The sequence below is a fragment of the Centroberyx gerrardi genome, chromosome 8, assembly GCF_048128805.1.
Source record: "Centroberyx gerrardi isolate f3 chromosome 8, fCenGer3.hap1.cur.20231027, whole genome shotgun sequence".
NCBI lineage: Eukaryota > Metazoa > Chordata > Actinopteri > Beryciformes > Berycidae > Centroberyx > Centroberyx gerrardi.
The window spans coordinates 19,207,958-19,277,573 of NC_136004.1; the positions used below are offsets into that span (position 1 = coordinate 19,207,958).

Below are 69,616 nucleotides of genomic sequence, written 5' to 3' on the forward strand. Positions count from 1 at the left end.
TCAGATTACTGAACGATTAGCAGTAGAGACCCACAAACGAAGCTAGAGATAAGTAAAGGGCAGAGACAGATATCCACTACAAAGACTACAATGGAACGATCTCATCTCACTAGAGGATTGTATCAACACACACACATTTTCCAGCCGATCTGTTCCTATCTGCAATCTGCAGACACAGCATCTGTATTTGATCACAGAGGTGTTTTGCTTAGAAATCACACCCAAACTTAAAGTCGCTCAGAACATAAAAGTTATAAAAAGGGTAAGATGTAAATCACAGCCAATGGAACGATTGTTCATCAGACTGGATGGCAGAGAAGAGAAGAGATGTATCACTGAAGCAGGAAAGCCCTAACTATATTAACTCTAGTTAATATAGTAATATAGTAATATAGTAACTCTACTGCATGGGGGAGGTTATCAGCTGAACACATCGCTCTGGAGGAGTGTGTATGTGAATGTGTGTGTTATATCACACCACCGTGCGTCCCTCCTCCGCTGGACAGCAGGAAGCCGAGGAGCGTGCAGGCAGACAGACACTTGGATCTGTTCCAGTAGGAAGTATGTGGGACGGGGTGAGACTGGGTTATATTATATACGCCACTTCTGTCCCTCCCACTCCTTCCTCTCTAATGTCTTCCCTCCCTGCCCTTCTGAACAATCATCAAAAACACAAAAAGTAAGCTATACACCTCTGCGAGCACACGTGTTTATTCTCACACAAACACACGGATGTCCGACTTGCAGAGCTGCCTGCGACACGGTGCCAGTGAGGGGGGGCGGGGTAAGTGATTTTGCTATTATTAGTGTATTATTCTGTGATCTACTTTCTAATGGCTAAACCATATGACTGCAAAGGGACAAAAACAAACACATAACAGACCTCTGAAGCCCCTCACATCCTGGCAACAAGTGCTTAGGCATTCCAGCTCTGGTTTCATTAAAGCTTTCATCAACTCTGAGGCTGTATCTGGAGAATTTAGGCGGAAGATCATAAAGAAGAGATCAAGAGCAGTGGGCATCTTCAGATCCACATTGCGCGTGTGTGTGTTTGTGTGTGTGTGTGTGTGTGTCCGACCCACCCTCCTCTTGAGGCGGTCCCTCTCTCTCAGCGTCAGTGTGTCAGCCTTGGCAATGACAGGGACTATGTTGACTTTGCTGTGGATGGCCTTCATAAACTCCACATCCAGAGGCTTTAGACTAGAAAACAAAGAGATAATAAGAAAAAGACAAAGGACAATTAGGACAGAGAGGACAGGGGACACAGAGGAGGAGGCAGTTGTGAAGAAAGAACAGAGAAATTGAGAGCCGAGAGAGAAATAAAGGGTGATTATGTTGGATAGTGTGTAGCAAAATGGCTAGATAGTATAGGTGTCTGTTTACATGTGTGTTTGTTTACCCGTGTCCAAATGGAGATATGAAGTAGAAGCAGCAGTGCACCCTGTTGTCCACTATGTGCCTTCGGTTCAGCCCGCTCTCATCATGGAGGTACCGCTCAAACTGATTGTCGATGTACTGGATGATGGTCTTGAAGCTGAGATCATAAACAGACGTAAACATCTTTTACCCACACAAAATAATCCTGTAAACACTATTTTACTAAACAGTTTTTATGTCTTTTTGTGCTCTACAGTTCCCAGAGGCAGCAGGTTATGAAGGCGGCATTCACACACACTGATCCCTCTAACATTTACATTAGGTAGTTAGTGAATGGTGCTGCCTATCTGACGTTCCTGTAGTTTTATGACGACATAGCCTGATGTCCACTAGGGGAACATTTGTGGATTAGCACATTCATTTTTTGAAATCTGAATTTCTGTAGGGATGCTCGCCCAGGATTATGGCACAAGGGACTGATAGATCACATCCTGCATATTGGTAAATGGGTGCACCTAATCCAGTGGTCTGCAACCATGTAACATTGAGACCTAAGTGTATGCAGGTTTTCATTACAACCAAACACTACAGCAGCTGATTTCAATGATTAGGACACCTTCAACTAGAGAGGAGGAACTAATCTCAGCTGGTGTAGCGTTTGGTTGGAATGAAAACCTCCATACACATGGCTCTTGCTGGCATGTGGTTGCAGACCACAGACCTAATCCATCAGACACCTGACCTGCTTTTGTCCATTAAGAACTTCCACCATGGCCACCAACCATGGCCAGATTCATTAGCTAGACGGCCCACATATCCCTCAGTGGCAAACCAACATGCTGCTAACACTGGCCTATGATATACAAGCTGGCCACAGACTTCCGCTCCATGGTTAAGTTCCATGGTTAATCTGGTGAATATATTGCATGTTGATTGTATTAAAAAAGCAGGTACCATCCCTTCATCTCGCCCCCTGATCATGATTGATTAGTTGGGGTGATAAAAGCAAGTCTTTGAGCAAGGTTAAACTTGTAAAAAACTACCTGGCTGCACCTGACTTAACTAAGCTCTGTTCATTTGAAAATGCTTTGTGTGCAGTCCACAATTCTTATGTGCTTATCAAATTTGACCCAATCCATTTACTACTACTTTAAATTATGAATTATGTAAACGTTGAGAAGGAGGTCACAGACATATACTGTAGAGAGAAAGAAAAGGGGAAACTGATGTGATTTTGTTTTCTGCTACTTGATCTGTTTTGCTCTTTTTTCCCCAGCCGGTAGCCTAAGAGAGTGCGTGGGTCCAGAAGTGAAAACACAGCCTTGTCAGGACAATCACCAGGAAATGGATCTTTGACAGTGAGGAGGCGAGAATGGAGGGGGAGGTTACATCGACAGTACTGGCATGAGAACCATGCCACACATGCAAACACACACACACACACACACACACACACACACATACAATAAAAGGAAATCTAGACACAGGGAATGCTGCGGGAGGAGAGGTAGGAAATGGGGAGTTTTGGATGAAACTTGAGAAAGGGAGTTGTTGAGGACAGGAGGGAAGGATGAGACAGAACTCTGGACAGGAAACATGTCCCAAGCTATTATCACCCCCCCCCCCCTTCCACACACACACCCACCCTCCCACGAGACACAAACACACCAGTCCTGGCTGTTTATGGCATCTCCGTATCCAGGGGTGTCGACCACAGTGAGGCGAAGCTTCACTCCTCTCTCCTCAATCTCCACGGTTGATGCCTCGATCTGCACAGTCCTCTCGATCTTCTCTGTGGAGCGAAAGACGGGTGGGAGACATCAAAGAGGGAAACAGGACAGGTACCAAGTAGATTCATAACTTTAACATCCAAAACATGATCCTATTATGACATGAGGATTATGGTTTTAATATACGGCCTGAGCCATGCGTTTAGTCACACCATCCAAGGTTGCAAAACAGCCCAGTGAGCAGCTGCGCCCGCAGGCTTCAGGAAGGCGCACACGCATGACTAAAAAGTAGTTCTCCATCCAAAAGGGTTAAGTGTTTTTTAATCTGTAAAAACGAACCAGGGAGGGTCTGGTGAGTTGTTTTCAAACCACTAAGTCATAATCTAAGTCAAGTCATAAGGAAGGGAGGGTTTTTTTTTTTTTGACTAATGCAAAAGACATTCCCAACATTCCTGTCGAAATAATGCTCTGCAGGAGACATTGGAACAGACATTTCTCTATTATTACAGTGTGTGTGTGTGTGTGTGTGTGTGTGTGTCTGTACCTGCGGCACCAGGGATGTAGCGTTCGGGGTAGAGGTCAGTGAGAAACAGGCTGTTTATCAGTGTAGATTTGCCCAAACCAGACTCTCCTGAGAAGCAAAGAAACGAACAATACAGCTTTTTTCTCTGAAGAAATCATATGAAAAACAAACAAAATAAGTAAAAACAAAAAAAAACAGTGATCACCCACCAACGACCATGAGGGTGAATTCAAAGCCTTTCTTCACCGACTTTCGGTGGACTTGGTTTGGCAGGTTGGCAAAGCCGACATAACCTGCTGCCTCTGGGAACTGCAGGGCACAAAAAGACATAAAAACTGTTTAGGGAGACATTGTGTCACAGGATGAACTGATCCAACAGTAACCGTGGGATCACAGAATGCAATAAAAAGTATTAAGAACAACATTTTTTTATCTTCTTATGGAGGTGTGTGTGTGTGAAAGTGCAAGTGTGTGTGTGTGTGTGTGTGTGAGAGAGAGAGAGTGAGATTGATGGTGATGCATAAGATTTGGACATTCCAAAGGGCAATAAAGCCGAGCCATGAAACACTAGCATTTATACAGGATATCCTCTCTGGATGCCTGCGCAAGGGTGTGTGCTATGAGCAATGGTACGCGCGTGAGATTACAAGTGGCATGAGCGCTAATCACCACCGCCTTATTAGAAAAGTCTTCTATAAAGACTCAGTCGATCCTTCACAGCTGGGTATGAGAGCTGCGATGTGGCGAAGATTCAGCCGTGTCCGCTCACCTTCCCTTTCTCTCCAGACTGAGACATGGCCGCTGCTTACGGATGTTTGACGAGCCTGCCAGAAGAGAAAATAAGACATATGAAGGCAGTCAGATAAGCCGCTTATCACGGTACAGAGCGCCTACCCTCCTACTGTTAATAAACTACTTGTTCCGCTTGTATGAAGCATCTTAATTTAAAATCTTTCTTAAAAATTAACGATTTCAAGATTCAAGATTTCCTTAAAAAAAATGAGTTGCACAAATTCACTTCAAGTCCTGTACTGGGGATATAATCTCAAATACTTAGGTTTTTATCCTTATGTCATGTTTTTTTTTAATCCTAACTAATCACTTAAAATTGTTTAGGTGTTGCACAATCGTACTTAGCAACAAAAAAAATGAGAAGAAACCATAAACAGCTACTTAACTTCAATAAAGTCTAGATATGACTTTGATATGAGTTTTTTTTCCATCCAGGAGAATGAAGTTGTGCTGAATTAAAAATAATCCTTATCAGAAAAACCACATGTTTCTGTTTCATATACTCATCAAGTTCTTCCTCTGTCCAATTTGGCCTTCTTTTACTTCTTTTACATTACTGCTGTTGTGGCTTATTTAGCTTAGTTTAGTTACTTTAGTTTTAGCTACAAAAAAAATCATGGAATCAGTCTGATATGCTTTTTGCAACTCTCAGCTTTTCTAAACTTAGGAACAATAAGATTGAAGTGAAATCTTTGTCAGAAGAACTTGGGATGTTTTGGACAAATAACTCAGGATAAGTTTCTTGTCCTCTGTCCAGCTTGGCCTTCTTTCCCTTTGATTTTCGGCCAATACTCCTAATCTAAGGGATCAGTCTCAAATATTTGTGATAACTCTCTTAGCGAATTTCCTAAACTTAGGAAAAATACAACTTTAAGTCAAATCCTTATCAGAAAAACTTGGATGGGATGTTTTGTGAAACCAACCACTGAGTGCCAATGTGTCTGGATTACAGATACATTACATTCTGCAAGTCTTCCATCCAGCCAGCAGCTGCAACCTGAGGTTATCTTTACATCGCAAATCATCATCAGGTGGCTCCCATCTGAGAATATTTACATTGAACAAATTGTGGCACAGTCTTGCCGTTCATTCTCACTCGCCCCCTTTCCATTAAGTTCATATTAAGACCCTGCATTTCGGCTAATGACCGCACTGTTCCGTTAACCGACACTATCACACTGGACGGAGCAGAGATTAGGAAGTCTGGGCAGCAAGTTCATTCCCAGACTTCCATTATACAGCTAAAGTCCCGTCTATCCCAAGCTATAGCCCTGAGCAGATGACAGAGCAACGAGCCCGCTTGATAAATGATCCACATAATGACTGAGCAGGAAGAACAGGCTCCATTTTATCACCAATACACCGGCCCTTGACAGGTGGAGTGTGATAAGCATTAGAAGGAGGCAGGCTGGCGTGCGCTGCCAAAGGGAGATGCACTCCGTTTACGTAATGTTAGTTTAAAAAGGAAAAAAAAAAAGAAAAAAGCATGGGAACCTCAAAAGACCTTTCTCCGATGGTATGTGACGCACACACACACACACATTAGCGGACACTCGGGGAACCGTTTAACAGCGCTCAGTGTGTTGGATGGTAGCGGGGGCCTCCGCATCTACATGAGAGTGGGCAGAGATCTCTCACTCTGACAGGGTGGTTTCACCGAGCCCGCCGGGAGAACAATGGCTGTTTATCCCACTGGTTCCTGAAGCCTTTCCTATACAGGGCAGCTCAGCCAGGGGAGGAGGGGGAACACGTGCCTCACCGCTGACCACACTCAGGACGAGCCACATGTGGGACAGCGCAGGGAGACACCGATAATTTAGGGTTGGGGTGGGCGGGGGGGTGGGCGGGTGGGTGCAAAGTTATGGGCAAGGGCTGCGGAGGTCAAGAGGTTATCTCAGTCAAACCAGTGGAAAGGCACTGAAACCTTGTCAGCAAAAAAAAAAAATCATTGATCTTAAGAGTGGGCGTCCTGCAGAAGCCACAAAATAGCTAATAATATGACACTAATATAACACAATTAGGCTTACAGAAATAAATCTGAGTGGTATTTCAGTGTCTATGAACATATGAGTTAATGTAGATGCCCGCACAAGAATATGCAGTACACACACACACACACACGCACACACACACAAGTGTTATTCCTGGACAGGCTCTGTGGGAACCAGCATTAGTCCAGCAGCAGATTAATTAAACCGTTCCATTATCGCCGTTGCAATAACACAAAGACAACACTACAGGACAGACAGGCAGGAGGCACGCTTCAATAATACTCACTTAATAATGGCCATTTAATCGGCCAGGCTGCTGAGCTACTTACACACACACACATACACATACACACAGCTATCAACTGGCCAGACGTGGGGGAGATTAAACAGTTTGGGCCAAAAGGGAAAAATGCCACCTTAGTAAAGCCAAAGTCTTGGCATGTAATGCGTATACAGTTGATTTATTAGCTGGAGTGAAGCCATGAAGGGGCAGCAGGGCTAGCAGAACTATTCACCTTCCTGACAGGCAGTGTCAAGGGTCCGCACACCCACTCTCTGTAGATTAAAGACTTTCTGCTCTTATTGGAAACACTGAAACAATCATTTCACACCACGGTGATTTAGTGAACTCAGCGGCATAAAACCACAATAATGGTAATTTACTGGCAACTGATCAGAGCAACAGGGACCCCACGGCTACTCAGTTAACTGAACATAATAAAGAGATGTTTGGCACATGCACACGCACGCGCGCACACACACACACACACACACACACACACACATACACACACACAAGGGTGGAGGGTGGGCAGTGGGTTTGAGGCTTGAATGTAATAAAGTAGTCCTTTGGGGCTAAAGGTAGCAGTGGTGGGCAACAGTAATAAAGATGTATTACAAGTTTGCAGGCCTTGGTTTCAGAAACAGTTTATAATGCGAGCCCAGAGAGAGAAAAAAAGTCACAATAGGCGGAATGAGACGGCCTTTCAACCATGAGGAAACCAGCAGGCCCGTTCATAACACACACACAGAGTTTAAAGCACAGGATGGACCTTTTATGATGATGGGGACAGGATGGGAAATGACCAAAAACACATGGGAGTCAAATGGCAAGAAAATGTTATCGTAACACGGTGCTATTCACACAGCTACTGTACGAGCAGAATAAAGTTTAGATGGAAAAATAAAGTTTTTTTCACAATCTGTTTGTGAACATTTGACGACAGAAGTTAGTCTAGTGAGGCTGCACGACTGTGGGGAAAATCCTTAGCAGATGTTTTGTTGGATAATGTGATCATTGTTATTAGTCTCGTTGATTCGGGGAACAAAATTATTTTAGTGCTGTTTTTGCATCTTTTATCAACACCTTCACAGCAGCTTGACTTACAAACTATGGTGGACATTCAAATGGAATTAAAATGACATTAGATGTTTTAATATTACCAAATTCTGTGATTATTAATAATACAAAACTAAAACTGTGACATGGTTATACACAATTGTGAACCCTTTACTCTAGTCTAACCTACAGTAAAGTAATTCCACACTCATATCATAAGTATCTAGTAGTATAATGTCAGGTGTCACAGCCTCATTATACCTACATACTGCAGCCTAATGTCAATGTTGAGCCATGTATTCATTCTTCTACACACTGAGACAAGCTGTGGGCAAAACAAAATGGGATTGCGTTCCTGGTATCATAATAAAACCGGCATTCGAAGGTACCAGAGTTGTTTTTGAGTTGTGCGTGCCTCCATCCAGTTTCTCACCGAGGGGTCGAGTACAGCAAGGCATCCTGCTGTGTCACATTATTATTTGAACCCCTGGCACAATAGTGCGGTGCCACTTGGATCCGTCGCTGTGACTCAAGTTCTGTTTTTCCGTTCACGCCACGCTACAAAACGAGGGGAAACGTCCCTGCTTGGTTTTGTAGTGACAGAGTGATGTCTTCCCTCTCTCTCCTGTGCGGGCCAGTCTTTGTGAGATAAGGCCGGAGGAAGGGGAAAGGTCAGAGAGGGGTGAAGGAGCTGGATCGGAGGTCCGGCACGTCTTTCAGTACTGACAGATGTTATCCCTACTGATCTGAGGCCAGTTTGGGTAAAGCGATGTTGGTCCTATGGCAGCTGCCAGCCTAAGATTACAGCGTACAGGGTCTGCCATCATGCCCATAATGTTCACCACTCAGCGTGAAAGGAAGTGAAATAATGTGCATGTTTTCACTGAGCCAAAAATACGAGCCAAGATGGATGATAATTCTTCAATAGTGGCCCTCCGCCACATCTTAACTGAGACAGACACACAATGAGAATATATTATTGTTTCCCTGTGTTATTGTGAAGTTGTCTAAACATTGAATTTATTTCATGCCGATGTGCTTTACAATCAAAGGTCAAGAATTAATCGGATGTTAGAAAGCGATTTACTAGTCCAAGAAAGTTAAACAAAAGAAACTTAGAGGAACTGTGTGAAAGTCTCTGCTCTGAATGGTCAGTCTGATATGGTTATTATATGATACTGATTTAGGGCTATGCAGTGTAGATATAATTCCTTGCAACTGACGTCAGGTCTAAAGTAGGGCATTAGGCCAATGATTAAGTTAAAAATGCATTTGAATGTCTTACAATAAGGGCTTTAGACCGGCACTGCTCTGAAAAACTTGCTCTGTGAAGGAGAAAAGTTTTACTTTTGTCTGAGAGTTGGATGGAATATTTTGAGAGAATATAAAAATATAGTTGAGTTTCACAGGCCAGGGGAGCTGGAGAAGTGTATGAAGGCAGGCCTTACGGTTTGAACAGTTGGATGTCCACCACACCCAGTCTGTCAGACACTGTGACTGTTTTTATCAAACATCAACTATGACAATGACATTATAATTTAGTTGTGGATAGCTTTGTTAGCTAACTCCTTAAATACAGATAGCCTGATTTATACTATCCATTTGAAAAACAGAATATGAGCGCAGCACTGCGTTGAAACTTTGTTACATGTCAAACTTTAGCATGCAACAGTTGTTACCGCGGCTGGTGTCATGTTGCCACAAAGTCAATAATACTTCCTAACGTGCCTTCTCCCTCCTTCTCCGACTCAAACTGCTAATCTGTAAGAACAACAAACCACCTATCATTGTCTTACCTGTGCGTAACTTTGAAATAAAGTGAATCGACTGAAGCGTTTTGCCTCTCGCTGCTGTCCCAGCCCAGGAAGGGAAACCCGGAAACCGTTCCCGTCATTCCGCCCTCGTCCCTGAAGCTTTTTGTTGTCAACGGGAAGGAGGCTGCGCCACTGACGCCATTACGGCTCGACGTCTGGATGATTCAACCGTAGGTAACCATGGGTTGTCAGATCCAACATGGCTGCCCATGTATTAGTGTTTCTTCAGGACGAGTCCTCGGTTGTTGTTATTGGTTGTTATTATTGGCTACATTTATTTCTCTGTCGGTCATCTTATAAATCCGTGGGAAATGTCTATAGGGTTAATTTGCAGAAAAAAAATCTTATAAATTGTCATTTTTAAATATGGCATTTCCATTGTCAAGTTGCTATACTGCAAAAATACATTTCTCTACACTTCAATATGTTTACAGATATGTTTCAAAATATACAATAAATGGCCAAAAATGTATTTGTAGGCCAACCCTACACGACACTCAATCGAAATTTATATTGGACACTGTAAATACATTCTTCCTATAGGCTATGCGATAGATATGCTATATGAAGATATAAGGTTTAATTCCAAAACGCAATATCCATTTTTGAAAAACTGTTGCTAGCTGAAATTCATCAGGCAATATTTGAAAAACATAACTGATTCTCTCCTAAAATAAAAACAGTAGGCTATTAAACATTGGTCCTGTCTGGGACTTCGTGGGTTCTGGTCTGAAATGTTTAATACATTATCAAAGGTTTCAAAGGTAACAATACAGTTGCCCACTTGTAGCAATATGTTTTTATTAAATTTATTTAAAAAAATCACATTTGCCCTCAGAGGGACCAACAACTGTTTTTTCAAGGTATGGCAACCATTTGTTGATTATGTCAATAATCTACCTAATATTCCTGGCCTGCTCCCTACATCTAGTATTAATATGAATTCAGTTAGATAACGGCACTTTCTGCCAATTCAGATCTGTCTCATCAAAGGATATTCTGTAACCCACTGGCTTAGACTAAAGAAGAGTTCTCCCCTTAGAGTTCTACCTTAATTAATGATTTTCATATTTTTTTCTTTGAGTTATTTTTAATGTATTTATTAATTTGTTTCCTTTAATTTTGGTTGATATAGGGATGTGGGAGATGAGGGATTTAAAAGAAAAGTTGTGATAACACTGTCAGAAACTATGAATTGAATTGTATCAGTACTGTTTTCACCATTAGGAAATTTGACAAAAATATTAAACGTCTTAAGATACTGTCATGCCGCAGTCAATATGGGAGAGTGTGTCATTTAAAAACAAAATGGATGGATAGTTATCTCATTTTGGAACGAAAGTCTATACATCTACATCCAGGCCTGTATTATATCTGCAAGCAAATCCAAAATATTTTCACTCTACATATTTCTCTAAAAGAAACATATTAAGCCTGAATGTGGCTGTGTTGTAGTAATTTTAGGCTATTTTAACCTCGCAATAATCTAAGTATAGCCAACTGCACCAACAAATTAACATTACACTAGGATATTTCTTGTGTAAATATTCGGTTTGGAAATAGCATAACAATAATTGACTGTATAAATGGTAATTCATTTTCTGACATCCAGCACCCAGCAGTCCACTTTGAAAAATCAATAACAAGTGCCCCGTTTTCAATTGCGCGCTTCACCCAACCACTGCATTTCAGCTGCCACATACCCCCCACCCTCCCCCGACCCTATTCATTGTAAATAACTGTTCACACACACAATGCGCTCTGGACCGCTTTATTCAGTCTCACAACTTCCCCGCGTTTTCATTGGTGCCTTGAGGATGCGGTGGCAGCTGATTGGAGGAAAGTTTTTCCTCTAGTTCCCACACCCCCACCCCGCAGATATTCGTGGTCCAGTGGTACCGTGATTCCAGTTGTTTTTACATCCCGTCACCAACAAAGAGACCCAGAGCTGCTGTCTCTTGTACTCCGACTAATGTAGCGAGTGATGAGTGAGTAACGATTTGACGCTCCGAGAACGAAGCACGGGAATCAAGAGCAGAAATACAGCTTGCTCTTAAGCAGAGAAGTCGGGAGAGAGTTTGAAAAGCTTCGGACAAGCCTAATTGAAAACAAAGAGGGAAAATGGTGTCGGCTGGACTGGAGATCCTCGGGCTGGCGTTGTGCGTAATTGGCTCGCTCCTGGTGATGGTGGCCTGCGGGCTGCCCATGTGGAAGGTGACGGCTTTCATCGAAGCCAATATCGTGGTGGCTCAGACAATCTGGGACGGTCTGTGGATGTCGTGCGTGGTGCAAAGCACGGGCCAGATGCAGTGCAAGGTGCACGACTCCGTCCTCGCCCTCAGCCACGACCTGCAAGCGGCGCGAGCACTCACCATCATCTCGTCGGTGATGGGCGTGCTGGGGCTGATGGTTGTGATTGCAGGGGCGCAGTGCACCAACTGCATCCGCACTGAATACGTCAAAGCCCGGGTGGTAAACGCCGGAGGGGTCGTCTACATCGTCAGCGGCCTGTTTGTGCTTGTGCCTCTCTGCTGGATGGCCAACAACATTATCTCGGACTTCTACAACCCGCAGGTGCCCGCATCCAAGAAGAGGGAGATCGGGGCCGCGCTCTACATCGGCTGGGCGGCTACGGCGCTGCTGCTGATCGGGGGAGCGCTGCTCTGCTGCTCCTGTCCCTCTAACGGGAACTCTGGATACTCGGTAAAATACGCACCGACCAAGAGAGCAGCCACGCAGAACGGGGACTATGACAAGAGGAATTATGTGTAGCCATACGGCCCACTTCCACTGGATAGCAGGCGGTGCGTAAAAGTGACCTGCAGCCTTTGAAAAAACTTTTTTTTGACGAACGTATCTTTGCACCTGCAGTTTTATCTGAACTTTGAAAATCAATGGAAGCACCTCTGCTGTTTTTTACACTGGCCCTTCATACACTCGGACCACATATTCACACATCCTTTTTGTATCTACAGACAATAAACTGTTGGAGATTAAAAGACTATCAACTACAAGAGGTAGCTCGCGACAAAAAGGAGTATCTTTGTTAGGTACCTGCTTTTGTAAGTCTTATTTTTTCTATAAGCGATCGAAATTAGTGTTTTGAATTGTTTACCGTTGTAACTACAAAGTTTTTCTTTTCTAGAGGAAGTCTCGCCATCGAATATACCCACTGTTCTTTTACACTGATGTGCAATTTCAGCACATACTTGTACAGTAACTGAGAATTGCACTCCCAAACATTCAAAGACCCGTTTCGGTCAGTGGATTTACGCCGACATGTTGAGGACTCCTACAGTGTCTAATAGCAATAAAAAAAAGGAAAAAAATGCATGCATGTTTAAGCCAAAATAAAACTCGGACAGTCTTTTATGTTGTGATAGCGGTGACTATGAAGTTCGAAGTCCAATTTTTTGATTGAAGCGTTTGATACCTGGGGAGCCTGCAGGGATTTAGGTCACAACATGAAATGTTACAGTCCATCATTTGGCTGTAATGAGCACCTGCAAAGTTTTTGCGTCATTGTCACTGTGCCGGATGTATCTCTCTTTCTTTTCATGAATACTAGGAATAAACATTGTTTTCTGTTGGTTTGTGGATGTTTGATGTAATGATTCATTATTCATGTATTTGAAGATGCAATATTCTTTCGTTTTATTAAGATTAAACTGAATATATTGTCTCAAACTTAGTTGAAGTGTGTTCTTAAAACAAACAAAAACTGATAACCCTCTGCCAACAGAGCCAAAGACGAGCTTTGATGGTCTGCAGTGGCGTTATGGTGGCAGGAGTGCTTTACACGGCTGTGCGTAATGCATGCCATTCCCACCATGAATCCATAAACCCCCACGGCGGGAGAAAGTATTTTGGTTAGCCATAGAAATCCAGATGACAATGCCCATTCAGCTAGAGTGGGGCTCTGCTGTTCAGCTCACAATACTCCACAACCCCACCCCACCCCCTTCAGACCGGCTCCCCCTCATTCGCAGTCAATGAAAGGCGTTCAAATTAGAGCTATGGAGAATTTGCTGGAATCGTCTTCCCGCAAGTCACTCTATTCAGCCGCCGTCACGAGCCCATCTCCCTCCATCGGACGGTGCTGCGATGGACTGTATGACAAAAGATTTCAGCCTATCACTTTGAACCAATTAGTTTATCCACAGCTGCTTCATGGGGACCACATTTATTTATTTACTCAAAATGATCTGCATTACATATTTTAATATTAGGGTTATTTTAGTTAACAAAAATATCCACAATAACACATGCTATTTCAGTCGATGAGTAATGGCCCTCTTATTTAAAAGCTGTGGCTGGATTACCAAAGCTTATCCATACTTTTGCTGGCCACTTAAGAATCTTAGCGGGTCATATGCCCTCTTAAAAGTTGAAAATATGGCCATGCAGAAAGCCTGCATACAGTCAGGGGAGTGTGTGATCACTCCGCTCCAGGTCTGTTGTTAAAGGGGAACTTCTGTAAAACTTTAAAGAGGCAGTAAAGTAAAATGTTAAGTCAATTATAAACTTTCAATCAACCAGAGGGTGATTGAAAGCATTTTGGCCATCAGAGAATCTCTTCCACATTCACATGCAACAACCACATCCCCCTATTTACCGGCTGGTACGCACACCACTAGTAGAACAGTACATTACAGTACCGAAAACCATGTAGATACTCAGAGTTTGGGGTTTCTATGGGTGTTTCTACACAAAGAGACGCCCTGGAAGCTCTGGTCCGGCCGCGCTCAGTGAGATGTTTTTGTGGGATTGTTAGTTCCACTCCTCTAGTCACCGCACAGAGGGTGACGAAGCGCAGGGTGTGGGGGTGTGTGCAAGGGGTTAAGTGTGTGTGTGTGTGTGTGTGTGTGTGTGTGTGTGTGTAGAGGGTTGGGGGTGCACCTTTAAAAAAGCCCCTCATTCCAATGAGAAGAGAGGCAAACAGGGCCAGCGACGTCACTCAATGGGCGCTCTCCATGGTAACCAGCCAGAACCTGCAGTTGCCTGGCTACGGGACCCTATAATGTGGTGGTATGGATGAGCCTAATAAAAGGCCTGGGCTGCAGACATTCCAGTAAGCATGGACACACACACACACACACACACACACAAACACACACAGCAGTCTGGAAGATGAAGATGGGATTTATGTAAAGCCTTTGCTTTAGCAATGGTCACTGGAGAAAGAGCTGTGACAGCAGAAACACATTTGTTTCATTATGTTTGTTTTAATGGCAACTGTTAAGTGTTGCCATAATTGGAAACACAAACACTAGCCGTGGTCAAAGGAAGTAGAGAATACAAATGTTAACAGAAATGAGAAATAAACATTAATGATGTTGTGTTTCACATTACTCATATCGCAAAAAGATTCTCACAGAGATACTTTGGCTCAGCATATACTTACCCACATTACACACTGACCTGTTTTGACCTGTAAACTTGACCTCGCTCAGCCAGGCTGAGAAAGAGCCGCACGGTTAAGGTCATGTTAGTATTTGGTCAGGTTGCGGACTGATTTCAGATATGTGCCGACGTGCAGCTCCAACGTAACGAGGGCCGTGCTGTCGGGGGGGGGGGGGGGGGGGGGGGGGCAGGGCCGGGTCGTTGTTTCTCATGACCTGAACTTTGAACCCTGAATCTGGCCTCAGGTCAGCCAAGTCGGAAGTCACTTCCCTCGACTGACCAGGCATGATCTCATCGAACCAGAATTGCCCGCATTTGATAGGGATCACAACCCTTGACCCTGAGCTCCCCAAACCAGCTGAAGCATTTGATCAAACAACCGGCTGCATGATAACAGCTTATGAAATGTCTGAGTATACATGGAGTGAGAGAGCTGACAGTCTCAAACCTGCTCAGTGGCAGTCTGATTTTTTTATTTCACAGAATGAGCCGGATTCCTCAAAGCAACTGTAGCTATAACAGTGCAGATGAAGGAAATATTTCTTAACCAGGATGTTTTTATTGATCCTGACTCAGACATACAATAGAGTGACACAGAGCAAGCAGGTGCATAAAGTCTATAGACCTCCCAGCTGGATAGAGCTTACTCATAGATTGTAACGCCAAGAGTCAGCAGGTGGCTAAACGTGGAGGACAAATGCTGCTTTGTATATGAAGCTAACGACCACATGGGCCGTTTGTCCTGAGAAACAATGTGAGCGCTAACATGGTTAGAGATGGACACCAGAAAACACCACGTCCTTTTCTCTAACGTGTCCGCAAAGTTATACCAGCTTGGTGACTCATGGGTTTTTGTCGCAGCCTCGCAGCGCGGCCAGGCTTCCTGTCCAGCGGACAGCGGAACAGGAAACAGGAAGGAACATGTGGGGTGTGGGAGGGGAGGGGTGGGAGGGGGCTGCAGCGTTAATGTCACTTGAAATGGGCTCAGTGGTTGGTGTTGAACCGCTCCCAAAGCACACATACACACATACACACAGGTACAGGGAAATGCACACATGCACACACACACACACACACACACACACACACACACACACACTCTCATGTGCACACTAACATAAATGTCACCGACCAGCATGCTCCTGTAAAGTTAAATGAGGTTGGGTTCACGGAGTTCGGTCACATTTATTTGTATCACTTTGATCAAATTGCACTTTTTTGATTTGATACATTTTGGATCCAATAATTCAAAATAATTAAACGACCCCTATTATGTTATATACAAATTTAAAGCATTGAATGTAAAGATCAATAATTTCCCAAAATGTGCCTGTTTTTCCATGTTGGCTCATAGATACAGATGGAGGCACACACCTGAACACAGTCATAAACACTTACATAACATTACATAACATATATTTATAAATGTGCTGCCAAATATTCAGTCACACCTTTCCAATACTACACAGTATTTAAGTGTTGCTGTGCTTGTTGATGATTTTAGACAAGCCAACAAAACCTTTCACCACTCGTACCATTATTCCACCCAACACCTTAACGGCAACAGATGAAGTGTTTTCCTATTAGAGTGATGAATAGAGTGTCCAGGGACGGCTTAATCTCAAAAATATGAGAAAAGGAGATGTTGAAATTGGGAGTTTCCACTCCTTTCATAGCTATCTGAGTGAGATCATGTTGCCATACATCATCAAAACAAGACAATTTGAAGCATTTGGATGCATAGACACAAGCACATAACAGCATGCATGAATACACACACACACACACGCACACACACACACACACACACACACACACACATACGTAAGTGAGTCAGGCCAGACAAAGCCCTGAATGACAGCCCTCTACTGAGATGAAGAGGAGGCCTGGCAGCATGAGGAATGTCTGGGAGAGATCAGGAGACATTTCTGATTTACCATGGTTGGCTCAACGTATGTGGTGTCAGTCTCTCTCTTCAACTGGGACCAAGCAAAAAAAAAAAAAACCTGAACTTCTTTAGGATGACACTACTAGCTCATCTTAAAGCAACTTGTTCTTGTTTTTAATTGCACTTAATCCATTAACAACAATTCCTCAATATTAAATCCATTTTTACACGTTTGTGCAAGCATTCATGTCTTTTTTTTTTAACGCATGAAAATATACATGTACTTTTGTAGATGCATGTATGCATTTATTCTTGTTTGCTTCTGATGTTTGTGTAATTTCATCACCTTATCACAGTTGTTATATGTTGTGTATAATCAGTTCTTATTTTATTTTCCTTACTGTAATTTAGCCCATTATCTGTTTTTGGTATAGTATACATCCTTGCACTTTTGTTTTGTTGTATTGTAGATGTATTTGTGTTTCAAGGACCCCTGTGAAAACGAGATGATTCACCACAAGGGGTTTATCCTTTCAATAAAGTTCAATATAACATGGAGGGCTGTAGTAGCGATTACTCACCGTGTTTACAGTCAACCCAAGGCCTGTGTGACAGGTGGTGGTGTTTTTAGCATTAGCTGCTGGTGGTAATGTTGACTCCCATATTAACATAGGATGTGGCAATCAGTGGCTAAGTAAATAAACAGTCTGACTGCAATACACCAATGCAGGTCACACACACACACACACACACACACACACAGGATCAGGGTCTTGAGGTGTAATAAGTGCATTGTTTTGACACTAATTGTATCTTGCAGGAAACTGTGCTGGCTATTCTCAGGACTGTTGTGTATTTGCTCTGCTGACCCAGTCCCACCACAGGAAACAGGGAATACAAATGCAAAAAAACTAACACTTGACATTTGAAAAAGTCAAATCCAGAACAAAACAAGGCAAAACGTTGGGTGGTTTTGTTCTATCTCTTCCCCAGCACTTTCACTCTGTGCCTTTGTGCATGGGACTCCAGTATATTTCCAAGAATGAAAGTTGTAGTGCATGTCATCCACTAAAGGGAGTCCTGCATGACTGAGCCACCTACCACAGAGAATGAAAGAAAAGACACCCTCATCGCACCCTACCGCAGAGTGGGGGTTTTGTCTGGAGTGTTCAAGCCTGGCCTCCTTCGATTTTATTCACTGGCATCCCAATGTAAACCCAAAGATAATGGGAATGGCACTGTTGAATTAAGGTCAGTATGTGAAGTATATTCCAGACTTTCCCTTAAAGTGAACTGTGACTTGAAAAATGTCACAAAATGCTACAAGGGTGCCAGTTCCAACTCTTCTTATTTGTTCTGTAATATTTAATGAAATGTTTGGTGAAATATATGAGCATCTCTCCGGTAGAAGTCATAAAGACAACAACCTTGGCTTGGATGTTTCTGAAGTGTTCAAGAGTGTGTGACTGTAACATAACCTGTTTCTCAAACTTTACTTGAGTCTAAATTAAAATAACGTGAAGTAAAACTCAGTTCCCAGTTCCACAATTCAGTTGCACAATTCAGTGAAATCCATCAATATCTGCAAATATTTTTTGCAGACAGTGCTATTTTCCTTTTCTTTGAGAGCATTTTAAAAGAATGGAGGAGAGGAGACCGATTCTGAGAATGGCACCCCAATTGTGAGAGGTCAAAGAGGTTAAAGGTCACAAGGGTTAGGGATCATTAAGGGCACCCGTGGGCTCCTGAAGCTGACAAGGGAGCTAGTGGCAACGGGGCAGAAAATATCAGTTTGGAGAGAGTGTGTTGTTGTTTTTGATGTTGGAGGATTTTCTAGATAGGCAAATGTATGTTTGTGTGGTTGTTCATATGCTGTGCTCATATGGGTTGTGTGTGCGTGTGTGTGTTTGTGCACCGGGGTACATGTGTGCACGTGTGTGTGTATGTGCGTGTGTGTGTGCATCCTCTCACAGCATGACTGGGAGACAGGCAGAAGGAGTCAGCTGTGGTTCTTTGTCTCTGGCTGTCCAGTATAGCTAATCCTATCTGGAATCTGAGATTGTTAGACACAGAGAGGCAAGAGGGATGAAAACAACTGAAATGGCTTTAGAAGGAGGGCGAGAAAGAAGGATTCTGAGCAACAAATGTGACTGTGTCTTAATTCCTCAAAACTGGTCGTCAGGAGACATCACTGCAAAACCTCACTAAGTGACAAAATGTAATTTCCATTGTTCAGTGACGGCTTTTATAATCTGGTTATGCTGGGCCAACCTTTATTAAAACTACAACTACACTTTTAAAACTGCTTCTAGTGATGGATGTTCTACTGCCAACAATACAGGAAAACATATTGGATATATTGTGTGAATGGAAATTTTGGTAATATCTTTGCCTGAAAGCAAGACAATGTCGGTCATCAGTCAAGGTGGCACCACAGTTGCGTATGACATCACTTTGTGAAATGATAATGCTATTGGCAGAGTGGGGTGGTGGTGGGATGCATGAGATGAGCTGAAAGTGGGAAAGAAGTGTTGGCTGACATGTTTAGAGGATGAGAAATTGTAGAAGGTTCAATCTTGCTTAACTTTTAAGTATCTATATAAAACTTAGCAACTTGGAACTTCAGGCATCTTGATTACTCGCCCCATGTGTCAAGGAATTTCTAAATACAAGCCACTGAAAATACTGTATGCACCAAAACCCGACATGGTGCGTTAACCCCCCCTCCCCCCCAGCCAACACACACACACACACACACACACACACACACACACACACACACCAACATCCCCCAAGGCCCCACAAAGCAGCTTACCCCTGAGGAGTAAAGGCAACATGACCGGTTGAGTGTGAGGCCTTCAAAATGCAGCTCTGCACATCTACACATTGCCTGTATGATCCTGCCTTTGTGGGTATGTTTGCCTGTGTGTGTATGTATGTATGTATGTATGTATGTGTGTGTGTGTGTGTGTGTGTGCATGTAGGGCCTTGTGCGTGCCACATTCCTCAGATGCAGTGCAGCGGAAAGGGCAGTGGCCCCACTTCACCAGAGGTGCAAGAGGGGGATGGAGAGCAGAGTGATTGATGGGTGAGGGGAGAAGACTGCGATGGGCCGAACAGGTGGATGTAAAGAAGGGCAGGCAGGACAGTAGAGGGGCATCGAGGTGACAGAGAGGTGTCAGACTGGACAGGAGGAGGAGATTATTAACCCAGAGGAGGTAAAGGTACTGAATGGACTGAAGGTAAGTGAGGTGAGTGGATAAAAGTTTGGGGACTGGATAGACTGGAGGAGGCTGGGTAGAAATTCACCACTGGAATGTCAAGAAATGCCTCGTAACATTATGTATGCTCATAGATAGATCATTCTGAGAAGATTGAAAACCTTGGTTGTTGTTTAGATTAGATCCTGCAGTCTAAACTCATCCCTCATCCCCCTTCAGACCTTTAACTTTTGATGTTCTTTAGTAAAACATCTCATGAAGAGAGGAAACAATAACTACAAACTCACCAACTCCCACATATGCACACACACCAGTAACAAAAAAAGAAAGACAATTAGAAACAGAAAAAGAAACAAAAACATGACATATACATATAGAGAGAAAAATGTTCTGTTAATTGTTCTCAAACTGTAACCTGATTGTCAGCGAGTTGTGATAATGATGTTGATATAATAAACAGCCTCTCTCCACCCTATAAGTGACACAATGCATCTCTGCTGATATGCATTTGTTACGTCTGCTAACTGTTCCCTCAGGAATACAGTGAATTATATAATTATTTCTTATGGATAAGATCACTCTGCTCTGTTTGTAAACAATAGCATCATGGATGTAAATTGTTTCTCGAATTGTCCACCCGGAGGAAGTATGGAGACATACACATTCATACACCGGGCAATTAAATGATGTTTGACGCACACAACCTCATCGCTGACAATAACACAGATCCCGCTGCACTCCCTGCCTCAGCACGATGCCGAGCTTGGCACGTTTCATTCTCACTGTTTTGATCAGTCCAGCCTTTCCTGTGAAACAACCCAAACACTCTTTGCTCTGAGGGTCATGATCTCATCCTGATCCAAGAGTGATAAGGACCTCAATCACCCCGCAGAGAGCGACCTGGGTCCCACCCTTCCACTCGTGCTCTGGACCAACACCAAATCACCACCAGGAAGCCTGGCCTACATTCCCCTGTGTGGGCCAAGGTCACGGTCTTCACCTTTGCCCTACATCAGCAGCTCAGGGGGAAGATGTTATATTCATCAAACCTCAGTACCTTTACATCTCATACACATACAGTAAGACTTCTTGCCGATTCTGTGGAACCACAAAACCACAATGAGCTGCTAGGTGGAAAAACAAAAGATTGGACTAAGATGAAAAGACGGTAGTCGCCCTTTGGATCAACCCTTTCTGCCGTAGTCTGCTGTGACTGCCAACAGGTTATTACTCTGCGCCAGCTCTTTGTGTTGTATGACAGAGGGGAAAGTTCAAACTCTCCTTGACAGAGATGGAATAGTCCCTTGTAACCTTCAACACACGTCCGGTTAAGGCGCCTCCACCTATTCCATGGCAACTCTAGCCACGTTTAGGGCAGCAAGGTGGCACAGTGAGTGGGGAGACGTTCCAGCCCTTGTGACAGCGAGCATCTGTCCTGCTGAAGTGTCCTGAAGCAAGACACTTCATCCCCTCCAGCTGTTCAGTAACGACCCGATGCTTTAAACACCCTGTGGAGTGGGGTTATTTCTGCTTTGGGGATCAAGAGTACCACAAGCACTATGAACCAACAAGAACTTTATCGAATTTGCCGGTGTATAAAGAGATAGTAAGAGTATCTGCTAATAATATGCATCTAAAAAATGGAAGTGGACCTCATATCTGTACAACCCTGAAGAGGTACAGTTTCCTATTTTGAGTTCTCAGCTCAAACATCTCATGACCATCTAGAAACAATGACCATAAAATACAGCAGCTATTCATCACTATGGGCAATGAAAGCATTTAAATCAATGGTAATTTACTAAGATTTATTAAACATGTTTCAAACGACATACGTGAAAGAAACTCACATACATAGACAGTAATAAAATGCGCACAATTTACAAGCATTTAAAAGCTAAATTAAAACTTTAACATACATTTACAAAAAGACTGTACAATATACACACAAATCTGATAAAAACATTGATGCAGCACTTGCACTGCTATGACTCTGAATGTTGTTGGTCATCAGGCTGCATCAGAGGTGCAGAATAATTAATTTCAATCACATCTGACATGAAGATGTGTACGTCAGCAGCACCTACAGTTTTTTACTAAACTCAAAACTCATGCCCACGTTCCCTTGAGTGTGGAAGGTTTCTTATGACAGGAGGGTGATGAGTGCGTCCAGAAACTTGCTCCTGTCCTCCATCTTCAGTTCAATTACTGGAGAGGGAAAAAGACAGGTAAGAAGAAGTGCAGAAGTTTGGATCTACAGTGTAAAGAATGAAGACTATATCAGGGCTGCCACCTAGTGGCCAATAAAGAGGACACCTCCCTGTAAGAACAAACAGATTTGTGTAGATTTTGACACTGTGCACAATATAATAGTAAATGACTGCCTTTCACTTACTCGAAGTATCAAAGTGGTCATGGAGTGTTCTGGAGCTGGTGCTCTCTGCGGCTTTCTCAAATGCCCGACCAAAGAAACTAGTACAGAGAAAAGGACAAGAGTTGAGAGAATTAGGCAATAATTGTTACATCCATATAGACACAAATACAAAATACTTAGCCTCTCATAACACAAACACACTAAGCTTTTGAAACACAAGAAGGCAAGAACATGTGCTTAGCGGTAGGGCTACATGGTCAAAAGGAAAACTATCAAAATCGCAATATGTACTACTACAATGTCCAAATTGCAAAGGAAATTGCTTTTTATACAGAAAATGGTGTTTCAGACAGCTTCCTAAAAAGGTATTGCACTGGTGAGAATAAATCAAGTTGCAGGTTAGAGAAAATCTTTCATTTTAGTTAAACTAAGTATACTCTGAGCTTTAGCAACTCATCCACGTAGTAAAAAGCTGTGTTCACGTGCAGCTCAGTTCATATAAAAATGTTCATAAATAAAATCATTTGATTTTTTTTTTTGGCAATATCCTACAGTCCTACAAAGAGGAGTCTTACTTCTTCTTGTCAGACGTCTCAGACTCTGGTGGGATGCCCAGAACAATGACAGTTCCCTTCTCCACATCCATGGGAGCAGCCATGATGAGGGGCAGGACTTTGCAGCGCTTATTCCTCGTCTAAACAACAAAGACCAGGGCAGACAGGGAGCATAAACAACGTGCTTTCAATGTACATGACAGCACCTTCCTCCACAGTCTGAATCCATTTTGACAGCAATACGCATGAGGTACTCACAGAATGGACAAAGGCTTTCAGGAGGTACTTGCAGAGCAGAGTCAAGGCCATGGGCTTGGAAAATAGTTTCACATCAGGGGTGCCCTACACATGAAAGGGTAGGAGGAGGAAAGGATTAAGCCAGGGAGGATGTAGCGCTAAGCTGCAGCCACATACATGTGCAGGTCGAACACAGAGACACACTCGTACCTCCATGAGGTAGCAGTAGAGGAAGGGCCCCTGGGACAGTATGAGGTTGGTACAGATGCAGCTGGCTACAGTCTGTTGGATGGCAATCAGCTTCTTCTTAGCCAGGTCAATGCCCAAATGCAGACGCTCCAGATTACTCCTACACAGACAGAGACCAACCAGAGACAGAAAAAGATTTCTCTGATAAACTTGATGCAATTTGCAATCTGATCATAAATAACAAGAAGCATTTTAACATTCTAGGCTCAAAACGTTTTTATTCTGCACTGCCTATGCAACTTGATCTTTATTCTCTTTTTATGCATTTTAATTCTATATTTATTCCCTCTTCTTATACACTTCCATCTTTTTATTTGTTATTTATTCATCTTATCCTGTACTTATCATCTAATGTCTTATATACCTTGTGTAAACCACTTTGAATTGCCTTTGTGTATATATTATTGTGCTAAACTTTCCTTGCCTACAGCTCTAAACAGCTAGATACATTACTTGCCTAGGCATCTATCCTGGTCATCATGTCAACATTTAAGAAAATGTGATAGCATAGGGATTTCAGGCAGGGAAGCTGGTTCATTCTCCTCCCTACTGGTTAAAACCCGCACCGAGTGTGTTTGGTAGGACTTCTTCTAATCTAACACTTGACACAAGCTGTAAAATGTCCGCGATGTCCTGCAACACACCTGGAAAGGCAGTCAAGGGCCTTGATGAAGTTGTCGCTGGCACTCCCCTCTTTCTCAGTGCCTTCCAGCAAGGCAGCAGCAGCATGCACGACGTCGCTGGCCAGGAAACGGTTCTTAAAGCCAAAGTGAACGCCAAAAGTTTGGATACGGATATCCTTCATACTGGTGAAGGGGGAAGACAAAGGGTATCATTTCAGATTCTCTGTAGGTATATGCAGGCATATGTCAATTATAAAGGAAACTGAATGACAGCAAGTGTCACTTTTTCTGTTCTAGCCTTCTCTAGAATTCATACCCATATTTATTGGAAGACTCCTCTATGACGTCCCTTAGGTTTTCTTTGATCGTCATGTCCATGGAGTTGAATTTCTGGCGCACTTGCTTCAGGGGTAGACTGTTAAGAGATTGAAGAAAAAAAAAAAGAGAATGAGACACAACAAACCTTGCAACATCCACTAGTATCGTAATATTGGCTAGTTGCACTACTATCAAGTGAGGCCAAGATGCAGTTCTATTTCACATTTCAGGCTAGAGTGGACAAGACAAAGCCCAACTTCCACTCAACTGATACTAATTACAATCATTACTCCTGTTATATAGACATTTTAGTGTTAACCCACCAAGCCATTTATTCTAGGCACTCACCCCATGTCAGCTAGGAACTCCTGGAGTTTCTTTTGGCCGTTCAAGGACCAAAGCTTGAAGCTGCAGGATGTGTAGCAGGAATTACAGATGCTCTCATACAGCGACCAGTGCTGGTAGAGGGTTAGACGTAGGCTGAGGCAGAGGGTTAAGGGGAACACAAAGACAAACGAGAGCAAGAGAGAGAGACACAGCTACAAAAATTCTGTACTATTCATTTCTGCAATTACAACAGCTGAATGTATGGGAAATGGGTGTTGGTTACATGGCTCCATGACACAGACGACATGATGAGTAAAGGATACTCGTATTCAAAGGAAATCCTCATACAGTCGATGGAGAGAGAGTTCTCCTCATCCTCGTTCCTGTGGTTATGACGGGAGACGTGTCGCTGCATTGTGGCAATGTCTGTTACATACTTCATGCTAAAAAGGGCAAGGCAGACACAGGTACAACATGGTTAGTGTGTGTGTCTTCATGCAAACATATATTACACGCATCTTGTAACCAAAAAATGGATGTCTGGTTAATTCTGTAGGAAATTACATTTTGGAATTATGAAGAGATTCTTACTGTGTAATTTTGTCATGAACCCACTGGTCTGTCAGCCCAATGACAGCCCACCTGCAAAAAGCAAAAACACTCTCAACAAAGCACATGCACAGTAGACAGCCTTTGTCTAAAAGTCTGTATAGTGCATTGTCATTGTTGTCAATCGTCAAGCATCTGCATGATGTTTTTTTTTATGATTTTATGTAATAAAAAAATGCATGAAATAATTTACCAGAGCATATCCTTTGTGTCTTTAGTCAACACCCACGCCAGCTCGAATAGCATCATTGCAGCCTGACAGAAGAAACACGTATGAAAACATTTGCATTTTACTCAGGAGGGACTGAATAATTAACACAATGTGTGAAACGACAGAGGGTCTACAACTACATAAATGTGTATCTGGACTTAAAATCATAGTTTTTGTGCAATTCCCAAACTTTTCAAAACATGTAAATTATCAAATTCATTTTCAAATCTTTTCTAGACTTTCCAGACCTGTATAGGAACAAAAAAAATCATATACTCACTGAAGTCCCGTGGTATTCATACTGCTCATAGTCAAACAAGATTTCACGTCTGTGAAATGAGTGCAAAAGTTAGTGTCAATTTAGACATTGTACTAACAGACTACTTGAAATCCTCCAAACACCTCCTGAAAAAATATACTTCACCTCCGTGCCTCCCACTCCCTCTTTGCCCGCTGTCTTTCAATTCTCCTCTCCACTGCTCCCTACAATGACATGATCACAAACACAGTGATACAACCATTACACTCTGGATAGTACTGCTCTGTTCAATTACAGCGGTGGATACTGATCCTGCTCAACACGTACTTCATCAAATCTCCTCCGTTTCCCAGAAGGCTCTGAGCCTTCATCACTCTCATTCCCAGAGTCATCCCCTTCCTGCTCATCTTCGTCACGGAAGATATCATCATAGGAGGGCACACCCAGGTCATCATCCTGTTTGATTAGCAGCTTCACCTGTGTAAGGAATGATCAGAGCTTATGAAATGTTAACTTATACATGTGTTAGCGTGGGTTCAGGGTTTTTACTCGGGGGTGGATTAACATTATTATATTGCTCACACAACAAACTTTAGGAGCAAACAAGGAGGAAATTACTTCATCCACTGACAATACAAGGAAACAGATCTTCAAACTCAGATGCATCAACAGCAAATACAAAAGGAGCACGAGCACATCTCAAGTAACTAATTTCACTTGTCGCCCAAGATTGCATCCTTCAGTGTTCTCACTTCGAGCTGACTTTATCACTGTCCCTCACCTGGGTGTCATTGTAGACATTGACCACGTCTACAGGCCGGTGGGTGTCACAGATGAAGAAGATGGAATCGTCATCTGGCTGCAACATCTCAAGGAGGTCGACATTGGCCCCACAGTTGACAAGAACAAAATAACGGAACTACGAGAGAGCATGAAGCAAAATTATACATACATTTCACATGGGTAGTGTGAAAAACCTCAACAGCTCTGTCCTATTGTCCAAACTGTTACCAAGTCATGTACAGGCTCAGTTCTAGTCAGGTAAAGTTTCATTACCTGCTCTTTGTGCTCAAGAAAGGCAGTGCCAAGGTCCTGCCAGCCTGTAACTGGCACCAATGTATACTGGACCTGGTCACAGTGGAACAGCGCCTGGTAAAGAGTAAACAGATCATCAGGTGTTGTAGGCATTAATTCATCAGTTCATCATCAACCAATAATTAGAGTTAGCTTTTCACTGACCAATCATCCAACTACAGGAAGGACATAAGAACACTGGCCGTTAAAACCATTGTCACTTAAAAGGAAGTACATAAGAAAATCCACATACTAACCGGAGCTAAATGCTTTCAGTCTATGCCCACAAGAGCTTGCTGCTAGCCAACGCTAACTAGCTTGGAAACGAATGTGAACAGAGGCGAAATGGGCTAACGTTAGCTAATAGCTAACTGAATACTTTACCTGCAGTATCTTACAAGCGCAGAGAGCATCGATGTCTGATGCGACCAGGAGGGCAACTCTCTGAAAGCAGTGTACGAGAGAAACGTATATAAAAAACATATACATACCATATAAATCGCAAATAAGCACCGAAAGCAGAACTAACAGTAACGTTAGCTATTGGTTAAATCACATATACGTTACAGTCGTCCATGGTTAGGGTTAGCTAACGTTACAGCTAACAAACAACTTACCTGGTTGACAACAACTTCATAAAATTCCTTTCTTATGTCCGTGACAAACATTTTCCACAGTGTTGACGATATAGAATATATTTAAAAAGCCTTTACACGACGAGTTAAAAGCCAAAATATCAAGTGACTTAAAGCGCGAGTTATTTCGCTCAACTGTTCCGCTGTCAGAGCCTTTTTGCTGCGGTAGTGTTCCTTGTTAGAAATGTGGCGCCAAATCCACACGTCACATCCAACCAATCCAGTGGAAGGTAGAGGCCCTGCAGAACGCGTCATACTTTGAAAGCCACGCCCATCATGTGCAAACCTGCCAAGAAAGCAATGTTTAACTGATCCCACACTGTGGGATAGTAAAATAATTAAACATTTACCACTGTTTAATTGATGATGAAAAGATAAAGTTAAAGCTTAGTAACGGTTTACAGCACTGGGCTGTTCTTCCAATCCAGTGAAATGTAGTATGTAAAGGTATGGGTTGCAGCATTAACAGGGTGTGCAAACAGTGAAATTATTGGTTACTATCCTGTTATTATTTGCTGCTGCAATTTCCCCAAAAGGATCATTTAAGTTTCATCTTATCTAAATGGGTGCCTGTTGTCTAAAGGATCTCAACTTAGTAGTTCATGACTTGAAAACATTTAGGAACCCCTGCTTTAATCAATCCATTTCCATGCACATTGCAGCATAGCCCATATCAGTACAAGGATTGCCGACTCAAAATACAGGCAAAGGATGGCGTGGATTTAAGGAGTTTATTTAGAAACATCATTTAGAGTCACCAAAAGATTCATCGAAAGCATCACAACATATACAATCAGCATACTGTGCCAGCAGGAGCAGCCGCTATCATCCTACAAGCCAAGGCAAATGATCAGCATGACAAGAACAAAGCAACAGGCAAGTTTTAACATAATCCCTTGCCACTTTAGCAGATCTGAAGGAAAGCAGAGGATTAAGTAAAGACATTAATAACAACCCCATACACTGCTTTCAGATCTGAAAATCACAAAAACAATGGGAGAAATATGGGGGTTTTGCGTCCTGGTAGCTGGCAATGAAAGGGAGGAAGTGATGAGGGAATTAAGCAGTGGAACATGCAAGATGGTTTCATCTACAGTATGTACTCAGACAGCAGTGCAATACGGTGCAATAAGCATTTTATGCATGACAGATCTACCAGAAAACCCAATTTGCCCACAAATGTGATTCCATTCATGATCATGAAATACCATAATCACATTTAGGGTAAACACATGAATATTTAAAATTCAAGTAAACTCCTGCGTGCCCCAAAATTAAATATAACAGTTACAGACTTCTACATTATCTTATAAATAAGATTTACAAAGTAAGTCGAGATAAAATACTATTGGTTAATGGCCTGTATCAAATGTTGCCCTAAAGTCAAATGTTTGTTTCATTTTCATAGTTCACTTATCCCAGTTGTCCTATCAGTTGTAGATTCTACCCCTTTCCACCCAGCAAAAAAAATAAATAATATTTGTACCCAACAAACACCTCACCATTTAAATATATAGAAAAAAAATGCAAGTTATTTTTGAGGTAAAAAAGGCAACACGTCACATTTGAGCATAAAGTAGTCCTACACCTACTGAATCCCATACACTGCAAAACAACCATGAGTTAGGATTCAGACCCAAGTTGTTTCTACAGCAGAATGTAAATGCTAAAGAGCAGGTATACTGTTACACTGTTATATGCCGTATTTACGTCATTGTTTAACAGAGAGCCATAAAGAAATGTAGTAAACAAAGGCACAAATTAGTCTGTTCTTTCTGCTAAACCATTTGGTCCAAAACCACTGTGATTGCCTTTGCTTGATTCACAGCGATGAGCAAGTGCTTTGACCTATCAAAACTTTGGCTGGTTTCACACAGAGACAAAAACATGACTAGGTTTGATTGTTTTCCAAGTTTACACCTGCAAAAACAATCAGATCTATGTCAAACAGGGTTAAAAATCAGTTTTTTTTGTTCCAGTGTAAAGCCAGCTTTCCAGTCACATCCCAAGGATAAAACAGAGAGAACAAAGACCACAAAAAAAAGTAAAAACCTAAATGTAACTGAACCACAGACTGCAGTGCTCATTGTGTTTCTGAAACTCAACAGCACAACAAAGCACACAAACACCAGCCGTGAGTGACAACTATCAGAAAAAAATAACAAACCACTGTATGTACCAAGAGAAACGGTCTATTAACAGGATAGAAAAGCTGACCAGCAGAAGCGCTGGGAGGCTAGCACCAGGTACCTGGAGAGGTTAGGCCTCAAGTCGGTCCCACCCCACACAGGTTCAGCGGAAAGATCTGGTTCCATTGTAGCTCCTTCAACAATCAACCCTCCCCTAACCATTCACTGGTAACAGTTCACACCTCAAAAAGGGGCTGGACGGGCTGGGAGAAGGAGTCAGTTTGTGGTAACAGAACCAGACCTAAGCCTGAGACCACTGATGTAGAAATACACACATCTCATTATTCTGTTACAGTCATATTCATTAGTGTCGCTTGTCTATCACAAAGAACTAAAAATAAGTACAGCAGGCATTGCAAAAAACTGTGACAAGAGTTGAGCGAATCTGCTACATGTAGACGTTATATTGAGGACTGGGTATGACGTGTTTCCAGGTAACAATTTCAACATCTGTGAGTGGAAACACGGTGACATTCAGAATATGCTTTAGGAAGACAGAGAGATTTAAAGCAGTCAACACAGAGGCGGTCGAGGAAAACTGCAGAGACCAAAGATATGATGCTGATTGAGCCATTTTGATTACTCTACATTTAACTACAGTAGAAAGGGAAACCGAACGGAGTGTTGCTTCTGGATATGAACAGCTTACATCATTTCATCGTGAAATTCCCTAGTTTTTCTCTGGCTAAGTTAAATCAGATCTACTTTCCTTCACGTTTCTACCCTGGTTTTCGAAATGGTGTCTACAAAACAAAAAAAACATTGAGGTGGTGTATAAGTAACTGATGTACAACAGCTGAGGCAGAGACCTATGGGCAGTGAGCTATTAGAGTAGTGCTTCGTTGACCTGGTCAGCTGTTGTGAGTATCTGACGTTTTGTGTTCTATATGCACTGTACATAAGGTGTGAAAACCAGAATTAGGAGGATTACCAAAAAACCCATTATAAATCACACCAGCAAGGGAGCATTATCCAGTTAGAGCCATTCTACAGGGGCAGTATGTAGTTGGAGTTGGCCAGCTTGCGTTCCTGTGCAGCGGGTACAGTCTCTCTGTGGCGCAGAGGCCTGTGGCAGTCGGGGTCCTGGAGTGGAGGGTAGTGCTGTCTGTAACACAACCAGGCGAACACAAGGCCCAGAAGAGAACCCACCAACACATCTACATACAGGGGAGGGAAAACAAAAACACACACACATAAATACACACATGAGGAGCTTCATTCCAAAATAAAAATCAGGGTTCCCGCTGTGGACCTGATGTAAAATTCCATGACTTTTCCATAACAAAATCGAAGCGCTTCCATGACCTAAAAAAATAATTTCTTCCTGGTTTGTTATTGTTTTTCAGCTCAGAAAAGTTCAAAAAGGGTCTTTTTTGACATCTACTCTTTTTCACATCTACTCTTATATTGTGATACTATGATCGAAACGTTGCAATAAAGTATTATGCAAGTGTAGACAGTGTGCGGAGTTACAAAATAGTTCATAATATTGCTTGAAGTTGAGTTGAAATTGAACAATCGTATTACTTTGTGAGGTGCATTGTTCAGTTCTAAGCCCACTTCATAATTCAACTACACCATGCAGGCCATGATTTCAGTAGTCAGAAGGGCTTTGGCTCTCACCTTGCCAGTGGTGTTTGTAGTCACAGGTTCTGGAGAGGGCGATCATGGACGCGATGAGTAAAGGAGTGAGGAAGGCACACAGCCGCCACGCTCTGCCTTGGCCGCCTGCGTTGAAGCACCGCAGCTTTCCTCCTACGTACAGCGCTGTGAAACCCAACCCTGCAAACGCAACTGGGGCAAGGAGAACAGAGTGAGAGGACGGTTAGAGACAGAGGAAGGTCTATGTGGAGAGATAGCAGAAAGAGAAGACAACTGTAACAGAAAGAGAAGCATCAGAGACGGCGAGATGCTCTCATAGAGTGAGATGCTTTCTCGCTTGTACAAAGAAATTGCCTGGAGGTAAAAATACACTTACATGCACCCATTTTGTATTACGTGCCCCCCTTCCTACTCTTGATGTCTTTCCTCTGTGACTACTGATGAGGATGTATCAGCTACAGAGGAATAACTGCTGAAAAGAGAGTCTCTTACAGGATGAATGTCCGCTGGGGAAGCTCTTCCTGCCCTCCATGACGACATCTGGGTCACCGCTGCAGTGCAGCTCCAGGTTCATCTGACCGTCTGGGAAACAGCGGTAGAAGAAGTCTGGTCGCGGCCTGAGGCAGGAACACACACAGAGGACAAACGCTGCCTTATGAAACATCTATCCAGCATAAAACAGAGTATTATTGTCTGCAGCTTATAGAGATGACTTTGTTGTGTTTACCTGCCGACAACTAGCTTGATGGCGTTGGTGAAAACTCCATTCAGCACCAGAGTCAGAGTCACAGCTGTACAACAGAGAGAGACACAACTGAAACAATCCTTCACTATTATTCTTTCCCTTCCTCGTTCTGTTAATGTCTCTCTCCCTTTCTTTGTCATAATGAATCACGAAAAGGACCGGTCAACTCGAGACCAGTAACTTTTTTTTTAACGCAACCAGCTAAATGCTTTGACGCAGCTGTCCGTTCCTTACCCAGCGAGGCTTCCTTCAGATCTCCCCTCTCCGACTTCTTCAGCAGGGTGAAAAGCAGGATTACCATCAGCGGGGTGAAACACACCACACTCTATCGCAGAGAAGGGAAAACAGAGAATATAACAAATCTAATCCACTACAATGGATTTAGGGAAAATGAATAACGGAAGTCTTTGTGCTTTCCTTTTTAAATACATTGTCAGGAAAGATACGAGGGGAACGACTTCAGATCCTCTCCAGTGAGCAGCATTAGGGATGAGGTCAGGAGATGTAGGAGGGATGTAGTTTAACTTTAGCTCACAAGTACACAGAAATACTACTTACAAACATAAGAGAGGTGGGTACGTGGTCCCTTTCCACACGATGGAATTTATACAACCACATCTCCTCCGCCTGGATTTCACGGTAGAATGGGGGAAGCTGTTCCGTCACACTGAGAGCAACAAACACACAAACAGAGCTGTGTAGGTATGTTTACATTTCCACCACAAAAAGATACTGCCTTCCTTGTACCAATATTCAAATCATAAAACAGAGGCATGTGATTAAAAGGAAGACATACTCACAGGAACACAACCAAAAGCACCATTCGGATGGACACCTCTGAGAGTAAACCACGCAGGAGCCTCCTCTTCATTTTGTTTCTTGGAGTGGACTTCAGTCAACAGCCAACATGGTCAATCCACTAGCAACCTTGCCTTAACTGGGACAGAAGAGAAATGAGGGGTTGATGGGAAGTTGTTGACTGGCAGGAGAGTGTAAACTGTCATGAAGGAAATTGATGAAAGGTGTGAACATTTGATGGATGGTAGTTCGTGTGAGGTCACCTGACTGGTAAAGCCCTACCCTACGTACGTTACCTAACTACATTCCACACTAGCTAGGCCAACATTACACCGCACCTGTGTTCACAGTGACATCTTTCTGCTAAGTGCTACAAATATTTAGAAACTGAGTCATTTTATTAGCGACAACTGCGTGCTTGTTAACCGTAGTAGCCTGGACAGCCTGCCCCTGTCTACCAACACACAGGACAAGACAACATGCTAACGTTAGCAGTCTTTGTTGATGAAGCAAACATCAGAGCAGGCTAAGCTAGCACGAGCAGCATTAGCCAGCTAGCAACATCTGTCAAGCGAGCTAGACATCTGGCCCATTTCCGCATTCTCAAGTGGGAATCCCTCCGCCTCAGGCCCCACCGTTACTAACCTTAAACCAGGTCGTTTGTCCCTTTTTTCACATATTAACGTCTGCTCTTAACGTGTATTAGGCCTCGACATCGTCTACTTGTACCGTCCGTGGAAGTCGCGCGTTTGAGGACTCGCAAGAATCCGGGGTGCCAGGATGCCAGGATGCCACGGAGATGAGCACGTGAAGCTACCGACAACAGCAGCGCCACATCCGGTTCAGTATTTTCAAAATAAAGGTACGCATTCTAATGCAGTACTTAGTACCTTAACAGTATGGTCTTTTACAGGAAAATGTGCTTTAAATGCTCACTATTGGTCAGAGTACAGACACAAAATGTAAAGACATCATATAAAATCACATTTGCACTCAGGGGGACACGAATAACAGAGCAAATTAAATTCAAGATGTTGACTTTTCCATGGAAAATATGTTGGACTATTAATTCTTCCATCAGCCATAATTGCCATCCACCAAATTGAATTTCATATCTACAAAGTCCATTCAAACCACCGTATAACAAACTAAGAGACACATTTGGAGGAACACCCCTTTGAAGTGTAGCCTAATCTTCACACTTTTCTGATTTGTTTGTTAATAATGGAAATGTAATTATAGATACTAAAAACATTTTCTTACTAAATATCTATTAGTTACTCTTTTAATATTATTTTATTTTTTATTTGAAATCGAAATAGAACATTTTGAGTTTAACTTATTGAGTATTTCCAAGTTTTAATTTGGAAAATCAATTACAGGTTGCCATAAAAACCGGAAATAATACTCCGGACTATTTTGTCTGCCTTGACAGACTGGATGCAAGCAGCCACATCACGCTGTAGAGTGCCATCTAGTGGTTAAAGGGCTACAGAGCTACAACAGATTTTTCATTAGTTTGATTTTTAGTTTCAGTTAGTATTCAGACAGGGTTTGCTAGCTTTAGTTTTCTAATTGATTGATTTATAATATTAATAAATGTTTTAGTTTTTTTTTGTCATAAGATAAGGAAAAGATGTCCTGAGTCACTATATTTATATTTGTACTGTTAAAAAGGAATTGCACAAACACACAGCTGGAGAATTACTTCACAGTATGAATCCTATACACCTCCTTCATATAGTCATTTTTTAGTCCACTTGTGACTACAGTGTAGTGACAAACCTGTTGTTTGTGTATCTTTAACTGCTGCTTCCTAACCTTACTGAAGTAAAATAGTAATAGTCAAATATTACTTTAAGTAGTTTTTAGTTTAGTTACAGTTTTTTCATGCAGTTTCCATTTTATTTCAGTTTACTTAAATGTTTTATCATGCTTAGCTTCAGCTATAATATCTTTGGTTCATAAATAAAATAAGTTAAAGTTAATAAGTTAAAGATTTGGTGCAGAGAAAAGGTAGTGCAGCTATCACAATCATTTTAAGCGAGAACATCAATCTAATATATCCTGTTCCTTCACCTAATCGTTTTAAATCAAGTGAGGGAGACCGTTTCACTGAGACAGAGTACAGCTTTATTAAAGTCAAACTTCAGGCATGTCTGAACTCTTCAAACTCAACTTTAGAATGAAAAAGGACAGAATCAATAGTCTCAAATAAAAAGACAGTCATGTACAAAAAGAGTGTTGTCCCAACAGTCACACACATTTAGAAGCAGAATTGTACAGGCAATAGCACGCCACACTAACATGATCCTATGCAAGTTCAATGCAAACTATTTACAAGTCTTCAACAATATGCAATATGCAATAACACAGGTTGAACAGTAATCAACATGGTATTTTGTGTTCATCCACGTTTTAATTGAAGCAACACCAAGAGAGATAGATATGACCCCAGTTAGAATTACTGTAAGCAATTTTACTACATGTAAAAAGAGATGAGTGCTTATGAAACTGAATTTCTTTATTCCAACACTATTTCTCCCCTGACAGCATGTCAATCAAAAACATAATGACAGTCAGCAACATTGCACAAAAACCAAAAGACATCACAGTGAACTGAAACATACCCTTCAGACATAGGGGGATCCATTCTAAATTTATGTGTCAAAAGAAAATTTGCAAAATTCTGGACACGTATAAAAACAAAATCCTTCTCCTCAGGCTTGTAAGGGTCACTTAAACTGAGAACCAACATGCTGTCTTCTCAAAAATGTGGTCACCGCACAAGAATGAACCAACAAAACATAATATACATCAGATACTATATTAAGTAAATGAAATGATGCCACACACTGGGACACATAAATTAGGCATACATAATACTGCTGCTGTAACAGCTGAGAAGGGCAGAGGACAAAACGTGTGAATGTTACGTCAGACTGGCACAAAATGATTCATGTTCATGCGGTCTGGAGGTGCAAAAATAAAGGCTGTCCGGTAACAATGAATCTCTGTGCAGTATAGGGGGGAAAAGATAAAGATACAGAAATAAAACTAAACGATTGGCGTTAAAATTATAGACCCTCCAACTAATTAAAAAATGGATTAAACCAGTGTCTCCTGCATGAAGAGTCTCATGTTGGGAAGGTGGAGTTTGAGTTTATGTGCCTCAGCTGCTGTGGGTTAGGAAAGACTTGGAGACCGGACTGAAGAACTGATTTCTGAAGCATGACAGAGATCGCAGCCATACACACAGACTCAAATCTGTCCCGTACAGTCTAATAATCACAGATGTATGAATGCTGTATAAAAATTACATGAATAAATAAAAAAATAAAGAATGTCAAATAATGAATGAACAAAGGAAATTCAAGTTTAGACCGTTAACACGCAGACCGTTTGAATATGTAAAAGTGCCTTAATTATGCACCCACCTGATAATGAGCTGTGTGAACTACAGCAAGTACTGGAATGGCCTAAATCCTACGACTATCTACTGAACGTCTACCGAACAAAACGCTGCTCACCTCGTCTCTGAATGCTAGAGTTTGGCAAATTTGAGGAGCAGTTATCTACTCGCATGAGGAAAAGAAATCAGAATAGTCCATTTTAATCAAACGATTTTGTCGTTTTTCACAAATTCAACTACTGTATGCGCTGGGGGAGATCTTAAGTGAACTGAATGGGGGAGATTGGCACCGTTTCACCCTGTTGCGAGACGACTGACTTTTGACACCGATCAGCTTGGGAGTCTTTAAGAAAGTCTTTAAGGACAGAAAACACAAACAGTCATGTACCAGAGAAGAATCACAAGCATAGGCTCGGGCGTGATTGCAAAGAAGCTTCCTCCTGTCAGGATTACTTGAGTCCAGGCTAAAACCGCCCCGAACAGAAACTTTACACTCCAGTATTGAACTGCTTTACACTGTTTTAACATCAATACAGTGAGTCACGGTACAGGTCGATGAGCAGCGGCTGTTACCAAATGTGGAATCATTACACCAATGTGAAAACAAAATGAATGCAATGACTAGATACAGATAAATTATGTAAAGCTCCCCATATTGTTTTTTTTTTTCTCCATAGTCTATTTCATTTAAACCTTGGTGGAGAGGGAGACAACTTACTGCACTGGTGTTTAAAACGGAAATCGACTGGTATAAAATATGGTGTAATAAATACAAAAAATTGGATTTCACAGATGGGCGATTAAAAACACTGTACATAAGTTTGCAACATTATTTGTACATTATACTGGACTGCTGTATAACATAACGTCTCCTGCTTGATATAAAACCCAGCCTTGGAAGATGCTCTCGAGGTCGTTCACTACAGTGAGGATGAAGAACAACAGCCAAGGCAGACAGCGGACTGACTCCATCGTACCTTGGATGACACTGAGGGTGTTTGTCTAGCTATACGGTCGAAGAGGCTGAGCGTTCCCATCCGTGCCAAAAACAGCATTTAGGACGATCCCACCAGAACCGGGCCGAGCGCTATGTCGCAATGTTTTGATTTCTGACCGAGAGAAAAAGTTACAACACAGTTTAAAGTTCAACATTACTACAGAAGAAGAGGTATCCATTTTTAAACATGTACACTTGTCATATGTTCTTTTTATATACATTTCTGTATATGTATGACCTACCTAAATTGTGTAGCGATAAGCCGTGTGAAAGTGCTTCAGAAAAGTTTGGCAAAACAAATGGAAAACAAAGCATTAGCGGTCACAGTACACAACGTTACAGAAATGGACTGCGTCTGGGCAGTAGAGATTACAGCCAGAGTCAAAGCGAGGTGATCCCTTAAGGCCGATTAACAATACTTTAGACAGCACCAGTGATCACAAGCTGGGCCCCTCCATCTAGAATACTACTCTAGTACACTGTAACAGTAACTGATAGGCGAACATGTGGAACAGAACTTATCGGACCATTGAAAGAAAAACAAAAAAATTAAAAAAAATCAAAAAGTATTTGTCCTCTTGTTAAAAAAAGTAAATGCATTTAGCATTTCCTTCTTGCAGGAGAGGCAAGGCTGTGACTGCTGCTGGCGCTTCACCGCTCTGTCCCTCCTGTTCTTTAGTACTTTACAATATTATGAGCCAATTATGTACACAATGGCGAGTGAGACTGGCAATATGAAAATCACAAGTACTTCTGTAATGTCATACCATTACACTATATACCATTATATTTCACCTTAATAGGACTATTTTCACAAGGAGGTCTGCGTAATGCTTAACACCTAAACAAACAAACATAATACACCACTCACCGAGATGAAGTGAGAGAATCTGTCTGTAAACATTAACAAACATAGATACTGTATATAATTATATTCATCATCTATACTCATAAGTATATTAAAACCATGTCTAAGGAAGGTTGGAATGTAGTGTGGTCCTGAAAATTGCACAAATCGGTCATTTCCCCCTCCTTTCTCAAAGAAGAGATAAATAGAATGATAGATCACATCTGGAGTGATGATCGCTGTGGAAGAGTGTAAAGGTTGGCTCTGCGTGGCCGCCGCTCCGTGAAGCCGTCTGTGTGTGAGACGCAAACGGACTCCGAGCAACCACAACTCACAGCAGGTAAACAAGGAGAAGAGCAGCGTGGTGGAGAGCTTCGGCTCTACATCTCTCTCTCTCTCTCTCCCTCTCTCTCTTTCCCCACCTCCCTCATTGAGTTCTTCAAAGTGCCGGTAACTGACATACGTGACAACACTTAAAATTCCACAGCTGTAAAAATGAAAAAAAAAAAAAACACAATGAGGTGGCGGTCTGGGTCCTCCGCTGGGCTCAGACCGAGTGTTAGTGGTGGTGTTTTTTCATGGCAAGAGAGGAGGAAAATAGCGCACTGCGATGCCTGGTCGCCTCCACCTGCCGACACTCCAGACCAACGTGCAATCCCTCTGCTCACGCCACGGCGGCGACGAGGCGTTCACCTGCGTGTCTCAGCTCTGAATGAGTGGCTGTGGCGCTGGTCAAAAAAGCGCCGTATTCCCTTTCATAGTGCGCTGCTCGGATCAGAGGTGGGTCGGGTGGGGAGCTCGGTGAGGCCGTGGCCGACGGGAGCGCACTGTACAGGGAGCGAGGTATCGAGGGAGCTGCAGCGTCACTCTGCGGCCGGCTGGCCAGGCTCCGCCTCGGGCTCCTCCTTCACCCTGACGGGGCTCAGACCGGGGCTGCGCGGCTGGGCGGGGTCGGAGTTGGAGCCCAGGGGACTGAGGGGGTTGTGGTTGGAGCAGCAGGGGCGGCCCTCCAGGGACGAGGGGGTGAGAGCGCCCGCCTCGTGATCCCGGCAGAAGGAGCGAGGGCAGAACTCGCAGAGAGACGAGGCCGGGCCGCCGCACACGCTGCAGTCGTGCCACGGACACTCCCAACGACCTGCAGACACAGAGAGAGGTTGTTATGGGGATACAGTGACCAGCTGTGGGTAGAGGATGTGTTACCGACTCAAAGTTTCACACAACCGAGCTCGTTTTGCCATTACCGTATGGGGGCTTGGTGAGGTTGAGACACAGCAGGTGGTACGCTTTGGGACAGTCCTTCCTGTCACACATCACCAGCTCCCCTCCCTCTCCGCAGCAGAAACAGAAGTACTCGTGTGTGTGTTTGCCCTCCGGCCGCAGCTTCCGCTTCTTAGGCTTCAGCTTGGCGTTCCTGGCCTTCTCCTCTTTTTCCATCACCACCGCACTCTGGAAGAAACAATCAGAATACAAATTGACATGCTTACACTGACCGCTGCTACAGTCAACACCACTCTCTGACTGAAAGTAGCACTGGAATCATGATGATGAGGAGAGGGAAGGTTGCCCCACCGTCGGCTGCACCCCTAGGAATCCGGAGCAGTTGTCGGCTCCGCAGTGGCAAGACGTTCTCCTGTTGCCCACACAGTGCAGGTTGTAGTTGAACGTCAGCTCTGTGCCTGAAGGAAACACCAGGGACAGCATTCACATCAAAAGGACTGTCTCACTTGAGTGTGGGCGTGTGCATGTAATATACTGTATGTGTATGCGTGCGTATACGTAAGATGGAGATATAATATATGGCAGATTATACTGTATGTGTATGCTTGTGTGTGTGTTTAAACGTGAGCTCACCAGCCTCAATGTCACAGAGGGTGAAGAGTCCGATGCGAACATCTCCGTTTACCGTCCATTTCTGGGTCTCACAGTTGGGGCTGCAGCTGTGGTTCATAAAGCGAGAGGAGTTTCCTTTGGGCCCGGCGTCTATCACGCGATCCTAGGAAGGAAAAGACGGACCTTTAGACAGCGGGTCTCTACAAGACGCTCGGGAGTGGTTTTCCCCCTGAACAGGTGCTTGGACGTTCACCCGTTTCAGTGGCGTTACCTTAGTGAGGGTGAGCATGTAGAAGTTGGTCACGTGATTCTCGTGGGCGCGTTTGATCCGCTGCTGGCACTCCTCTGAGTCTATCACCTCTCCCACATACTCTGTCACAAAGTCACCCTGTAGAAAACATGACATCACATTTTAAGCGTTTTGCAGACACTCTTCAAAATCCAATCTGACTTACAATGAATGATCAGTGTCTTGCTCAAGGACACTGCAACGGGACACATGGCTGCTGCAGGGATTGAACCTGTGACCTTTTGATATGGGACAGTCTTTCTAATCACAAGGCCATCCTGATGCCACACAATTTCACCAGGCAAACAAATAGTAAATATTCTAAAGATTTTCCAGCATTTGGCCAGCAGTAATTTCACATCCTGCATACAACCACCAAGCAAAATCCATGGGGAAGAATTATGCAACTAATTTGGTCTTCCCTTAAAACTGCTAAATTATAACTGATGGCTCCGATGACCACCAGTCTCAGTGACATTCAGTCTCTTTCACACGTGCTGGAGCCCTGAAATTAACATTTCCCTGATGACACCTGGATATTTTGAATTTTCCTCTCATTTTTCTCCTCTGGGCCTCTCGTCACACCGTTGCATCTGAACTCCAGTTAGCTAAAAATTGTTTATTTTGATGCTCGACTTAGAAAACATATGTTGTGAGTGACATGCAGATTGCCATTTGATTTGTCATTCCTGACAGTGGTCCAAAGGCCTCAAGATGTTGGTGCAATTCATTTGCATTTACTTGCATCTCGAGCCCAAACGACAAAACCTTGAAAGAAATCTTGACCACATACTGTGCAGAAAGAAGCAGCTGGTCAAAAATTGTGATGTGATGCCTTCCTCCGACTATATACACAACAGCTATATGTGAACAACAGAAACTCAACAGTTTGATATTGTTGTTAAAATCATAGACATGGACCACTCCATGTCTAAGTCCGCCACCTGCTCTACCCTGCAAGTGCTGCATGCTGATGCTGCCTCTAGCACACTCAGATCAAATATGTGATGCGTAGAAAAAGAACCCCAACAAGCCCAATAAATTGTATATTACAGGACGGTGCTTGCGCAGTACGGCAAATGGTGGGCTTGAATGTAATGGTCTGTTTCTGAGACATTCTAAAGTTGATTTTGACATTGAAATTGAACTTTTGAATATCTAGTTTTCACATATAGATCTGTTTTGTAGATACTCAAGGGGGAAGAACCGGCTTCTGACCAGCCGCTCGAATTACAGTCAAGATGTTCCGATTCACGATGCAACTAAATACAAATGAACGACATTTTGAGGCGGTTCGGGCGACACTGAGAAGTGATGCATTAGACGTGGGAATTCCTGCTGAGCCCGACGCTCACCTTCCTTAGAGCCTGGTTGGTCCTGAGGCCCCAGCCACGGCCGTCCGTCTTTATCACCTCTGTCTCTGCATAGAGCCGCTTGGAGAAACACTGGTTCTCACAGCTGTCTCCTGCAGGACACACCTGCCAACGACAACATGAAGGTAAGCAGTTAAAACCCTTTCACTGCTTTTATTATTTAATAAATTGTTTTCACATGCAATGAGGAACATGTATGCGGACCTGTGGATGACACTCGTACTGCAGCATGCGGTTGAGACACTGGGAGTCGAGGTTGCAAGGATGCTCATCAGTTGGTTTGCAGTTGCATCGTGGGATTTCTGACAGGTCAGCGACATGCACCTGCACTTTCCCCACTGGCTTGTTGGACTGGCAAGGAATCACAACACCCACACAAGTAAAAACACTGGAGACTTTGCACTATAACATCTTACTGAATACAACTATGAGGTATACAAATATAATACATTTGTTGTGTGGTTTGTTATTGAGTGTGACATTGAATTCAATTACCTTGATGAATTTATAAGGTGGAGGTTTGCGTGAGTTGCGTTCCTGCTCTAGAGCCTCCCTGCTCTCCCTCTGAGCCTTGAGCTCCTGGAACCTCCGGGCTGCTTCCTCCAAAGCTGAAACACATAAACAGTCTCTTACAAATTCATGGGCCCAACTGTTTTCTAGGCATAAATCATAATAGATTAGTCCTGAAATATGAGGGAACTTTGTATACTCATTTATCTGTCACATATGGAACTCTGGTTCCATATGTGACAACTACCTTTCTTGAAGGTTTTGTTGATGTTGATCTGACCCGTCACAAAGTTCTTGTCGTTCTCCACGTAGGGGAACACGCGGCCCTGGTTGATCCAGTAGTAGTCATGGGAACCAAAGAAGAAGACAGGGAAGTCACCAATATCGTGGCGAAGGCTCTGGATGTTTGATGGCACCAAGCGAGGGTTGCAGATCTCCGCTGGCCACCACCTGCAGGATAACAGGACAGGGACATTGTTGAAAGAGAAGAGGGAGAAGAGCAGAGCCTGCTCTCCTCCCTCAGCCTGGAGGCTGTTTGTCTTGCTGCTTGTCTTGTGCTTTTCGCTATGTTTGTCCTATATCATTTTGTTGATATAGGATCAACTGATTGTTGATCAGTTAGATCTAGTTAGGCTCATTCTCTGTACAGTCCTCTGGGACATGCTTGTGATAAAGGGCTATGCAAATAAACAAACTTGAGCAGAGAGAGGACAGTGGGGATAGAGGAAGAGTGTGGGAAGGACAAAGCACAAGACATGCAATCCAAACTGATTATAGCCTAAGGCAACAGTTGCACAGCTATGAGCAGTGGTCTCTGCTTTCCTGCTTACCTGTAGTTGCCCAGTTTGACCCAGACAATTTGTTTGTAGTGAGGTTTCTTCCCGGCCCTGCAATCACTACAGGACCACGCCCCCTCCGGCATCTCCATCTCCAGACACTCCGGGTGGAATGAAGCTGGGCATGAGTCGCAGCACAGCAACTTGCCTCCTACAAGTGTATGGATGTATGCAAGTGTATGTGTGTGTATTGTGGGAAATGGGTATGCAAAGAGAGGAGCAATATATGATTAGACGATGCACCTTAAAACCTGGCCATACTCTGAATCTCATTTGCAGACAAGCCTGAGAAATATGTCTAAATACAATGTTGGAGCTGCAAAGCAAAATGTATAGACAACAATCGAAGCATCAAGTCAGAAAAAATCTTGATCTACAGTAATATTACTGCAATAACAGCTTATCATTATTCTTTTGGCTTGCAGAGAGGCTCCTGTGACCGCCATGCAGCATGACCAGGCCTGAAAATGGTTGGAAACCGCTGCATGGGGTTGTCAGGTCAGTTCTAACATCTACTGTTATGGTGTGTCTGACAATCAGATTCAGAGTACTGTACCAAGACCTGTCTACAGTCAATACATGCAGTAGCGCAGGAATGAACCAGCCAGCAAGTTAACCATGAATCACCGGGTTAAATTCAAAATAACAACATATTAGCAAAAAGCTGGCATGCAGTCCTGCCAGTAAAGCACATTTTTCCCATCACACATACCGCATCCTGCACAGACCAGCTTGCATGGAATCTTTTTTTTTTTTTTTTTTTTAATATCGCAATTTGCCAAACATCAAACAGTTTAATTTCACAATCCTAGGATTTGGGGACTCCATCTCTGAAGTCTGAAATTCTTTGCCGTTTACTAGTGTCAAGTCCTGATTGAGAGAATATTCCATCCAAGGCAGGTCACAGCTCAAGAAATGGAGATGAGCCAAAAAAATTCATCTGATAATTTCAGTCAAAAATAAAACTTAGTTGCAGTCAGCATAGAAGAGGTGAGGTTGGACAAGGCTTTCAAATCAAAACAAGCCCAGAGTGCTGAAGCAGAGAAGCAGTGTGCCTCCAGCAGCAATAAGCCCCATATATCACAGACAGAACCTAAACTAACCCAGGGAATCCACTTTCAATAAATACACAATCATATAACTATTACAGCCTACATCGCCAATTAAATTTTCCCAACAGAGAAAACAACAGATTTAGTCACTTTAGCCAAAATAACTTTTGATTTATCTGGTATTATCAGATAAATCAAAAGTTTAAGGACTGATAAAGGAGTGATAAAGTATTAACAGATATTCACCCAGGTTGATTGATTCACAACCATGTAGGAGCAGTTTAATCTCAGTATATTATCTGCAGAAGTTAGGTGTTAGGGAACTTGGCTGAGGTTATTTTGTGCCACTCTGCATTAAAATTAACTGCAGTTAATTAACTTAGCATCTCAAGGCTTTGAAATGAAAGATGCATAAAAAAAAAAAGGAAATTAAATAAGAATGGGAGCAGGCACAAACACAAACACATACCAGTGGGATAAGGGAGAAAGAGAAAAACTGTTCAGTTACCTTTCCCAACATTCTTTTTGGTAGCTGACGAAGGAGAGGGAATCATAGGTAATTTCAACTCAGCACGATTTGACTCAGTCAGAAGGTAGTGGGACTTATAGGCATATGAACTTAATATGGTGTCAGTAAGGTCCTGCACTAACAGCCCTACACAAGACACACAGGAAGAGACGGGAGTGAGCCGCAATCAAACTAGAGTATCCAAATTCCACAAAAGAGAGAGCACACATACACACACACACACACACATATTGTTAGAGCACGAGAGAAACACAAGTAAAACAAAAAAAGCTTGTCCCAACACACATAGTGGCCTATACAATGCACTTGACTTACTGTTATAAAAAAAAAAGGCAAAGGTCCAAAATCAATTGTTTTTCGTGACTTGGATCCTGTTCAGGATAACTTGAAACAGAGTAAATCCTGTGTGTATTCTCACAAGTCGTCATCCAGACAGATGGGATCTTTTGTAAGTGGAGTGCAGTGTAACAGCCCAGATCATTCATAATATTAGTATTATGATGGAAAACAAACATTACATTTCACAGCACTGCTATTCATGAACAAAAATGCCCAACATGAAACATGTAACACTATAGATAAAATATCTATACGAAAGTACATGATGTTTCAATTTTCACGTATGTAATGTTACTGCAGCTGTGATTGTATTAACAAATTCTATGAAGGTCTTTTCAAGAAGCAAAATGTTACAGAGCTCAAGAAAAAACACTGATGGAGGGCGACCAGGTCCTGTTGAAGCTCCAGTGTGGATTGCAAGTAAGAAGAACTGATTGAGGAGTTAAGTCACAAGTCTGAAATCAGTCAGAAACCAGTGGAGGCAACATCACAAAGTCTGGTGAAATCGGAAAACGCTTGTTCAGGGTCATACACACTGCTGAATCACCCCTGTGGGAGAGCAACGGCGTTAGTGCGCGACTCCTCGGGGAAGCCGGCGAACGGTGCGAGCGCTTACCTCTGGCACAGAGGAAGCACCATCCCACGTTGATGGGGGAGGAGAGGAGGCCGTTCCTCTTGGCGCTGCCATGGCTGCTGCAGATCATGATGTGATGGGTGAGGACCACGCTGCCCGCCGCCACGCAGCTGTCTCCTGTGTGGTAGGCCACCGGACAGCGGATACAGCGCATCAAACGCCCTGAGGAGGAAGGGAGGGAGATGGAGAAAAGGGACGGTGATGAGCTAACATTTGATGACAGTTTAATCAAACTTACAGCTCCTATCTCGCTACACTCAGTGGCCACTTTATAAAAAAGGTACACCTCCCAGATGACACAAAACAGCTCGCTCCTTCAGACGGTGAGTCACGTGGCTCAGTACAATAAAGCATGCAGACAGGGTTGACGGGTTCAGTTACTGTTCAATTACACATTAGAATGGGAAAGACGCATGATCAAAGTGGCTTTGAATGTGGTATGATCGCTGGTGCCGCACACGCCGTTTCCACCATTTCAGAAGTTTTCACGCACTACAGTGTGTTGAGTTTACAGAGAATGGTGCGAAAAAACAAAAAGCAGTCCTGTGGGTGAAAACACCTTGTTGAGGGATGAGGTCAGAGGAGAATGGTAACACTTGCTCAAATTAACAAGCAGGCCAGCAGTATGCAAATACTGTAACAGCTCAGTACAACAGTGATGTGCAGAAAGGCATCTCACAACATGATGAAGCTACAGCTAAACTAGACGACTGAAGAGTGGAAAAGCACCGGTCTCACAAATTCAGGTTCCTGCTGCAACATGCTTATGGCAGGGTCAGAATTCGGTGTTAACAGCGTGAATCCATGGATCCATCCTGCCTGTTGTCAGCGGCACAGGCTGCTGCTGCTGCTGGTGTTGCGGTGTGAGGAATGTTTTCTAGGTGCAAATTAGGCCCCTTAGCAATAATTGAGCACTGTTTGAATGCCACAGCATACCTCACTATTGTTGCTGACCAGGTGCATCTCTTCATGGCCACAGCCTCCCCTTTTTCAAATGGATACTTCCAGCAGGATAATGCTCCATCATCTCAAGATGGTCCCAGGAACATGACAATTACTTTAGTTTACTCCAGTGGCCTGCGCAGTCTGCGGCTCTCTCCCCAATAGAGATGAGGTGGAACAGGATGTTCACAGCATGACTGCGCCGCAGAAAAATCTGCCGAAAATGCCTGCCGCTATCAAGTCAGCACAGACCAAGATCCCTGTCGAGGTGCACCTGATGAAGTAGCCACTGAGTGTGTATCCTCACTCTCCTTCCCAATCTAATTGCTCTCAAACAAGCTGTTATATCTGTGTTCTTAGCTCTTATTTTATTTTATTTATTTTCCTTGCACTTCTCTCATACATTCAGGAAGTATGGCCTTGATCCTTGCACTCCTTAGTATTGCCTGTAATTATATTGATCTCGGAATTTGACCTTATTCTACTGTTGCACTTATTCTGGTTAAGAGCCTCAGCTAGAAGCCTAAAATGTAATGGAAAATGCAACTATGAACAAATATGTTTTTCTTTCCCACCATGCTGATGTAGCATCTTCTCATTACAAATTCAAAGAGGAAAATGAGAGAGATTTAAAAAGGCAGAGTGGGACCTGCCTACCTTTACTGGCGCGCTGCAGGTCTCTCTCCAGGCAGCAGGTAGAGCAGCTGTGCTGCGGGCAGCAGAAGCCTCCACCCGGACTGCTGCTGGTGCCTGGGAGTTTACGGACACACTCCTCATGGTAGTAACAGCCACATCCAACCACAGAGCAGCGCGTCACCTCGCGCCCCACTGTTTTACAGCTAAAACAAGAATGATTGCCTGGGAAGAGAAAGAAAGTGAGAGAGTGTGAAAATAAAGAGCGAAACTCAAGGCAGATGAGGGACAGAGTTGAATTGTGAACCGTACGATGTTGTACTCAGGCGGCCTCACCGTTTCTACATTCCAGGCAGGTGAACTTGCCATCAGGTAGGGATGACAGACCTAGACACTCCAAGTGAAACTGTCTGTTGCAGTCTCCTTCACACACCACCAAACCCTCTCCGTACACTTCACAGATCTACACACACACGCACACACACACACACACACAGTTAAAACATAATATGACACAATACCTGTAAGCCTTTAGAGAAAGAGAGTATAACAAAGATGAATGATGTGGTGCCGACCTGGCATACAGTGTCTCTCTTGGCAGTGTTGCTGCCCTGCCGGGAGAGACTGGAGTCCACAGACTGAGTGTCTGATGCGTCTGCATCTGCTGCTGCCGGGCTATCGAGACTCTTCCCAAACAAACCCTGTCAGAAAGAGAGAGACATGGCGTGTTGGTGTGTTTTGGTGTGTGTGAGTGCATGAGAATGTGATGACTTAAGTTTATTGAGAGGATAAACCCCTCGAGATGTATCATCTCGTTTTCGAGGGGGTCCTACAGCAAAACACAGAATACCAAACAGTGACCACAACAAAGACTAACACATAACATTATTTCATTCTATCTGCATATACACAAATAAGTAGTCCAACCAAGTAAATCGTTACATAATTCCTCTGTGTATGCGTATCATTAAGTAATACAAATATCAGACAACACAATAAAAAAAGAAAAAAAAAGAAAAAAGAAATGGGAATTAGTCATAAATCAAGTGAGGATCATGAAAAGCGTATACAGTCAGTTTTAAGATAAGAAAATATTATATTCTTAAACAAGCTCAATATTGTTATTGATCGTAAAGAGTCTGGTGACTTATTCCAATCAGAAGCAGCCTTAAAAACAAATGCTCTTGCTGTGTGTGTGTGTGTGCGTGTTTTCCAAGCCAACCTGGGGGTCGTTGAGGCCTCTCGAGTCAGAATCGGACGTGTCTCTATACTGAGATGAAGCCATCTCCACGTCTGTAGAAGCCCGGCTTCGCTTCTTCAGGGGCTTGCAGGCGTCTGAGATCTCACTGGCTCCTGAGGATCACACAAAAGGATGATAAAAGAATAAATTATTCACCTTTTAGAAATATGAGGTGACACCTAAGTTTACAGTAGTCGTGAAAGAATAACCGTCTACCTTTCTGTGAGCCCGTCCTCAATGTGGTCTCAGGAGCCATCTCAGCCTGAGATAAGGTGAAACATAGAGGTTTGGTTTTAGTAGTAGTAGTAATTTTGATTCAGGTGGTAGCAGGTTAGTTTGAGGACATTTAGGACTTAAAAGGTGGAGGATTGGTACCTGTTCCTTTTTGGTTTTCTTCTTCGGGACGGGATCATTGCCTCTCTCAGACTCAGACCTGCTCCTGACTGACCGCCGCTGCTGCTTCCTCTCCTGAGAACCTGAAACACATGTGAGACACACATGAAACGTGTGACTACGTAACATCACTCTACTCATCAAACATTCAGCAAGAAAACGTGCAGCATGTCTGTGTGTTCCCATACCTTGTGGACTACTGTGGGGGGAGCCAGGAGAGGAGGCCTGCTGCGTTCCTCCCTCCTCGCTCCTGCGACTGGCGGGGGAACCTCTCCTCTCCTCCCCGTCTTCCTCCGCCTCATCCCCGTCTTCCTCCTCCTCTGGACTGGGTTCAGGTTTAGCTCCACAGTCCTGCTAAAAACATCAACAATTGAGTATCAGCTTAAAAAATGATGACACTGCGACGTCTGACAAGTTGCTGTCTGCCTGGCTTATACCAACCTCTGGTGAACAGTATCCCAGGTCGGGCTGCCTGACCTCTCCCTCCACTCTCTCCTCCCTTTCTTCCTCTTTTTCTTTCTTGGGAGAGGCAGCTGCTTTCTTCTGCAGGAGCGGCCAGTCGCACTTGGTGATCTCCACATTCAGCTTCTTCATGGTGATGGAGAGAGGCAGCAGCTTCCGCGCCGCTGCCGTTTTCCAGGCCCTCATCGGTGGCGGGGATTCCTGCCGTGCCCCTGCCTCGGAATCGGCATTCTGGGTAGGGGAGCCGGTCTGACTGGGGTTCCCCCTCTGGGTCTTCTCTCCATTTGAACCCTGGGAGTTGGCGGAGTCGTTTGCATTTGAGACGCTGCACTGCCTGCGAGGCAGCTGTCTGCGTGGCTGCTGCTCTCTCTCTGGTGACGTAACTCCTCCGTCTTCCTTCTTGCTGGTTGAGCTGCTGGAGCGCTGGCTACGTTTTTCGGCTCTGGGCGCGCCGGCGGCCTTCTTGGTGGGTGGGGGCTCGTTAGGGTCCGGGTCGACGTAGATGAAGGTGTAGTTGTCGATGCGTTCCTGCCGCGTCATCACAAAGGCGTCCTCGGCGTGGCCCACACCCACCTCCCACTGAGTACGCTCCCTCTGGGGGATGGGCTTCATAAGCTGGGGGAGAAAGTGCCAAACATACACATGACTCAGGTGACAAACTTTACTTCTAGTCATAATCTAAACAGATTCTACAAATATGTCATTCCTCCACCTGTTATACATGTGTTACTTCAAAATTAAACTTTTTCTCAGCATTTGAAAAAAATGATTGGGGATGAATGAATGATGAGTCTGAGTTAATGATTTCCCCCCAAAATGAAGCATTCAGAATAAAACTCAGCATATGAGTTTACATACTAATCTACCAGATTTTGCAAGCCCGATCTGGCCTTGTACATACTTTGTGTCTTTCTGCAGGGTTTGTGGTCTTGCGCAGCGTCTCGGCCTGCAGCTCCTCAAACTGGTGCTCCCCTTGGTAGAGGACTATCCTCTTCTCATGGATCCATGCTCGCTCAGCCACACTGCCAAAGAACTGGACATGATACTCCCTGTGACCTGCATGGCAGAAGAGAGAGTCAGGCAAACAAGCTGTACATACATGGTGTTTAGGTAACATTTTATTTGGATGCTCAGTGTTGGTACTATCAGGTGAAAAAAAGTAGATGTTCAATAAAGTGTAACTTGCCTATTTGCTACATCTCTAGACTATGTAACTCTAACCCTGAATTTAGCCTAACCCCAACCTTAAGATTAACCCTAACCCAGACACTGAATATCTATAGTCTACTTTTCACACTATTGTATCACCTGAAACTCATTAGACACATCATAGTCACATGATAGGAAGTTGAATGTCTGCATTGGACTATAAATAAAGTGTGACCGGTGTTTATGTCCTAGCCGTTATACAAAGGAAGGAAATATGCAGTTTCAAGGCGAGTGTGTTAGTTGTGATTTTGTGTCATTTTTATCAACTTCTGAAATACAGCTGCATGTCCATATATACAAGGTGATAGGTGTTTTGTGATGGTGTGTGTGTGTGTGTGTGTGTGTGTGTGTGTGTGTATGTCTCTGGTGCATGTGTAGCCTTACCTCTGGTGTTGATGCGTGTATGGACCTTCATCTGCGGGTCAGACGACACCATGCAGGGCCACCAGGGGTAGCTGCCCACCTTGGACCACACCAGATCCCCTATCACAAACTCCTTACAGAAGCCCGTCTCTTGGATCACTGAGGGGTGATGGACCTTCGGAACCTAAGGGTGAACACGAACACATCGCCAATATTCTTTAATAATCCAGCAAATGAATAATTGCTACATATGTTTACATTTAGTAGTGACTGGTGCATAAAGAAATCAAACTGCTCTTGCCTTTGGCGTCTTTGGCTCAGCTTTGATGACGGTCTTCTGAGGCTTCTCTGTCTGAGTCACAGGTTGTTCTCTGGGCGGAGGCTGGACATGGGCGTCCTCCGTCTGGCCCGTGGTTCCTGCCTGTGTTTGGCCCTGGTCCAAATCGCGCTCCTGGACCTGCACCTGCAGCCTAGCACTCTTTTTCCTCTTCTCCTTCTTCCTCTCATGTCTGCGCTGCATCTGTGTGGCCTGGTTCTTCTGGGACTCCTGCTGAAGTGTAAAAAAAGAGCAAAGCAGAACTGTGATGGCGAAACATCACTTAACTACATTACATTTACTGAATTCGCCTTATTCATGAGTGTGTCTACCTCGCTTGGACATGGTACCTGCAACTCCTGCAGCAAATCTCCACACAAAGCAGACTCAAACAGCTCTTTGCCATTCTGATACGTCTTTATGATCTTCAGCTTGATCTCCGGAGAGCTGGTTTTCTTCAGCACCCCGCCGGGGGTGGCGGACGGGGTGTGGGGGGGCTGAGAAGACGGGGTACTGTCCAGCAGGGACGGGGGAGGGCTGGAGGAGGGCAGGAGTAGCGGGGGAGGAGGGGGCAGCGTGTGGGTCATGATGTGAGGCGTCTGGGGCAGGTGGTGCTGGGAGGGCAGCGGCGGCGGGCTCTGAGGGTGCGGGTGCGGGTGAGGCTGTATGTGAGGCGGGTTGGAGTGGTAGTGGTGCGCGTGGTGGTGGTGGGGGTGGTGGTGGAGGTGCGGGTGGTGCGAGGGCAGCGGCGGAGACACGGGCGACAGCGGTCTCTCCTGGAGACCCGGGCCTCTCAGCACCGTTCCCTCCCCCGGCATGAGGCCGTGTTCTCCGTAGCCCCGTATCGCCCCGTAGCCGTTAGCCGAGCCGTTGGGGAACTGCGAGTACATGGAGAACTTGGCCTGCGGCTCGTACATGCCCAGACCCGGGGGGTAACCGTTGGCGACCTGGGGCATGTCCTCCGAGGCCGAGGGGGGGTAAGAAAACTCTGCTTCCAGGGCAGCATCGTAGGAGGGGCCTCCATCCTCACCCGGATCACTACCGGTGTCGTAGGTGCCCTCCTGTCGGATGTTGGCTGAGTCAATGAGCTGAGGGGGTTGCTGAATTGTATTTCCCATGATCCCTTGCATGAAAGAGAAGGAGAAATCCATTGTTGTGCTCCTGCATCCTTAACTGTCTTTTTCTCTGACTGGACCTGTTGAAAGAGAGATATACAATTGACCGAGAAGACAGCAGACTCGGATCATAAATGTAAAACTGAATCAACAGCTACACATTCCTTCTTCAAAATCAAGACAGGCTACCAGCCCAAACAGTTTGTTTAATAATCATCTCACTCATCCTGTATTAATTTTTAACAAAAATATGGCAGGTAACACAATCCTTTCAATAAATACATATCACATTTATTCTCCTCAGCACATAGTAAACAAACATAACAATGATACAACAGTTACTCATGCTCCCATAACTGTCTGAAGAGAAGATGCTGGCTGACAAGTGGGCTTACAAAGTCCTACGGCTTTCTAAAACAAAACAAATCCTCAGCCAACATCAACATCATTTAGCTTATAATTATTGTCAGGGCACAAAACAAATTCCAAACAGCTTATAGTTGTGACTGGGAAGTTTTGCCAGAAAGACGGACTTCTCTTTACTGGCCATCAATCCACAATATAGTGCATCTTTTCAGGGTTTAGTGTTTGTGTTCTTGCCTTTAGTATTTTTAATACCATCCTTCACAAACACATGGTATAGCCTACATAGGCCTGCTATCAACAAAACAAAGCAGTTCTCTGTGGCTGATTTGCCCTTTAGTGATCTTTCAATACGTGACTGTTTGAATTCCTGTGAAAATTAATCACATTAAAAGGGGAAATGAAATCACGCCTGAGCCTGTACGGTCACAGTGTAAATACTAATCCACTGATTGCGATTTAATTTGAGAACAGATCCAAGCTGCCCACCACACGATGAATAACGGGGATGTAAACATCCATAAGGTGTCACCTCGCGTGCGCTACCTGCATGCATTTGGGACATTTCTGCTCCTCTCCAGTGTTACACACACAGATACCTTGTTACAATTGTCGTTACATTTGAAAATGACTGCGCAGACAAAATGTTTCACTGAATGATCTTACACTGCGATGTTACTGGTAGCTAGCCTAAAGCTACCTGGCATAAACGGGGTTGTCTTGTAAAATATACACCATTTTTTCCTTTATAAACACGTATGTAATGGCGATATGGTGTTCGTCTATTCTTGCACATGACGAAACGCTTCAAGTATTGTTTCCCATTTATATGCATAAGACATGAAACACAAGATGAAAGGGAAGCTAACGTTAGCTATGCTACATTGTTGCCAATATGGCTGCCTTTTGCCCCTTTAAATCAAATTGTCTGGCGTGATTATACCTCCATCACTGGTTTGGAGAAGAAAATGCTTAAAAATAAGCTACGGCTAAACGTCCGTGCACGGGGATAAATGCATCAACACAATGGCAAACACGCGTATCGTTAGAGAGAAAGCAAAGCCGAGCACAGTTTAGAGTCGAGAGATGCAGTGAAATAAAATGTCAATACCTTCAGCGTGTCCCATTCTAAACACATACACCAGGTAGCAGCGTTTCCTCGTATAATCTATATAAAAATGTAAAATAAAAAAAAATCCTGGAATATTGATAAAGCGCAGGCCTCTCCGTTTTAACGCAGTTGTGATCAGAGGGGGGTTTACGGTGTCTGATCGCTACCCAATCCCATTGCTCGGCTCTTCCTGAATGAAGGGACTATGGCATTTCGTGAAACCTTGCTAGAGAGATATGTTCAACTCTCGCCCCCTACGTTGCCTTTTTAATATCTCTAGCTCCCTCTTCCTCTGGCTAACAAAAGCACCCTGCTTTGGGCCTTGTCGGTCTCCGCTCAGCGCCAAATCACAAGCTGCCGATTGGAGGGGTCGTGAGGCGCACACCGGGATGTGTAGTTTAGCTCAGATATCACATGAAGTGTAATAAAGATAGAATTAGGGGGCGGGAATCAATCAAAATGATCAAATGCAGCAGCCCAAAATAAAAGTCACGGCAGATTTCGGAGCTATACTAAAATGAAAGAGGAAATGTATGTGTCACATTTCCTTTGAGAAGGATGATGTGCAGAAATCAGCAGAGAGGAGGTTATTGGTGCAAATGTTATTGTTATGTGTCATGTGATTGTAGGATGGAGGTTTTTAATATTATGAATAAAGTGCATAAAATAACTGTTTTGAAACATTTTAACCTAAACACAACGCGATGCAGATGCAGTACGTTTGCAGTGGGGGCTCTGATTGGCTTTTATACTCGACGTAACCCTCCTCGCCTGATCTGTGCCTGAGAGGAGAAAAAACAAAAGAGCTCTCACTCTGCCCGTACTGCCTGGTACCGCAAACGTTGCAGATCACAGTGTGCTCTTGATGTAAATAGCTTTCAGGTAATGTGAACACACCTGATTTGCACAGTAGATATGTTACATATATTTAACAGTGAAGCACTTTGTACTTTGCATAAGAAAAGTGCTATAGAAATAGAGTTTATTATTTTTATTTTTATTATGAGGGTGTGTGTGCCTAGTAGTGGCTCGCTATTATTAACATTAATTGCTTTGCTAAGTTAGCTCGCTGGTGCATTAGCTGCTAGCTCAAAAAGCCCAAAATCAACTTCTCAAGCTACAATTCAAAGTGCTTTTTGGCTAAGGACAAGATCTTTTACCATCTGTCACAGTAACCTGAATTTGTAAACAAATCTACATTATCAGAGTAATCACTTTTGTGTAATGTATGTTGCTGTACCCAAGACTTTTATTTTTTTCAGTTGTCAGATAGCTCCAGCCATGGTTGCTAGGAGATTTCTGACACAAACTGCAGTGCCTCCGCTGGTGTTAATGGAAAAGTGCAGAATCTGGCCTATTGTTGCAGATGTCTTCCACTAAAAAGATTTAAGATGATTTCGACCAGGTTACATAACCACAATACAACATACCACCTCTGAGAGAGTACAGCAGGAGAGCGCATGCGTCAGGGTTAACGCCCACCTTTGCAGAGCGGAAGGTGAGCCAGTTTTTGACTACTGAGTTATTCATCTTTTCAAACACAGACGATCTTTGTCTGTACGCACACAACATTCACGCATGTACACTGCGACCTTTGCAGCTGCGAAAGCTGCACCGAGTGGACGGACCGAAAGAGGAACACGACGTTTCTCTGAGCGATTTAACATTATAAACCCATCGTAAATGGGTTTATTATCACGTCAGCCGTTATTTTCGTCGCGCCTCACAAAGTCGACCGGTTGTTGTGAATGGATTATATTGTTCTTGTCTCACCGAGAAGCCTTACAACGCCCTGTCAGCAGCCATAGCTTGGTCATTGACGCTGGAGGTAAGCTCGTCATCAACAGACTGCCATTTTCAGCTGCTAGCCAGCAGCAACAGCAAGCTAACTCACCGGCTAGGCTAAGCTAGCGGAGGTTGCCAGCTAACTTGCTAGCATGCTAAAGTTAACTTTAAATCGACAGCACATGCAATCTGTCTCCGTCGACTAGTTGCCAACGTTACCCGAGGAAGTATTTCAACGGTTCGTTTTAAGATAGATACATTTTCGACGGTTTGTTCGAAGATATTTGAGTGTAGCGATGTGGTAGCTAGTAGAAAATAGTCAACATTCTGCGGATTTCTTCCACGAGTGTATGTTCAATTAACAATATCTCATAGCCTGCTTCTGTTGAAGGAGTATGAGTCTACAGTGCTATCTTTAATTTTGTCATTCAAAGTTAGCCACAAAGCTAAACGTGATGACGTTTATCGCCGACTGACGTTTGTCTGTTAAGTTAAGTAACGTTAACCCTTATGAACATGTGATTTGGCTGGAGACAGGTGGGAATGGAAACAAGGCAGGCTTGTGATATGGTGTTGATGACAGAGCAATTTGTCTTTGTGCTGCTTTTTGGATCTGTTTTTCCAGACTGCCTGGACCAAACGGCTGAAATGTATTCTGTGTTTGTGTTTATTAACAGGATACCTTAATCTGCCCCTGCAATGGCAGTGTTTAGTCCTCAGGTGCTCCTTGCAGTCACAAGATCAAGGTAAGTCGTAGCAGCACTTGCCCGGAATTTAGGAAGTTAAACAAGACCCCTTGTCAGTACACAGAGGGTTGTATCCCATAGGGTTAACAAAATAATGAATTGATTACTAAAACTCCTCACAAAGTCCACTGATAATAGTTAGGCTACATGTTGTTACAGTGAGGTATCTGATGTATTGAAGGAGGGCCAAAAGCACAAGCTGTCTCTGTTTACATAGCGACTTAAGTGAAGCCTATATAGCTACATGACTCCAGTTACATACACACACTCTCACTTAGTGATGTAAGATCTGATATTTGGTAAGGAGTAGACTATTACATAACTGACACTGGATGAGCACTCTAAAGTGGGTGTATGGGAACTGGGACATAAATGTAGTTGAAGAACAGATTAACCCTTCCAAGCTGCTGAATGGAGAAGCTTGCATGTACAATATGTGAATGGGTGGTGTGAAGTGGCCAGTTACCAAAACAGTGGTTGCTGTGTTAGCCAGGATGCAGGTGAACAAATTACAAAAAAAAAAGAGTGTATGCACAGCACACCTTGAACATGACATATCAAACCCCTAAAAAGAAGACAACAGATTCACCCCATGGGGGGCTCTCAGAATCACAGCACTGAAAGGTCAAAAACAATACCTCAGGGCTGCGTTTGGGTGGTGTCAGGTTTCAGACATGGTAATTCTCAGAAATATTACATAATTAGCATGAATATATCTGATATTGAATTTCATGGGTAATAGTTTGTGAACAGGTACTGGTAAACCTAAAAAATGGTCCTGCCAATAATAACTTTACTGGCCAAATTAATCGATATACATTTTTTTATAGAGATGTCATCTTATCCATTTTCAGTGCCATTTTCTGTACAGAATCAGTTACTCTGAGTAGATTTAAAGTTTTAATGTAAAACTTGTCTCACTTGCTTATACAATACAAGTTTTCTATCTTAGTCTTCATTTTTTCTTTTTAGCGGCCTGCTATGTGTTTCCACATGGGAATAACATTAAGTTTCTGCTAATATTAGGCTAGTTAAACATCCAGGCAGCTGAGAAACAGGAGGAAAAGTCTGCAGAAGTTTAGACACTGTCAAATTGTGTCGAGCAGTGTAAGAGGCAGCGAGTCAGGAGCCTGTTTGATACAGAGCCACTGGTTTGATTTGATTGGATGGGATCAGAGTCAGACAACGTACGGTGGCCAGCAGGGACAAAGTTTGAGAAAAGGCTGTAGGCCGCATAACTGAAGAATTCAAATGTTATCGTCTCAAAGAGTTACCAGCCAGTATGCCTAGGGACCCTTACTGATTTATTCGTCAAAGACAAAGTTAATCGGCATTTGGTGCTTGCCGAACGTAAATGTAAACTTCTGGGCAGTAGTTCTGTGTAACAACTTTGACTTGCACCATATTATGTCATAACTAATCCATTTTTCTTTTTGCTGTCAACAGGGGATCATATTTGTTGTCCAAGAGGCACAGCTGCTCCTCTCTGTCATCCAAAGCCTATCTCCACATAGACCCGCCCCGCGTCTTATCTTCATTGTACCCACTCAGGCACTCCCGCTCTACCTATACCCACTGTTACCGGGGCCATGCCTCCTGCCACGCTCACAGCTCTACCTTACTAGCCAGGTCACTACACAGCTCAAGTGTTTGGCTCCAGGACACAAAGCAGGAGAACACCAAGGCTGTGCCCGTCCCTGCCCAGGATGGCCCTCCTGGGGCAAAGAAAGACCCTGCCGCCCCTCCGCCCCCACCCCAACCCCCATCAACTCCCACTCCAGCGTCCGCCGCTGCCACAGCAGCAGCTGTCCCTCCGGCCCTGGAGAGGGCAGTCGTGAGAAAGTCTCTGTATCAGAGGATTGTGGACGAGTTGAAGCACTACTACAATGGCTTCCGGCTGCTAGGCATCGACACCACGATTGCAGGAAGGATGGTGTGGAGGCTGCTGCATGGACAAGTGCTCACACGCAGGGAGAGGAGAAGGGTAAGAAGAACGGAGCGTGTAGGTTACGGTATAGGATGAGTTTTATTTACAGTCGGGCTAATTTGATTAATTCTCATCTGTGAGAATGCAACACCAGGCACAAGCATCTTTATAAGTTATGCTACAGTTACAAATTCATGGAGTGTAAAAAATGTTGAGCTGTATTTGCCTTCTTTGTTCTTTTTTTGCCTCTGCCTTCTCTCTTGTCATTTATTGCCCTCTGGTCACAGAAGGTGTCAGTCTGGTTTTTTAACAGTCGTCTGGTCTCTTCTCATTGTCATTGCAAAAGACTTAAGAAGTTGTCACGCTGGTTGCTCTGCTCTGAGGTTGTTATCAGTAAATCACTGACACATTTTATGCCTGAAGGCATGTTTTGGAACATTTTTACACACCTACCATGTCAATGGGGAATGTGCACCAGGGGTGTTGTGTTTCAGAGTTAGAGAGTATATAGAGAGGGGCTAGTGGTTAGAGAGATTATGCTGTTGTATAGGTCACAAGTTTGATCCCCGCAACTTGAACCGATGTGTCTATCATCAGCCATGTGTCCAGTCAAAATGAGCTGTAAATATGAGTGGTCAGTAGACTCTGAGTAAGATTCTAGAGATGTGAGCCTACGCTGTGTTGTTATTTACTGGCCTATAGGTCTCCTGGTTTAGCACAATACTTGAGATGTCTCAGTAAGTCAGTGGGTTAAGGCCTAGGCTATACCATGTACTTGTGATCTTGTAAGTTCAACCCTTGTTCGCTTATCTGTGTAGGTTGTTATTCCCCTTGACAGGAAATATGCCTTGTCTCTCAACCATTCACTATTAAATTAAGCAAACATAAACAATCCTTGAACAGTTCATGATTTAGTTATGATGCTAATGTAGAGCTGATCAATGCTAAACTTAGTTGTGAAGCACATTCAGTTCTAAAGTTGGTCAGGACGATCTGCTCCATGTTGTTGAGGATTGTGGTAAGATTATTATACTTTAATATATAGCATATGTGGTGTGGTTCTGTGTGGCACTTAAACATCTTCAGTGATCATCAAAATAATTATTTTTACTGCAGTATAGTTACAAACAACTGTACTAAGTAGCACATTCTGCCCATAATTTTATTGGATCAGTAGTTGGCACCAGGAGTACCAGGAGCCAGTTATGAAACGGCGAACAGATGATGTGGTCAGCTGAGCTGTCTTGGTTGTGTTCAGAAAGCATGAAATACGTGGAAAAACGTGCAAAAAACAAAACGTAAATGCCCACTTGAATTTGCCCTGCTGAGATATCTTAAGGCTTTTTATGTAGGGAGTAAAAACTCAGTGCCAATCTAGAAGCCGTTCCTTATATTATGAGCTCTACCTGGAGAGAACTAGGCAAATCAGCTGGGCTTTCTGTCCATTTATGGAGACTAGACACCTATAGGTCATGGCATGGCAAGTAAGCTCCATTCACTAATGAAAGGATACATGTCTTGCTGACTGACTGGTGCACACATTGAGCGAGCAAGACATGCATGCACGCACAGTGACCCAAGCTGTGTGCATGCCATGGTAGGACTATATGTGAGCTATTTTAGAAGGGAACTGGCACAGCTGCAGCGCACGTGTAGTAGCTCTAATATGCAAACACACTTCCAAAGACTTGGGCACTCACAAGGGTGATGGGATTTCCCAAAAGTTGGCAGATATTGTAACTTTACTAACTTTAATAGCCCATGATGCCAACAACATTATGTGACATGTTGGACATGTTTTTACTATTTTTTTAAATTTCCATCTTTCTCATTTCAGCTGATGAGGACCTGTGCCGACTTGTTCCGTCTAGTGCCCTTCATGGTGTTCATCATCGTTCCTTTCATGGAGTTCCTTCTTCCAGTCTTCCTCAAGCTCTTTCCAGAGATGTTGCCCTCCACCTTCGAGACAGAGTCCAAAAAGGCATGTGTATATACATGTGTATATATACATACATACACACACACTGCCGCCAGAAACTTGAACAACCTCATGACTGGGTTTATCCTCTCGCTTATGTAACTTGTCAGATATGGCTGAGGCAGCTGCGCTAAGCAGTTCAGACCATGGCTGATGTAAACTGATATAGGCAATTTACAGTGACAGCTTTATCAAAATGTACACACGGTTTCAAAATCCGTAACCCACATTCACGAGAGCAGGACCCTGACTTGTAAATGTCCCCATATTGATCTAATTCGTCTATTGTTGCTGTTATCATAATACACCATGATATGACATTCCATTGTGTGGCTTTTCAAACCTCCTGTAGAGGAGAAGCAGCAGGTTTCTGTGTTGGGCCCAGTAGCCCTGTCAACTCCAATGTTCCCTGGTTGCTCTGGAGCATGGTTGAGTGATTCACAGATATGCCCTTGTGCTCCTGGACAACAGAGAGGCGTCTGGCCTCTCAGAGCCTGGCATAACACAAGAAGAAAAAGGAACTAGTGTTTTGTTGGTAGAACAGAACAGCTCTACAATATCATAATTGGGTGGTAGTTGCCAGAGATCTCAAAAGACTATATCATCAAATTATGTTGGCTTCAGTACAATAATATTGATGATAAATGATTTTGCTTTTGTAATACCCAAAGTATTGTGATTCAGTATAACGTGATTTTACTTTACAGTAAAATAATTACATAGTATCCCTAATCATGCCGAAACTGAGAGACCGGGCAGTAATTGGACCATACTTCTCACTAATCACATCTAACTAAGCTGTTTTCAAGTACTTTTGGAACTAACCAGCCTCTGTCCTTGCAGGAGGAGAAGCAAAAGAAGGGTCTGGCTGCGAAGCTGGAACTGGCCAAGTTTCTTCAGGAGACTATTGCTGAGATGGCCCGCAGGAATAAGGCTAAGGTTCAGACAGAGGATGAGACACAGCGCTTCTCCACATATGTTCAGAAGGTAAACCATAGCAAAGGCAGCACTCTAGATGTTGTGTTGTATTGCTACAGTGTGTTCAGGATTGATCAGTCCATCGCCAGTGTTTCTTGATTCTATCTTGGCACTGGTTACCACCTTGCATCATTGTTCTCTGAGGAAAATGAATTGCTTTCACTGATCAGCTGTTGAGTTCATTCAGTCTGTTATTACAAGTCAAAGGTCACATGTCCCAGATACTGCAGAGACACAACACTAAGCAAGTTAGCACAACTAAAGTTGAAACCTAAGTAAAGTGTTCTCAAATTTAGACTGTGTAATGGTATTTTGTTTCGCTAAACTAGATCAAACTTTCTCTTCCGCTTGTTTTTTAGGTGCGGCACACAGGAGAGCAGCCCACCACAAAGGACATTGTTAGGTTCGCTAAGCTGTTTGAGGATGAGCTGACACTGGAGCACCTGGAGCGCCCCCAGCTGGTGGCTCTGTGTAAGCTACTGGAGCTGCAGCCCATTGGCACCAACAACTTGCTGCGTTTCCAGCTGATGATGCAGCTCAGGACCATCAAGGCAGACGACGAGGTGAGAGGGAGGAAGGGGGGCGGGGGGGGGCTGGTGGTGTAATTTGCAGTCATTATGGGAAGGGCAGAGAGAAAGGGGTAGAACAAGAGGAAGATGATGATGAAATTAGGAAGTTCAAAGGGTGGAGACCTGCTGTTAAGACATTTTAGCTTATGCTGCACTAAAAATTACCCTATCCATTGACACATCTTTTTGTTAGAATAAAGTTTGGAGTTTGTGCCAATCTCTCTTCATGTGTATCTCTCATCATGTGTTTGTGCAACAGTTTCTGACTCTTCCCTCTCTATTTCTATACAGATGATAGCAACCGAGGGTGTGGCGGCTATGAGTGTGTCTGAGCTGCAGGCAGCTTGTCGTAGTCGAGGGATGAGATCTCTGGGTCTCACCACCGACCAGCTACGCCAGCAGATGCAGCAGGTGAGACATTTCAAGCTTTGATTGGGTGACAGAAACTCCTGATTTCTCTAATGCATGATTAATTGGGTGAACCATTAGGCTAGGTCAAATTAATTTGTAGTTTAACGTGTATTGCCTGAGAGATTGTCTTGTCAGCTGTAGGGCAACAGTTATTATTATATTGTAAATTTAGTATAAACCACAGAGATTGTGATAAGAAAGTGATACATGCAGAATCTCATCATCAGTTTTCTATTATCAAACATATGGCAGTATCTGCTTAAGTGAAAGAAAAGATGAACCTTTTATTTTAAAAGTGTTCTGGTAATTCTATAAGTTTGTTCTGTGAACCAATACAAAATGAGTATAGGTATGCATTTTTTAGGTTTGACTGTTCATGGGCATCTGTACCAGTTTGGAATGGACTGAATTTGATTTGGAGTGGCCTTGATGAAAAATGTGTTCAGAAAAAATAGGAAACATCTGATCTCTTATCAATTACACCCACTAATCAATGTCCTTCTCCCCCATCTAGTGGCTGGACCTGCACCTAAAGGAGAATGTTCCTCCATCCCTGCTGCTGCTCTCCAGGGCCATGTACCTGACTGACCTCAAACCCAAACCCCCTGTCATCCCACCGGTACCCAAACTAGAGGTTAGTCCACATTCAACATACAACCACAGTCAGCCTGTACAGGCTAGTTAAACCTTACAAGCCTAAATGTGCCATTTAGAGAATCGGAGCGCTGTGCATGAAAGTCCAGTTTTAAGTTCAGTTGGTATGCAGGTCACGGATGTAGAATATGTTCTGGCCAGCTTGGTCTCTGAGCTCTCTGTGGAACACACCAGTTCGTTAATAAAAAAACAATAATAAAGACTTGTGTAGACACCTATAGACATATTAAACAGGTAATCTCAGATAGCCAACCATACTGTATAGACCCTCTTTTGTGGGGTGAGTTCTCCTTTTCAGATGTTTGTTGTCGTTTTTGCAGAAAGCCACTCCTCCTCCAGTGGAGAATGCTGACGCAACCACAGCCTCAGTCTCTACTGACATGCTGGCAGACCCTGCCCTGGTCATCAAAGACAGACCGGTCAGTACACTCCTAACACACAGCAAGACAAGATGAACTGTATTGATGCTAAAGCGGAAATTTGGTCATTGCAGAAGCTAAGCTTAATTTGTAGATAGCAATACAATAGATAAAAGATATTGAAGAATAAAGATACAACTACCTTATCATGCTAAAACAAAGTTTCTATGCTTGGAAGAATTTTTGGTATGTTGACAGTAAGGTTGGACAATAGTGTGCATCCTAATGTCAACCAATCATCATCACATATGGCTGATTTTGATGTATGCATTCATTCATTCATAGCATTCTTATATCTGTCTTTCTATCTGTCTGTCTGTCCAAGGTGGAGGAGATACGAGACAAGGCTCCTGTGGTGTCAGACAAACCTCTGTCTCCTGCTGAAGTCCTTCAGGTGAGCACCCATAGTTCCCTGGGCCTGTGTGCATCCACACAAACCAGTATGAGATTTGATGCTAGGCAGGGCTTCGTAATCCAGTTAGTTCCTCCTGGCTTTGATCTTTCTGGCATGACATGCTCATCTCTCACACCAGGACACAGCTACTATCCTGGAAACCAGCCGATTAGGTGTCAGACAGGAGACAGTATTCAAACGATGGTTTAAGAGAAAGAAGTTAAGGAGACTGATTTGGTGAAGCTATAAATGAAGGCCGGTTAGAAGAAGATCAGAGTAGCCCACACAGATGCAGGTAGCTACTGGCAAAATAAGACAGTTAACATGTCAGGTCTTATAAATTAATCAAATCAAATAAATGAAATTTTATGAAGAACAACGAAACATGAAGTGAATTTAATTTTCACTTTCTCCCAAAACACATAACAGACACATTCTGTCCTCGTCTGATAGATGTGGACACTGTAGCTAAACTTTGCTCTGTGACCTCTTCCCCAGGCTAAGGCAGCGACAGATGTGTCCCAGAAGAGCAAGATGAGTGCCAACGGTGTGTAAAGAGGTGCGGGAGGCTCCTGGCTGGACTGAAGGGGAGACGGGCTTAGCCATGGCACAACACCGTGTCCACAGGGGAAGTAGGGAAGGCAGGGGAGTAGTGGTCAGATGTCGGGCCGTTAGTGATCTACATTGCAGTAGCCATCAACCATTTGGAATCTATCCCTCCCCACCACCTTAAAATCCCTTGTCCCTTCTTCGGACCAGAGGGATGGGAAGTCCTTGGCCTCATTCAACATTGTTCCCTGGCGGCACCGCTGGCATGTGGATGAGAGCAGGTACATTGCTCTCTTCTGATCCAGATCCTGTTCCCCTCCTGCCCCTCTCTCTGTTAACACCCGGCGAAGGTCTGCTGCTAGTTTGAGTAAAGGAACACACCTCTGCTTCATCTCAGCAGCCTCTCTTTACCCTCTTCCCTCTGCTTTCAAATTTGTGCACTCCGTTCACTATAACTCTCCAGTTCAACGGGACAAAGTATCAACCTGAACTTTCACTGGACTGGCAGACCACTGATGGTGTGATCAATTAATTTTATATCCTGGAAGAGACGGCCCAGCCTGCCATTACACAACCTGCTTAATTGTCTGCTGGATGGTGTCTCCCTATGGTCTAGACCTCCTCGTCCTCGTCCTCCTCCTCCTCCTCGTCCTCCTCCTCCTCTTGTATATTTGTAAATATCCTGTATATTTTTCTCATTATCTGACATCACTGCAGCAGCAGCTTTGTACAGTTTGCTATGCAACTGCCTAATTTCTCTTAAACAAAAAGTTTGAACTTTTCCCTCTTAGCAATTTTATTTGGTTTTATTTGTGTAACATTTAACTTCAGTTCAGACTGTAGCAGAAGTCGTCTGATGAGATGAAGATGTCTTTTTTCAACTTTGTTGAACTTTTTGGTTCAGCAGCTGTCTCAACTTTTCTGTTCTCTCTCGGCAACTTTACCATTCTGAACCCCGGAGAGAGGTGCCAACATCAACAGACGGCACATTCTGAACCTTTGGCATTTCACATCAACCACAGGTTCAGGGAAAATCCCAGAATCTCATCTTGTCAGCTGATGACTAGCTGATTTGGATGGGCCCCGAGACTGAATGAGGTGGCATTGTGTGGGTGCTTGCGGCTGTAAATAGCAAATGAAGACTGGTATATTATTATTCTGGTTGTAAGAGAGAGCTCACTCCTTAACTCCAGGAGAGACTGTAGCGATGTGCACAGTCTGCCTCCACTGATGAACGGACAATCTGTAAAATTAGCCTATCTTATTCTACTGGAATATACAGTGTACGTATTGTGTTTTAAGGCTATGTGGCTACTTCCTTCTTAATTCATATTTGAATGAAAAGATACTTGACAGCATTGGCTGCTATTGGATATTATCCATGCAAATTGTTAAAACTATTTGTGAATATGTTGTTAGAAGCATCAAATACATTAATATTGGAGTAGTATTTAAATGTTGAAGCCACAAATGAGACAATTACACAGGAAAGTTTAACATTTTATTTTTTAGGTAAAATATATAGTGTTATGACTGTGATATGCCCAGCTATCCTACTTCATTAAGCTTTCATAATTATTATGACCTCGAAGGTCGCTATTTGAAGGTTTACCACGTAAAAGTGTACTGTATACACATCTGTATGCATATGGTTGTGTGTGTGTGTGTGTGTGACAATGCCTTAGCCTCTGGGAGAAATGTTTAGCATTAAGTCTGGAGAGTTTATAAACCCCCTACATACAGCTGAGATTGTTGGTGTAACTATCTCACTTGGCAACTCATCTCTCACCCTCTGGATGAAATGGAAGTTGTCGTCTCCTCTCACCATTCTTCCTCATAGCTCATTACCCATAGGCACTTGCTGGAAATAGATGCCATAAATGAATGGGTGTTTTTTTAAACAAAATGATAACTAATGAGATTTAATGTTCTTGGTTTTACATATGTTCCTATGGTTAAAGGGCGTTGGGGTTGACGTTTGCATTTTTCATCAGATTATATTGATTTGCTGTCCTACCGTGTCATTTTGTACTTGGTTTGATAGTTCACTTCAGAGAGTGTGTCCAAGACGCCCAGTCGCACCTAGTTACCTTTTCTCCTTTGTGGAATGTCTCCTTTTCTCCTCCCCACTCGATCCCAAAGTCAAGAATCCTTTCTCGTCTCATCATCACTGATACTGGGGAAAAGGTCTGTGTTCATGGTGGGAAGGAGCTCAAGAAAGGAAAAGATGTGAGAATCGGGAGTAGCTGCATTTATGAAGCTTGACTTGTGTTCTGCTGCCATATTTAACCTTATCCCCAGATTTCACTTGAAGCTCTGTGTAGATGTGATTTGATCTAAGCAACATATATGACAGTTTTCTTTGGAAAGAATCAGAAAGTTGGTGTTTTGAGCAAGAGGTCAGCGCTTAATTCACAACAGCCCATGTCACTCAGTTGTTGAGAAAGGCATCAGTATGTGTGTGTTGCTCTCCAGACGTTGAGTTGATATTGGTCGACGGTGTTTTCACCCCCATACATTTCATCGCTGGTACTGTGTATTGCATGATTAAATAGTACAGTAATGAAGCAATGGGAATGATTGGACTGGGCTCCTATTTCTGCCGTTACACTCGGACTTAAACATGTGCCAGACTGAAAGATGTTTGTAAATTGTCCTCACAACTACTGGATAAGACTAGTAGTGGTAGACATTTCTGAATTACCTGTCCTTGCTCATCGCTGTGATTCAAGATACCAAAATATGCCATAGTTCATTCATCAACAGATATTCCATCTTCTAAATATCCCTCATTTCATCTCTCAGCAAAGAAGAGCATTTGTTTCCTTTAATTAATTCATTCATTCATTCAGCATCATTGCACCCAAGTGTGCACTTAGAGTTCCATACTGTTGTATTGATCACTGGGCCTGCTAACTGCAAACTGCTCATACATCTATTACAGACACTCTGGTGTTTAAACTCCACTGTGATCTGTGACTCCACTCACACTGGAGGTCAAGTGAGTACTTCATCTGTAGGCCTGTTCTGTCTTTCAGTCCAAAACAGCGTTTGCTGTCCTGTTACTCATTTCCCTGCATTAAAATTGTGCATAATTTTACCATGTCAAATGAGTGTTTGGGTGATGAAAGACCAGAGTTCACATGATTAAATTCATGAAACCCTTTACACTTGTGTCCTGTTTCTCTCTGTCAACAATACGTATGCAATAGTAGTGAAAACCAGTTTATTTGTTTCAAATGAACAAGCAGTAATGTTAAAAGTTATCAGTGAGTGAGATTATAGTGAATGAGAACAGTAACTATTATGATGGTTAAAGTGGGAATCTGTGCAATTATTTTTATTGTGGCTACATCTTTGGTGATAAGTGGCCATTGCTGTAGTGATTTTTCCTGGGAAAGACCTACCTGACACTTGTTTCAAACAGGAAATGTAAAATCATGAACTGAATATTGGTTGAATTACTATTGTGTTATATCAATTGGTGATAGAGAGTAGTATAACATCTGTGTTTATATGGGAATGTCAGATTATTACTTTAAGGAAAACACCATGACCATTAACAGAGTTTAATTTATTCTTTAGTGGTTGCGGGTCAAAACAATCTTCTTGGGTGGTTCGTGGTATCGCTAGTCTGTCATCGATTTTGTTTTATGTGATCAGTCAGGACGCATTCATGTTCCTCCATATAGAAGGGCAGGGTGTTTTCATATCGATTTCACTGTATGACTCATCACACATCACGTTTTTTTTTTATTATTATGATGTTATCAGGCTTTTCATGGCCAGCAGATGGCGACATCTGTGTTCAAGAGTGTATTAGTGCAGTGAGCTCTGTCACAGCCCAGGCGTTTGCCCATCAAAGCTCTCTGGTTTTCTACAATTTCCACACAACTATGAAGCATCTTGTGAACGACCTACAGCTGTTGAGTTTGTTTTCTAGGAAGTAGTTTAAAATTAAACTTGGTCACATGCTTTATTCTGCAACACATCATTGTCATTAGATATCATTCTACAATCTGCATTAAAAATGAAACAGCACAAGTCCAAAACTGCTGTAGGCCTAATATAGGGTCGATTTTTGAAAATGCAATAACTTAACATTTAACCAATATAAAAACAATCAAATTTTAACAATGTCTTCTTTGATCGTGCATCTTCTTCATTAAACATCTGTGACATTGCCCTAAGCAAAGCTAAAAGGCTGGGAAAAAAACTAGCATAGACCACACAATTTCCCGTGTTTCACATGGAAAGATGACGTCATCAGAAGGTGGGTCATTATGCTGGGAACGAGAAGGTTCGGCCGGGTTCGGCTAGGAATAGAGCACTTTTGGAATAGTGTCATGGAAACTCCGCCCACATCTGTTTAATTTAGACCTTTAATTCCCCCTCGTGCCACAGTGTAGCGGACTGATCTGAAGACAGGGCGGTGGTGAACTCGGCGCGCGCTGACAATATTTAAGGTAAGGAGATTGAATTTTTGGAAATGACTTTGTTTGGATCCGTCTCGTGACGTTTTGTGGAGCAGGTGTTTTTTAAAAATAGACCGAGATGTGTGCATTGTACGGGCCAAATGCGAAATTGCGTCACCAACCCTATAATAAAATCCTGTTTGATTGTATTAATGTGTCTCACTACTGGCGCTGCGGTCTATTGATTGCTCTGCCTCCAGTGAACAAATAGGCCAACATGCTACCTTTGCTTGTGAAATTAGGCGACAATGATGTGAATACAGACTAAACATGACTTAACATTTAAGGACCGTGTGTTATTTTCCCTTTAGATGGTCATGGACGCTGAAAGAAAGAGAGCAAGACACGGATTGACCGTGGTTTAGAAGTAACGTTAATCATAAACGAGAAAGAAAATACTTAACGTTTGGCCAGCTGCAGTCAGCCAGAAAGTGTGCGTCTATAGTGAATAGCGCCATTTTGAAACGGACGTCCTGTTTTCGACCTACTGCTGTGTGGTGGGCAAGGCTGTGTGGTGCAAAAACAGTTATAGGCTGTCATGTTAATTTGGTGAACACGATTGAACGGTATGGCTTATTCCACACATATGACATAAAACATGTAATACAATAGCAAAAACAGCTAGTTTGCTTATACAGGCCCAGCTGCCCAACTCTTGAAAACAGTGTTGACTGCGTTTGTTTAGTCCTTTAAAGCTGTAATGAACTGTGTGAATATATTCTGTCATGATCCCTGCCAGCAGATAATGTGGTTTAATGTGTTGTAGGCTACTGTATGTGAATTAGGCCTGCTGTCTAGACCGCCACTTGTCCACCTTAACATGGAGAGTGGCTGAGTGACTCAGACTTACAAACTAAATTATTGAAATGTAAAAATATGCTGTAATGATCCTTGGAATTTTCCACTGTGACCACTGTTGAAATCATTGAAATCCACAGTTGTGGTGTAGCCTAATTAGTTAGTTAAGTAGGGATTAACAGTAAAACAGAATAAAAACAGTTTCAATTCCTGAATGGAAACTATTTACCCCCCCCCCCCCCTAAAAAAAACAAAA

At 43.2% G+C, this 69,616-nt stretch overlaps 7 protein-coding genes and 1 non-coding gene across 8 annotated transcripts in view; 4 read left to right on the forward strand and 4 right to left on the reverse strand.

The window, feature by feature from the left end:
- LOC139926759 (septin-2) overlaps positions 1 to 9,658 on the reverse strand; it is a 23,722-nt gene extending 14,064 nt beyond the window's left edge. Inside the window, exons 1-7 of the mRNA XM_071918568.2 lie at positions 9,549 to 9,658; positions 4,400 to 4,454; positions 3,840 to 3,939; positions 3,652 to 3,738; positions 3,046 to 3,169; positions 1,400 to 1,534; positions 1,083 to 1,200 (exon numbers count right to left, since the gene is read on the reverse strand). Of these exons, the coding sequence (XP_071774669.1) occupies positions 1,083 to 1,200; positions 1,400 to 1,534; positions 3,046 to 3,169; positions 3,652 to 3,738; positions 3,840 to 3,939; positions 4,400 to 4,426 (591 nt within the window). The 5' untranslated portion in view covers positions 4,427 to 4,454; positions 9,549 to 9,658. The remainder of the gene's footprint in view (positions 1 to 1,082; positions 1,201 to 1,399; positions 1,535 to 3,045; positions 3,170 to 3,651; positions 3,739 to 3,839; positions 3,940 to 4,399; positions 4,455 to 9,548) is intronic.
- A 1,806-nt stretch (positions 9,659 to 11,464) lies between these two features.
- cldn5a (claudin 5a) lies at positions 11,465 to 13,231 on the forward strand. The gene has a single exon (XM_071918620.2). It carries the CDS (start codon positions 11,688 to 11,690, stop codon positions 12,336 to 12,338), a length of 651 nt encoding a protein of 216 aa, XP_071774721.1. The 5' UTR covers positions 11,465 to 11,687; the 3' UTR covers positions 12,339 to 13,231.
- An 8,094-nt stretch (positions 13,232 to 21,325) lies between these two features.
- On the forward strand, positions 21,326 to 21,449 carry LOC139927719 (U6atac minor spliceosomal RNA). Its single transcript, XR_011785356.2, has one exon. It is a non-coding gene; the product is annotated as a U6atac minor spliceosomal RNA (small nuclear RNA).
- Positions 21,450 to 21,919: 470 nt separating this feature from the next.
- cdc45 (CDC45 cell division cycle 45 homolog (S. cerevisiae)) lies at positions 21,920 to 27,658 on the reverse strand. Its single transcript, XM_071918731.2, has 18 exons — positions 27,531 to 27,658; positions 27,298 to 27,357; positions 26,896 to 26,988; positions 26,621 to 26,758; positions 26,167 to 26,316; positions 26,005 to 26,063; positions 25,861 to 25,909; positions 25,563 to 25,624; positions 25,352 to 25,402; positions 25,084 to 25,203; positions 24,782 to 24,913; positions 24,432 to 24,530; positions 24,137 to 24,298; positions 23,454 to 23,592; positions 23,265 to 23,348; positions 23,028 to 23,146; positions 22,474 to 22,550; positions 21,920 to 22,286 (listed from the first exon to the last, which is right to left on the reverse strand). The coding sequence occupies exons 1-18, from the start codon at positions 27,579 to 27,581 to the stop codon at positions 22,222 to 22,224; spliced, it is 1,710 nt and encodes a 569-aa protein (XP_071774832.1). The 5' UTR covers positions 27,582 to 27,658; the 3' UTR covers positions 21,920 to 22,221.
- Positions 27,659 to 28,265: 607 nt separating this feature from the next.
- Positions 28,266 to 33,659, reverse strand: plpp5 (phospholipid phosphatase 5). The gene is made up of 8 exons (XM_071918965.2): positions 33,528 to 33,659; positions 32,885 to 33,021; positions 32,643 to 32,751; positions 32,319 to 32,409; positions 32,067 to 32,130; positions 31,832 to 31,956; positions 31,361 to 31,531; positions 28,266 to 30,894 (listed from the first exon to the last, which is right to left on the reverse strand). The coding sequence occupies exons 2-8, from the start codon at positions 32,953 to 32,955 to the stop codon at positions 30,725 to 30,727; spliced, it is 801 nt and encodes a 266-aa protein (XP_071775066.1). The 5' UTR covers positions 32,956 to 33,021; positions 33,528 to 33,659; the 3' UTR covers positions 28,266 to 30,724.
- Positions 33,660 to 35,009: 1,350 nt separating this feature from the next.
- Positions 35,010 to 52,239, reverse strand: nsd3 (nuclear receptor binding SET domain protein 3). Its single transcript, XM_071919095.2, has 24 exons — positions 51,439 to 52,239; positions 51,074 to 51,322; positions 50,794 to 50,956; positions 50,102 to 50,256; positions 49,180 to 49,815; positions 48,927 to 49,089; positions 48,721 to 48,821; positions 48,562 to 48,607; positions 48,328 to 48,458; positions 47,681 to 47,806; positions 47,442 to 47,568; positions 47,130 to 47,330; positions 45,513 to 45,692; positions 44,537 to 44,683; positions 42,971 to 43,127; positions 42,388 to 42,590; positions 42,126 to 42,238; positions 41,835 to 41,981; positions 41,613 to 41,735; positions 40,240 to 40,356; positions 39,990 to 40,131; positions 39,708 to 39,814; positions 39,380 to 39,584; positions 35,010 to 39,273 (listed from the first exon to the last, which is right to left on the reverse strand). The coding sequence occupies exons 1-24, from the start codon at positions 52,237 to 52,239 to the stop codon at positions 39,002 to 39,004; spliced, it is 4,812 nt and encodes a 1,603-aa protein (XP_071775196.2). The 3' UTR covers positions 35,010 to 39,001.
- Positions 52,240 to 55,291: 3,052 nt separating this feature from the next.
- Positions 55,292 to 67,255, forward strand: letm2 (leucine zipper-EF-hand containing transmembrane protein 2). The gene is made up of 11 exons (XM_071919512.2): positions 55,292 to 55,505; positions 56,140 to 56,208; positions 57,655 to 58,192; positions 59,973 to 60,116; positions 60,957 to 61,100; positions 61,451 to 61,654; positions 61,952 to 62,071; positions 62,586 to 62,705; positions 63,046 to 63,144; positions 63,470 to 63,538; positions 64,037 to 67,255. The coding sequence occupies exons 2-11, from the start codon at positions 56,162 to 56,164 to the stop codon at positions 64,091 to 64,093; spliced, it is 1,542 nt and encodes a 513-aa protein (XP_071775613.1). The 5' UTR covers positions 55,292 to 55,505; positions 56,140 to 56,161; the 3' UTR covers positions 64,094 to 67,255.
- Positions 67,256 to 68,544: 1,289 nt separating this feature from the next.
- Positions 68,545 to 69,616, forward strand: part of LOC139926809 (uncharacterized) — a 2,785-nt gene continuing 1,713 nt past the window's right edge. The window contains exon 1 of the mRNA XM_071918652.2: positions 68,545 to 68,553. The gene's annotated coding sequence lies outside the window, so the exon portion shown is untranslated. The remainder of the gene's footprint in view (positions 68,554 to 69,616) is intronic.

What these genes read in the sequence shown, in the direction of transcription:
- letm2 (XM_071919512.2), top strand. Translation starts at nt 56,162, where the DNA reads ATGGCAGTGTTTAGTCCTCAGGTGCTCCTTGCAGTCACAAGATCAAG. An exon ending in CCATCAAGGCAGACGACGAG is followed by an intron (nt 61,655 to 61,951) that starts GTGAGAGGGAGG and finishes ATTTCTATACAG; the next exon opens with ATGATAGCAACCGAGGGTGT. An exon ending in CTCCTGCTGAAGTCCTTCAG is followed by an intron (nt 63,539 to 64,036) that starts GTGAGCACCCAT and finishes CCTCTTCCCCAG; the next exon opens with GCTAAGGCAGCGACAGATGT.
- nsd3 (XM_071919095.2), bottom strand. Translation starts at nt 52,239, where the DNA reads ATGGATTTCTCCTTCTCTTTCATGCAAGGGATCATGGGAAATACAATT. An exon ending in ATTTGCTGCAGGAGTTGCAG is followed by an intron (nt 51,323 to 51,438) that starts GTACCATGTCCA and finishes TTTACACTTCAG; the next exon opens with CAGGAGTCCCAGAAGAACCA. An exon ending in ACCCTGCAGAAAGACACAAA is followed by an intron (nt 49,816 to 50,101) that starts GTATGTACAAGG and finishes TTTCTCCCCCAG; the next exon opens with CTTATGAAGCCCATCCCCCA.
- cdc45 (XM_071918731.2), bottom strand. Translation starts at nt 27,581, where the DNA reads ATGTTTGTCACGGACATAAGAAAGGAATTTTATGAAGTTGTTGTCAAC. An exon ending in ATGTCTACAATGACACCCAG is followed by an intron (nt 26,317 to 26,620) that starts GTGAGGGACAGT and finishes TTCCTTACACAG; the next exon opens with GTGAAGCTGCTAATCAAACA. An exon ending in GAGACGTCTGACAAGAAGAA is followed by an intron (nt 22,551 to 23,027) that starts GTAAGACTCCTC and finishes TCTCTGTACTAG; the next exon opens with TTTCTTTGGTCGGGCATTTG.
- plpp5 (XM_071918965.2), bottom strand. Translation starts at nt 32,955, where the DNA reads ATGAAGAGGAGGCTCCTGCGTGGTTTACTCTCAGAGGTGTCCATCCGA. An exon ending in TCTGAAGGAAGCCTCGCTGG is followed by an intron (nt 32,131 to 32,318) that starts GTAAGGAACGGA and finishes TCTGTTGTACAG; the next exon opens with CTGTGACTCTGACTCTGGTG. An exon ending in CCCCAGCGGACATTCATCCT is followed by an intron (nt 31,532 to 31,831) that starts GTAAGAGACTCT and finishes TCCTTGCCCCAG; the next exon opens with TTGCGTTTGCAGGGTTGGGT.
- cldn5a (XM_071918620.2), top strand. Translation starts at nt 11,688, where the DNA reads ATGGTGTCGGCTGGACTGGAGATCCTCGGGCTGGCGTTGTGCGTAATT.